Raw genomic sequence first — 72,089 nt, forward strand, 5'->3', positions numbered from 1 at the left:
AGGTCTCATTATGATCTTTGTCAAGAAAGGTTCCATTACACATCATCTCTATGAACTGACGGGTATTCATGGTGAGCCTCTTTCGGAACGCATCAATCACGTGCCAAGGTTCATAACCATGATGTTGACAAGTAATTAAAAGGTCTTTGAAGTGCTTCCAAGCTTAAAAAATAGTTCATTCCCCTTTTGGGAGAATGACATGATTTCTTGTTTTAGTGCATTTGTTTTGTACTCGGGAAAGAACTTTTTCAAAAACTCTCTACTTAAGGCTTACCATGAAGTGATGGTATTAGGTCTTAGAGAGTTGAGCCATGCTTTGGCCGATCCTTTAAAGAAAATGAGAATAACCTAAGCTTAAGTACATCCTATTGCCATTATTTACTTGTAATGTTGCAATTACTTCCTCAAAGTCCTTAAGGTGCAAGTAAGGGCTTTCAGAATTTAAGCCATGAAATTTAGGAATTAATTGAATCACACCTAATTTAAAATCAATATTCCCTATGTGAGCAGGGAACACTATGCAAGATGGTAAAGTTGATCTCTCAGGGTGTAAATGTTCACGTAAAGTCCGTGGTTGGTTTAACACATTCTTATGAACTTCATTTTCATCCTCAAGAGGAGGATTATATTGATTTTCTCTATTTTGATTTATAGTTGGATCTGACAGATTTGGATTTGGATTATCAACTAGGTCTGCCATGGAATCCAAGTGATGTTGAGTGCCTCTTCTAAGTCAATGATCAAGGCCTGGAACTAGTCCCCCTTCAGAGGAGAGTCGATTGTTTTGATCCCTACTCCAACGGGACATAAATCATCTACACCACACAACAAATACCACTAATTCAAATAGCAAGTATGATACTTAAAATAAAAATAAAAACTTCAATCAACAACTCAGGCGGCAGGGCCAACCATCAGGGTTCAGTCCACAAAGCAAAATAAATCAACAACCCAGGCGGTAGGGCCGACCATGAGGGTTCAGTCCACAAAGTAAAATAAATCAACAACCCAGGTGGCAGGGCCGACCATGAGGATTCAATCCACAAAACAAGATAAATCAACAACCCAAGTGGCAGGGACGACCATGAGGGTTCAGTCCACAAAGCAAGATAAATCAACAACCCAGGTGGCAGGGCCAACCATGAGGGTTCAATCCACAAAAAAAAAAAAATCAACAAAAGTAAAACTAATGCAGAAATTAAACTATGCTAATCTGGAAAATAAATTTAGCAAATAATCTTTGTGATCAAATAGAAACTGTAAGACAACCATAGCACTTGGGTGATAAAATCCCAAGTAGGGCAACCTTATGTCATAGTTAGTACTTGAAAGACCCAACTGAATTTATTTTCAAAGAAAAAGAAAAGAGAAAAATAAATAAATAAATCTACAGAAAATTTGGAGGGTTTAGAAGAGAACTTACCTTAGAAGAAAACTTACCTTAGCTATCTTGCACAGATCTGATCTATCTCAGTCTCTCCCCGGCAACGGCGCCAAAAACTTGATTGCTTGCCTCCAAGTGCAGAGGTTCGTAAGTAGTATCCCGTGAATACAAGGTCGATCCCACAGGGAGATGAATTGTGAGAAGAAAAAAATCAAATGCAAAACAAACTAAGTAATAAAAATTAATCTGATGATTTGATTTTGGGATTTTTGAATGGATGTAATTCAACTGAATAAAATAACACCCAAGCTTCAAAGTTTCACACATAAGTTAATGTTCCAAAATCATGATGACTTGGATAACATAACTAGGATCTGAGCACTGTAGTCAGCCTAATCAGAAAATAAAATAATTTAAATATTTTAATAAGTGATATAAAATATTAGAAAATAATGGATTTGCACCATTGACATATATTCTCAAGCGCCAGTGATTTTAAGTATTCAATATCTATAGGATAATGAATATCAAAGAAATATAACAGGTTGAGAACCTCTCCTATCTAGGAAATCTGATTGATCTAGGGTAAGCCTATCCATCAATGTGGATCTCATATGATGGAAACATATGGATCTTACAAGAGGATAAAAAACAAAACCTAAATAATAGATAACATGCATACACCATTCTTCTCATCATTAAAACAATCAATCATCATAATCTTAAAGAATTATTAAACCCATGTGCTTCCCTTCTAGCTTGGGCTAGAAGGAACTTAGAAAAACATAATTAAAATAAGAAATAAAAAGCAACAAGAAAGGAAAAAAAAATGCAAATAGAAAAGATCTAAAAAAAATAAAATAAAATAAAAAACTTATAAAGCTTTAATAAAACTAAAAAACTCTTTAAAAACTCTAAATTTTGCTCTTGAATGCTTCTAATGATGTTTAGGAATGTCCTAGGAAGCTCTATTTATAAGTAGGGAACTCCAAAGTTGAAAAACTCTAGAAAACGCCTCAAATATACGTATTTTTTCAAAATAGACTTCTCACTGCATAGTTCGTTTAAAACAGACTTCTTGCTGCGCAGTTTTTCAAAATAGACTTCAGAGCTTTAGAATACACTTTTCAGGACGATTTCAGGATTCTTCACTTCAAATCTTCGATTCTTTTCATTCCTCACTTGATTTTCTTGAATCTTTGGTATGTGAATTCTTCAATCTTGGTATCCTAAGATTCATCCCTTGCCTTGGTGATTCTTGAGCATCAAATTCATGCTTTTTAGCACCATTTTTCAATCCAAGCTCTTAAATTCACCTTACAACATATACATGAGTAAAATAGAACATTAAACTAATTCATGTTCATAAAACCAAGATGTAAATGGGAAAAATTATGCCATATTCGAGTCTCAACAATATACTAACCTGTGATTACTTGACCTGACTCAATACCAGACTCGGTCTAGATTAGTCCAGGCCAAACTCAAACTCGGATCATGTCAGGCATGCTGGACTTGGTACCGAGTTAGGTGGAGTTCGTGTAAGGTCTATTTCAAAACCAAATCAAGTCAGGTCAGCCCTAATTCGATCCACCGCGCTACGCGATGCCCAACTCCAAGTTACTAAGGGCCCTCTTCCACTACAAATGGCACATGGGCACGTATGAATCAGGACCATGAGTCTAGTGCAACCTATGACATGGACGGTGGAGATGTGGCTCCACAATATTCCCATTCAACTGATCTCTCTAGCATACCATTTCCTCAAAAATACAACCCAAAAATTCCATATTTTTACATCCAAGAAAGGGAGTCACTTAGAACGGCATCTAGGACGTTTTGGCTAGAACAGTACACTCTTGCTAAAGTGGGCCACCTCCACGTGGCAACTTAAGCATAGACAACCGAGCGATGAATATTCACACGTGTAGATGAACTGTTTGAAAAGTATCCACACGTGTACATCCAACGATTATCGTTTGTAACTTTTCCAAAAACTGTCATTGCTTTGGTACATGCGCGCCCATACCTATGTCCATGCACATCAACTTGTACGGAATACTTACCCTTTATCAACGGGGCCTCACCGTTTAGATACTTAGATAACTTAGTCTATTATAAATCAGGCCAATCAACCCATGTTCCACATTCAACGTACAAACGGGTCCCACCTGTACATGGAGTCTGGTAATCTACATGAAACAGTACGTAGTGCAACCTGATGTATGGTTTAGATGTCCCACACATCACGCATGTTGACTCATGTATCCACACGTGCAGCTCGTAGTTGGCTTAGCAAAAAGGGAATTACATCATACTCAGATTAATGAGAAACTCTCAAACCCAATAGGTTGGTTGGACGTTCAACTAACTTAGAACTGATGGGTTAATTAATATTAATAACATATGAGCGTACGTGGAGTTACTTTACCTAACTTTGAAAAAGGGCGGCGGCCCGACTCAGCCCCATGTGGTGTTAATGTAAAATCTACCCGGTTCATTAGATTTATCACCTTGTTTTAGGCTTACGACCCATAAATCAACCTCATTTGTGATTCAAGTGGTCACATGATTGGAACAATGTTAACGGCAAAGCTCAGCACCCTTTCTTAATTTGTGGCTCATTGAATCACAAATATACTCAATTTTTTGGATCTCAAGCCTAAGTTTTATTGTGGCCTCTAATGCTTAATTAGATTGTATTCAATGCAATCTAACCATGCATTCAATGGAATCGTCATGATGGCCCTCTAAAAATTAAGAGTGGACGCGTCTATTCCCATTGTTTCCTTGTTTCTATTCCAATGATTTCCCTTATTGTTCCAAGGGGTGTCAATGGGTCGGCTCAAACCACAAAAATCAGAATTTTAAATATGGTTAGTCCAATGGCCCGGCCTAAAACAATTCAAAATTTAGGTCAAGACCTATATCAGTAGTAGCTCATTGATAGCCATAGCTATTACTCACCTGAACCACATATCAATTAGGGTGGTATTATTATTATTATTATTATTATTATGAGCTCTAAGCTCAATATGAGATTACAAATCTAATGGTCAAAGTAGATTCCACGTAGACAACATGGCGAGCCTCATCAAAATTCAATGGCAGGTTATGTAAAACTTTTTCTCTTTCTCAAGTCCTTGGGTACAATCGAAGAAAAGTTCCAACCTTTTTAGTGGGTGTAACATTAAGTGCATATAACATCCAATCCACCTAATAAGCTGACCGTATCATGACAATTACTTCTTAAAAACTCCGCGACAATCATTCATTAAATGAAGCACACTTGTGTTTCACTATTTATCAATATGTAGACATTGTTCCATATGGTGTGGCCCATATTAATGTGTAGATATGAATGACCATTACACTGGGTGATCGTCGTGGCCGGGCCAATCTGTTGAAAGGGCTAAATTTCACATGATGTTTTAATATGGGTGGACTATCGTCTACAGTATAACATATTGAACCTTTGAACTTTTTGAAAATAAATATTATTTTCAAGACTGGGTTTGAGATGGAGATCCACCCTTGATTTTTAAACAGGCACACCGTGATGTGTACGTGAGGAAGGCCCCCCATTCAAAAAATCAAATTGATTCTTAATTCAAGTGGGCCGTAACAATGAAAATAGATGGAAGGGAAATACTTACCCTTAATATTATATTGAATCCACTCCAACCATTAGATGTGAAACTAAAACTTCATTTTGGGGTCCAAAAATCACGTCCATTAGTGACTCATGTGGGCCACACTAAGGAAAACAACTTGGATGATGAGATTTGTATTGTACATTTCTTCTAATTGTGTGGTCCACCTTAATAACGGATGGGGCTAACTTTTGGATCTTGGGCCAAATATGGGATGATGCACATGGTGGTCTATGGCGAGCTGGCCACTCATTTTCCTACCCTCACTAATATTTATTACCATTAACTAATCATCAACCACTCATTTTCCTTCCCTCACTCATATTTATTAACATTAACTAATCAACAATTTCTATACTGATTCATCGTCCATATGATTAGATTAGAGAGTTTCTCTTCCTTTTAATTATATCTAATTCATTTTAGAACACATGTTTCTCGTTTGGAATGTGTGTCGGTTGAAATAGGAGTATTGGATAATTTTTTATTTTTTCCCATAAATGTCCCACAAATCCTAAGGTAAGATAACAAAATAACATTAGTTTTTAATTCATGGAAATTGCGACCCATACTTTTGTCACTCTCATTTAAATTATTAATATGCCATGTAGGCAAAAGGTAATATCTTATTGCCTGCGTATCATCCATCTCACACTGCCAGAGTATCGAGTCACTGAGACTTGCGTGGATGAATTTGTGATTTCAAAAGTTATTAAATGGGTTTTCCTTCATTTCAGCACAAAACCCAAAATACGGAGCAAACGGTTGTCTTTTAGCCACAGACCTCCCAAAGCCAATCAAATGCAGCCGCGTGTCCTTCATGTGAACCCAACGATCCCTCTCGTCCAGGACGCTACATTACGAGCCGGGACATCGCACCGTCCATCTTCCAAGAAAGGGAACCAACGGCCATAACTATCATTTCTCAACCGGTCAACTGCATAGAGCTCCCCCCGGGAACGACACGTGTCAGTACATGATCTCCTCCTGGACAGATACGAGGGTGATGGAGGGAAAGATGAGCAAACCTGAGATAGCCGGTCACCATCGTTTATATATACAAAATCAGTTCCTCCATGTTTCCGTCCATCTCTCCAAAGCTCTGGTATTTTTTTAAGTGCTCTCTCTCTCTCTCTCTCCCTCTCTCTCTCCGAAAGCGGTTTTTCCTTTTTCTTTCTTCTGGAGAAGACAGAAAAAGGCAAGTAAAAGCTACAACCGATCTCTTGAAATTCTTCCTTTTTTGATGATGCATTAGGCTTTCATTTTACGAAATCATATCAGAATCTGTTTTTTGGATTTTGTTTTGCGGCTTGTTGGGTGGGATTTGGTGAATTCTAGGGTTCTTTTTTTTTTTTTTTTTTTGTGTATCCTAGGGTTTGTTTGATTGTTCTTATGAAGGTTGCTTTTGAGATAGATCCCCAAATTCTTGCGTTTTAGCGTAGTTTCTCTAATCTATATAACGTGTTGGATTAGGTGAATTTGGATATTTCGATCTGCAAATTGGAAAACCTGAATTGTTGTTGGATTTGGGCGAGAAACGGTATTTAGCAATTGGTTTTAATTTGGAGTTGGTGCTGTTGGCGGGATTGAATAGTATAATCAAGTTGGAGGATTGGTGAATGGTTGAAAAATGTAGTGGATTTTGATGATCGATGTGGTTTGGAAGGACAAATTGAATTGAGGATTGATGCGTTTTTCTCTGTTAGAGGATTCAATATTGATGTTTTGTAATGAATCAGCAGTGACGATTGTGGATATTGTGAAGAAATGATGGTTCGTTGATTTGGGTTGAGGCGGATTGGTTTGCTTCAGTTGGAGAATTATTTTGATTTTTGCTGGGTTTCTTTTTTCTTTATCTCGAACAGGTGGATTTGAGCAACGTTTTGGTGGTTGTCAGCCTTGGAATTAGTTGTTGGGATAACAGAAATTTGGGTTTTTAACCGAAGGCAGTGAATTTATGCTTGAAAATGGCTACAATGACTGATTTATCTCCTCCTATCACCGTATTAGAAGGTGTTGTGTACAGTAACGACAATGGGTCATCGGTGGACAATGAGAATTCTGAGGCTCTGGAGAGCTTGAAGCAGATGAATATTGGGAAGCCTCCACGGCATCTTTCGGTTATTCGGCATTGTATGAGTAGTACTCGTCTGCTGTCTGCAGCGGATTTGGTAAGCCATCATATTACCTTTTCACGCTGATGCATTTTCTGAATACATTCATATATTCTTTTTCATGTGTAATTCCTAATATTCTTCTTTTCTCTTGCCCTTGAGCATCTCATCCTCAGTTTTAGGAAATGAATTGTGACTAACGTTTTTTCTTTCTCCCCTGCTATATAGGATACGGACAGCAGGAGTATCGCTACAAATTCTGCAGCAGGTGGGCAGTCTGGTTTTTTACCTGTATTCCGATCTGGTAGCTGCTCTGAGATAGGTCCAAAACAATACATGGAAGATGAACACATCTGTATAGATAATCTACTCGATCATCTTGGAGAAGCTGCGGATATCCCATCACCAGGAGCTTTCTATGGGGTGGGTGACCTAACTATCACTACTGCACCTTGCATATGTCATTTAAGGATGTGCATTCCTCTTGATATTTTGAAAATTCCCTTCTGTTGGTAAGTTTGTAGTAGTTTGGCTAAGGCGTAGTGTGGGGCGTGTCTATGTTGGCATGTTAGTGGTATGTGACATGCAAGTATTGATGGGCACTCTTCTATTTGTGCAGCCAACTATTCAATCATGACCTTTTATATGTGTGTGCGCACCTCATGCTTATCAATATGTCTATCAACTGCCCCTCTATACCCCCTTTTGCTCCGACGCTGTTTGGGGTGGGCATGTCATAGTTGAGCTGGCAATTAGTGCTGGGTGGGGATTGTGTTGGTATGCAAGGGTAGTTAATGCCAGCATATGCCATGGCTGGTTCTAGAGCCATGGTAAAGGGGAAGGCTGATGTCTTGTGAGCAGCCAATCATACAACTTTTGCATATCTACCATTTAAAAGCCAACCCCAAATTGCAGAGAGAGGGCTAAGAATATGGTGATGAGATGATGATGGTGGTTCATCTTGATACATTATGATTTCATTATTCAATCATGTCATGGTTTGTCTAGATGTCCTTTAAAAAAATGCTAACAATTGTAATCCATTGACGGTTTCATCGTAGATTTTTCAGTTTATTTGATCTTTTTCATTAGAGACCATGGGTGCTTCCCATTTTTCATATGGGTCATGGGTGCTATTAGGCAAGCTGCACCTTACCTAATGTATGCAATTTTGTACTATCCAAATTGTGGACCCAAATTTAATGGAGCATAAGCCGAAAATCACACTTATTAGACAATCTTATTTTTTAACCATGTGATTTCACCTGTTGAACTTGGACTGCTGACCATTTTCCTTTTAGATGCACAATTGCTGCAATTTGGCTGTTATGATTGTCCAGTCAGTGTGATTTGTCCATGCTCTATCCACATCAGGCTCATGATTTTGGGGATCCAAATTGGCATGAATGTGTGCCACTGTACAGGTGATGTAGGACAATTAACCACTTGTTCTAAAAGCTCGAACTGATAGAACATGGCGAATCAATCCCTTTATTTCATAGTCCAGGCTCCACATCTCATGGGTTAGGACCTCAGCCAAACCTCCCTTATGAGCCCCACTTCACAGGGGTTCCGCTTTACATGAACCACCTGCTTCACACGGATGAGGCCCGCCTCACACGAGCCACCCGCCTCACATGGGCCGCCCATCCTGAGTGTGCCCCTGCATCCCACAGGCCACCCCACTCGAGTCCGGTGCGAAAATGCCCCTGCATTACTGGGTGAGGCAGAACTTGCCTCATTTAAACTTTTTCTTCTCATAGTTGATATAGTGTTTAGAGCTTACACTGAATCAATTTTTCCTGGTAGACTGACACTTCCTTAGGCGCTTATGGTTTAATATAAGGAAGTAGCTAAACATTCAGTACTTTCCGTGGGCAGGTATTTGATGGTCATGGTGGCTTTGATGCTGCATCATTCGTCCGGAAAAACATTCTTAAGTTTATAATTGAGGATTCTTATTTCTCCACCAGTGTGGAAAAAGCCATCAAAAGTGCATATGTGAAAGCTGATCATGCATTTGCTGATGCCCATTCTCTGGATAGCTCCTCTGGCACGACAGCGCTGACTGCCCTTATTTTCAGAAGGTGAGGACTAGAATTTTTTTTCCAATCCCTTCTGTCTCATATTATTGCTTGGCTGACCTGAATTGAAATTCAGTAGTGCTAAGTTGGTACTTAATCATGCTTTATATGTGTGTGTGTGTGTGAGTCATGCTCACCTGTGCACCTACCCACGTGTGCACCTTTGCACACGTGTCATGGGTGTCTAATCTGAACAGTCCATGTGATGCGGAATCCCATGAAACCCCATGTGACAAATTTTCACCCTGATCTAAAATTCTAGTGGGCCATAGCAAAGAGAAATGCAAATCAAGGGAGGAGACTGTTTTCATTTTTCATGGCCCATCAAAGTTTTAGATCAAAGTAAAACTTGGGCCTGGGGAGGTTTCACGAGGTGCTGCTTCACATGAACGGTTCAGATTTTGGATCCACATCACGTATGATGGGTTCTCAAAAACATTCACACCAGTTCCGTACGAACTGGTGCGCAGGTGAGCATTTCCCTTATATATGTATATATATATATATATATATATATATATATATATATATATATATATATATATATATATATATATATATATATTGCTTTCCTTTTTTGTCGAGTTATGTGTGTTTTAATGTAAGTTACATTATCCACTAATTTGAGGTCATCAATGCACAAACAGACACCTCTGGTTCTTCAGAGTAAATGATAAGAAGCTTGTTTTAGCTACCCCCTTGTGAGTTTTACATCCTTCACAAATGGAAATATTTGTAGAGGAAAATAAATTCTTTACAGATGGAATGTTTTCACATAACATGGGATAATCAAGCAATCATGTGGCTAGGAACTTCTAAGACCTCTAGCCATTCCAAAGAACAAGGGCATAAAATCATCAATGTTAACTGTGATCTGTGATAAGAGGACTGTTCTTCTGTTTACCATCCATGATCCTCTCTTCTACACCATGACTTGGATAACTGCTTTCAGGTTGCAGATCATGGGTGCACAATACAAAATACCTGAATCAAAATCATTGATTTGGTGAATATCTTGCACCATCCCAGTTTGCGATTCATGAGAATCACCAGCCTTCCCCACTTAAATGATGTGTTTTTCACTCGTAAAAATCTGTGATTCCCTATTCTTTTCTTTTCATTATTGTTGAGATATAGTACTCTTCCATACAGGACTATGCTAATAGCCAATGCTGGCGATTGCCGAGCTGTGTTGGGCAAACGAGGTAGAGCGATTGAACTGTCCAGAGACCACAAGCCCAACTGCACTAGTGAAAGACTGAGAATCGAGAAACTGGGTGGCATCATCTACGATGGCTATCTGAATGGCCAGCTATCAGTAGCGAGGGCTCTGGGGGACTGGCACATGAAGGGCCCTAAAGGCTCTGCCTGCCCATTAAGTGCAGAGCCAGAGTTGAAGGAGACAACTCTCACAGAGGAGGACGAGTTTCTAATAATGGGCTGTGATGGCCTATGGGATGTGATGAGTAGTCAGTGCGCGGTGACGATCGTGAGGAAAGAGCTCATGGTTCACAACGATCCGGGGAGATGTTCAAGAGAGCTAGTAAGGGAGGCTCTCAAGCGGAATACATGTGATAATCTAACCGTCATCGTCATCTGTTTTTCCCCTGACCCACCTCCTCGAATAGAGATCTCAAGATCCCGTGTGCGGAGAAGTATATCTGCAGATGGGCTAAGTTTTCTCAAGGGGGTCTTGGAAAGTAATACTCCTATATGATGAAGGATTTATGTTTTTTTTCCCCAGGGAGGTTCATTACAGCCTTTCCAAAATGCTTTTGGATTTGGTGGGGGTGATCTTTTGTGAGATTGCTTCTGCTGGCCTTGGCTGAAATTTCAGCCTTTGGTTAGTAATAAAAATATGTAGGATATGTGATTTTCAGGAATAGGATTTTGACAGTGTACATCTGAGATTACATTATTTGTATCAACGGAAGCGTCCAATTTGTTTCTTTTGTAGTAGGTTCATGGATTTCTCTTACAATAAAGCTTCTTTTTGAGAACCTTGGCTTCTCCCTGGCTTTCTAGTATGTTGCCTACTCTCCTACCTTTTCCAAAGTTCCTTTCTACACCATTTCTCTTGAATTTTCTATTCCTTGTTGCCATTGTCAGCTGTCTATGCATTTTTATCTATTTATTGCAAGTTTTGCTAGAAAAGCTAAAAGCCAATCAACAAAAACCAACTGTGTTCTTAAATATATAAAAATTGAAGAATCATGATATATAAAGCAAAGGTCATGTCTAGTGTCTAGCGGGCTGCAGATGGTAAAAACTCCCCCTTACCTATGAGGTGCAAATGGTAAAAGTTTGCCAATCCACCATTCAAAAGTCAGCCTCAACTCATTGATCATAATCAATGTAATAGACCATCGGATGGCGCAAGATTGTAATCAACATAGGTAATAGTCTATTACATTGCATTTGTGGGAGTTTTGTGATCTGATTACAGGTTCCTTTCCTGAATAGAGGGTTAAGATGATGCGAAGGCCAGCTCAACAATGCATTTGGTGCAAAAGATTCAGGTGCTGTTTGGAATATCGTTGAAATGCAAGACTAGGTGCTGTTTGTAATGATGTTGAAATGCAGGCTCACACATCCACCGAATGCCAATTGGAATCTGCTGACCTGTTATTGCATTCTCATTTGGTGCAGTTCTACTGATGGAAGCATTTGGTGGTACCTACTGCCATCTGCAATTTCCGGAGAAAGCATAGGACTCTGCAAAAAGCATCCTTGGTTGGGCCCTCATATCACCCAAATTTATCTAAAGGTTACATCCAAACGGGCGATAAAGGCCAAGTCATTATGTGCGAAGGAAGATAACCCTTGGAAGTTTAGTGTATCATCTTTGATTCTTTGCCAGTCCTCTTTGTTTCTCCTGATTCTCTACCGCAATATGGAGAGTCGTTGGACATGGCGCAGATCACGAAGTGAAAGGTTCTCGTTTCAATCATTCCCCTAATTTTCAATATTTCTAACCTATAGATGCAAATACAGATACATGCATGCTAAAACACAACCACAAGAGAACATTGATCTGTTGAATGAAGCTCCCTTCATGGCATCTAAGAAATGAAAACAGTACATTTCATCTCAATGCTAGGGAAGTCCATACTGCAAACGTTTTCACCATAGTTATGGTGCAAATGGTTGAAAACGGGCCACACTTGGTGTGTTGATCACATCCACTCCGACCATTGTACACGCGTCTCATGTTTAGGCATTAGCCCAAAATCAGGCCATTCCATGAGTTAGTGGGTCACACCACAGGGAACAATTGAGAGGGAAATGCCCACCCTTGATTCCTGTAGGGGGGGCCCACCGTGTTGTTTATATGCCATCCAATCTATTGATATGAAGTATCTTCTCAGATGATGGGTGACCTCAATAATCATGCCATTATGAAACAAGGGTGGGGCCACAAATCAATGGTGGGCATCCCCTCCCAACTTTTCCCACACATGGTCCACTTGAATAATGGATTGGCCTGATTTTTGGGCAAATGGCCAAGCGTGGAAGGCAGCATGCACGATGGTCTGAGTAGACGTCATCAACACACCTAGTGGGGTCCATTTTCAACCGTTTGCACCACAAGTGCGGTGAAAACACTGGTGCTAGAGGCTTTTTCCTTCAAGATGATGAAGATAAATTCATTGGATGATGCATAGAATGGAGTAATTTGAAGCATTCATGGCACTAACACAGAATCAGAGTAATTTTATATTTAACTATAACCTTCAATATCCCACATGTTGAATCAGAAACAGGTCTTTGTTGCCCTATCCCTAACACGTGGCGGGTGGGGTTGGTGGATCTAGATAGCCCATCTTGTGGGTCCTAGCTGTGGGTGGTCCAGGGTTGAAGATCAGAACGAACAGGCAGTCCAAGCCATCACTTCTTTCCTATTGAAGATCGGTTAGACATCAATTAGGCAACTCCTTTTTTTCTTTCTTCCCCTCAGAATCCACAAGAAATGCTAGTTATCAAACAAGAAAAAAGTCAGTCGTGCAACAGATTGCAGGTTCTCTGCCTATTTGTATCTTGCAGCGGCCAGTCATTCATGTGTTGTATTGGTTTGTACATAATGGAAATATTAAATGAAGCGCCAATGTGTGAAATTGTCAGAGACTCGAAAATGATATGCATTGGCAAATGATTTCTATTCTGGTGATAGATGAATATGAGGTAACCCTGCATATGTGTATACCTCATCCTCTGCCTTTCCTTAACCCTCCTTCATTTGCATGCTCTTTGGGAGGGTTGTGGAGTTGGTACTGGGTGGGACCTTGTTGGCATGTGAATGTTATCATGGTCGTGGAGCCATGGTCAGTTTGAGAGCCTGAGTAAAAGAGAAAGGTTGATGTCTCGTAGGCAGCTTATCACAAAAGAATTTCCAATTTACCATTTAAAAGGTGACCTAAAATGATGGGAAAAAGACTAATGACGATGATGACGACGACGATGAAGGTCACGAAGCATATCAGATTACATACTAGGGAGTTACTCAACAATTTCTTTAATATATCTATGAATTCATCCAAAAACAAATGGTGAAAACCGATAGTTCTGATTTTCGGGCATTAATGACAATTAACACCCATCATTAGAGTACATGTAAAGAGATCCATACAAAAACAATACATTTCCCAATACAATTTATAAAAGTACAAGAAAAGAAGCAAATGGGCAAAAGAACTATAGCACACACTACACAAATGCAGACTCTTGAATTTAAGGCTGTGTTTGGATGTTCAATCAAGTTAATTTGCAGTAATCCATTTCATCCAAAAAGACAAACTTGCCCTCGAAATGAAGTTTATAATCACTTCAAGTCTTAACTTGAAATGCAGAGAGTTGCAATCAGGGGTTTGATTGTCCTCGGTCATTGAAATGGTGTCACCTCCACTTTTGTCATTGCTTCTATAATCAATTGTATGAATTGCAATCCAGTTCAATTGAGCATACCAAACACGCTGTAAGGCTTCCCATTCAAACCAAAATCTTAAACAGGGCCTTTGTCTTCCCCTCAAACACGACAAAACGAGCAAAACAAAGAAATACAGCCGCCTTGTCCCACCCCCTCGAAATCACTGTCTTCATGAAGATAGGACCACATTGATGCTTTTTAACCCATCTTCTGAAAGATGCCAGAGAAATTGGGTATCTTGTCAACATGCTTCAGTGCCCGCTCGGCGATCTGCCGGGTCCGATAATCACCATGACGGAAAGCATCAACCAGTGCCGTTGCCATTTTCTGATCACCAGAAATTTCAAATGCAATATCTTCTTTTCTCAGAATCCTCTCGGCAGCCCATATAGCCCGTTGCCGGAGGATCTCCGTCCGGTTCTCAAGCAAGACATCAAATATCGGCCTAATCCCCTCAGCCTCACATAAGACATTCACGCCTTGCTCGACGTTGACCTCATCATCCAACAATGTGCACAGTGCTGCAAGCGCTGCCTCCGCCACCTTCACGTTTGTGTGATCCAAACACGCTACCAGCTTCCCCACCGCTCTTCCTTCCAATAGACAGAAGGACTCCTTCAACGAACATATCCCGCGGTGGACCTGGCACAGCCCAGTGCTCACCGGCTTCCGACTAAAACAAGGAAAGATTGAACAACAGAAGCCAGTCTCTGGCATATCTGGTACTTTTGTCAGACGTTTCGACTCTTGTGAGAGGTTCTCCAATGCCATCGCGGACAGAGTCTGTACCTTGTCGAGCCCATTCGACTGAAGCAGATCAGTGAACAGTGCAGCAAGATTGTGCTCCTGGGCAAGAGCAACAGCTTTCGGGTCATCAGCCAAAACAAATGTGAGCCTTGCCAGGATGCCAGCAAGTCCTTCTAGATATGGAGTGACAAATCGGCTACTACGGGACTCCCCCTGCCGCATCCTCAGCACCTTTGAGATGACCAACACAAAGACACCTTCTTCCATCAACCGATGTGTAAGGCCCGAATCCCTCTCTGGAAGGTTGGCTAACAGCCCAACTGCAGACGCTTGCTCTTCCATGATCCCTTCGTTTTCTGAGATGACTTTGATCAGGCTGCCGAGCTGGCCTGCTGTGCCACGTAGGGCATCTGCAAGCTCTTGACCCATGTGAGGTGAGAGGTGATGGAGAAGCTTTATGGAAGCTACACGCAGATCCCTCTGGGAAGCTTCAATGAACTGAATTAAACTGATTGTAGCACCAGAGCTTTTAATGGCAGAAACTATATTCAGAACCGATGCGGGAGAAGCTGTGAGCCCAACAAGGACTTGAAGTAGCTTACACTCAATGTTGGGACCCGTGTTGCTGATCAGATGGAGTAGGTTGTGGACTATGTCTTCTGAGACGAGAGTCTGGTTGTTGGGACCAATGGGAATGGATTCAAAATCACAGCCGGAGCTCACAACATTGGCAAGAACCGTTGCGGAGATTTCTTTCAGCCTCATGGGAAGCTGATTGACACCAACGGTGAGGAGATCTTTGACAAGTGGGGGAAGGATCCCAGCCTCGATTAATACCATGGCACTTGGCTCGCATGATGAGATTTGGTTAAGAGCCTTGAGGGCAGCTTCCCTCGCCTGCATACTGCCACTTCTCATCACATCGATCAGTGATGGACCCACCATCCTGGCCACAAAAACCTTCACATCAGCACTCAGAACCAGCTCTCCAAGGTATGAAGCCATGGTCAATTTGGTTTCAGGTGAACCTACAGCAATCCACAAGCGAACGGTGAGATTAATAGTTTGCTGACTTTGTACCAAAAACAAGGGCAGGTATGTCAGGCACTACAGTGTCCTGATGCAGTTTGTGCAAGTGGGGTCCAAGGTCCAGTGATCTAAACTGTTGATTAACGGATCCACCATGGATGCGGGACTCACCAAGTTCATCTAGATTTGAAGATCCTAGCCATCCAATCTTCAAAAAATTTCCCAACTGCTGTAGTTTTCCTGACCGTCTATTTGTAGATCACCGCTCAATGGACCAGGATCTTCCAATCTTGGAGGTTTCTAGTGCATCTCCAATTCATAGTGAGGCACATCAGCTCAACAGTCTGGATCACTGAACCTTGGAACCAATTTGAATAGACTGCATCGGCACCTTCACATCTTGATGCAACAGCACTAAAATTCCTTTGGAGTTACATGATGATATTCAATGGCATAAATTATATAAACATTAACACAGATTAGTATAAAATGAGAAAAAGAAAAAAAAAAAAAAAAAAAAAAAAAAAAAACCTAGATAGGTAGTTAATTAGAACATAACAGGTAAACTAGTAAAGAAGAATGCTAAGATTGTCCTAAAAGGTGTAACAATGTTTCTCCATCGTTCATCTCCGGCACAACAATTTTCTGGAAAAGTGGTTTCCATGTCACAGGGTTTTATGAACATGACTACAACTTGCAAGCAAACAAGGAGTATTTTGTCAAAGAAAACTCAGCAGATTTGCACCATATTAACCAGATTGAATGAAGTTTAAAGCAGGGCTGTTAATGTTTCAGGCTGGGGTTTTTTGGGGCCCAGACGTTGAAGTGGACAGGCAGAGCTACCTCAAATTTTAGATTTTTTTCTTGGCACGGGCCTGGCCCATTGACAACCCTAGGCTTACCTAAATCCAACCCATGTCAGCTGACTCCACAAGCTCATTCTTACAACTTAATTTGACTCCTATAATTAATAAATACCCACCTATAAGAATTGAAGATGAAGTTATGTTTATAATGACAAGTATCTATGATATTTGAAAATATAGCAGCATTTTATTGACAGCTTCAGAAAAATGATATGTACCTGCTAATATCCTGATATTCTCAAAAAATCTCCAAAGCCCCAATAGTATCAGGATACTATCCCGATAATATCATGATTATATTTTGATATTCTAAATTCAATCTCTCTTTATTTATTTATTTATTTTTTATTATTATTATTATTATTATTATTTACAATTTACTTTTTTCTTTTTGTATTTTTATCTTTAATTTTTTTTGTGACATTTTCCCAAATCTAGCCCAAGAAAAATCCCATATTTCAAGATTTTCCCCAAAATAAAAAATAAAAAATTCCCTTCCTGGAAATTCCCAAGAATGAGATTTATCATCATGTTTATTCTAAACCTTCCAAGCAGCACACATCTGAAGAAAAGGCATCATCATCATCATCTAAGCCTTATCCCAACTACTTTGGGTCAGCTGCATGAATCATTTTCCACCATTCTACTCTATCAAGGACCATAACTTCAGTTAGATGATAAGTCATCAAGCCTTTTCTTTCTACCTCCACCCATGTCCTTTTAGGCCTTCCCCTTGCCCTTTTAGAGCCTTCAACTTGTATCGACTCACTACTAACCAGTTGCACATGACTAGACCATCAAAGTCTACTTTCCCTCATCTTATTACATATTGGTGCTACTCCTAAGAATTGTTCGGAGCATCCCCAATATTATCGAAATATCCCTGATATTATCCGTATCTCTAGCTCCACGATACCAATAACACTGGTAGTGATACCGATAACATTAGTAGAATAAGAAATTCCAGGTATCAGCAATGTATCACTCAATATCGCCAATGTATCACCAATATTTTCAAACCGTGTAAATTTCAGGCGTCGCTTGTATCGTTAATATTTTCGACTGCATAAATTCCAGGCGTTGCTTGTATCACTAGTGTATCGGTGATATTTCGATAATATTGCCAATACATCAATATTGCTATAAATCTGTTTATTAAAAAAAATTCCATTAATTTTTTTATGGGTGCATGGTTTATGCAATGTTTAAATTGTCAAGGACATTATCATTATCACAACATGGGCGATACCGAACCACAATCTTTTGTTTCCTTTCCAGTTGTCACCAATTTCTCAGCAAAATATCGTGTGTTGTCAATATTTTGAAATATCGACGGATGTTTGGATGAAAGGTTGGATGGATAGATGGGATTGATGGACTGATTTCTTACAACGACACATGCTTTTAGGCCCCAATTAAATAGAAACTCAGTATGTATGTATTCTTTTTACAAAATTTTTTATTCCTAAATATATAAATGTGTATTTTAGCTTCTCGTGAAGTTTCATTGAAAATTTCACCATTTTCCCCATTTTCCCCAATGTTTCCCCTCATTTCTAGTTATCGGCAATATTATCAACGATATCGATATGATTTCCATATCCCCAGCCAGCGAAACTTGTAGCGATACCGATACTTTGAACACCGCTCCTAAGTTCCCTCAAATGCATCTATTTCTATTTATATCCTTCCTCGTCTTCGCACTCATCCCATCTCAACATCCTCATTTCAGCTACACATCCTATCAAGGGCCTTACTTCATCTTATTACCTATTGGTGCTACTTTCCCTCGTCTAAAGAAAAGACGTCCACATTCCAAAAACTAAGAGGCAAATATATATGAAGATATATACCATCAACATTGTCATAATGCAAGAAAGTTCTAACAGTGGATAATCTCCAAAAAAGAAAGTTCATTCTCCCGAATGTGTGCGTCATGTGTTATCAAAATGCAGAATCGTGGCCTTTTCCTTCACTGTTCTTTTGCTGGAAAGATGTGGGAAGGGTTCCTTAATCTGTTCGGAGTGGATTGGGTGGTTCCCAGCTGTATGGAAAGTTTTTTACATAGCATGGGATGGTGAGGGAAAAGGAAAGGTTGGAAAATATGTTTGGTGTATGTCACTTCTAGCAGGCCTATGGTGTCTTTGGATAGAAAGGAATGATTGTTGTTTCAGAAATCAGCAAAGGAATGCTTCAGCGATCTTCCAAAAGGTGAAATCTCTTATTAAGGAGTGGGCGTATGCTTCTAAGTTAGTTGAGCAATTCCCTGAGAATTGAGTCAAAGTTGTAATTTTCTTTTCAGTTTTGTATTCTGTTTCTGGTTGCGGCCTCTCTTTTTTAAATAAAATCATCATTGTTCGAAAAAAAGAAAGAAAACAAAAAAGAAAAAGAAAGAAGAAGTCATAATTCACTAGGAATAAGCACTAGGCAATTATATGGATTAAATTTCTACAGAGAAAATAAACGAAAGGCTGAAAAGAATAAAAGCACCTTCAAGGAGGAGTGTAAGGAGAGGTTGCAGTCTGCCATTTTCAGCCATCTGCAGCACATTTTTTTCGCACTTCTCCAGATTCTCCAGTGTTTTTTCAGCTTTCTCGATAGCCAAAATGTTCTCCGACTTACTGCTTGTCATTCCAACTAATATAAGAATTGCCCCATTTACCTGGCCAATCTTTTCACATAAAGATTCAGATTCTGACAACTCATACAGCAAAGACACAGCCTCCTCCCTCTCCTGGGAATGCTCATGTGACAAGAATTTAACAATTGTACGTATAGTATCCCCTTCAGCCATAGCTGCCTGTAAAATGAGAAAAAGAACAGTACAAAGTCCATGAGCGAAATGCAATGGCTACCTGCGAGCCTCAAATGCCAGTGTTACAAGATCTGGAATCTTCATTTGGTGCATGACATCGTCTATGTTCTGTGGCCCAAAAATAAGCCAGTTTTTACACCATGGGCTACACACGTATGGAAAACATCACTGCTTAAAAAAGTTGACCAAAAGGCCACATTTGATGCATGTGCACCCACTCATGCCTGGAATGGTCTATTCTCAGGCCATGACACATGTGGGGCTCACCTCATGAGCCACAGCAGGACTCATTCCTATGAAGATGTGGATCATCTGATTGGAAAAAAAGAACAAGAAAACCTGTCGACAACCTTATTGTCAGCATCATCCTCTGCCACTACATGAAGGGTTTCAAGTGCTTTACATCGGACTCTCCTACTGCTGCTCTTCAGCATGTTAACAATCATGGGTATTAGTTCTGCATTACGGACATCATGCTTACTAGACCTGCTTTTCTGGCACATGTTCTCAATATGTCTTAAAGCCTGCAAAACATCGTTCTCTGAGCTGCCCAAAGAGAGTGATCTACCAGCAATATCAAGCTGAGCAGCTCCATTTCTTGCATGCCATTCTTCAATTGTATTTCGTAGAGCTATACTTGGGTTCAGATCAGTGCTTCTTAGTTCTTTCAACGTCAATGGGCAAACCGGCTTCCTTCCACTCTCCTTACATTCCTTGAACCATTTTTCGATTGCTGCGCGCTCGAAAGTGTGCCCGTTTTCTAAGGTAACAGGATCCCGCATTACTTGTTTTGTAAGAGGACAGATGAAGGAATCATAAAGAGGCTCGATGTGTGTTCGTTCAGGGTGAGAACTCCCCTCATCAGAGGGACTACCAGGTACATAACTTCCCTCCCAACCATCTGCCATGTCTTCTGGAGACCTACTCCAAAAGGGAAATGCACCACAAATTAGAGCCTTCTCAAAGTAAAAGATCATATTCCAGATTAGACCTCCTAATGGTGCACATTGTATGACAATGTAATACAGTGTCTTTCACTTCTTGCCATCTGTTCACTTTCTATGACAATGAGATAACTAAAAAGCATTGGGTTAGTAGAATAGTTTAGGAAAGGTTTTCATGCTATATATAACATGATGTTTAGAGTTTTCTAATCTAGAGGTTAGTTTAAGTTAGTTTCTTTATTTGAAGTTGAGCCAAGTTTCTAAGTTAACTTGCTCAACAAGTTACCCTAGTTAGAGTCCTTAATTCTTTAGTCAAATGTTGTTCTCAATCTGTTTCCAATTTGGATTGGGTTGATTTAAGAAATGATACAAAAGATCTTCAATTGTAGGCAAGTTTTATATAAATCTAAAGTCCATTTTTGGAGTGTAATAATGTATATTTAAGTTGTTACAGCTAAAAATTTGTGGTTGGACCCTGAGATGAGCCAACCATTCTACTCTAGGTGTGCCAACCGGCAATACACTGCTAGCCATAATTGGCTAGGTCGTTCATCCAATGTTGTTGCTTTGAAAGAAGTCGGGGTGCTAAAAGCAAGCGCAAGCTCTGGATACATTAACATGGGATAACATCACACAATCTGATCTTATTATGGTGACCTTTGGGATATACATCTGGTGTTTGGTAAAGGGCATTGGTGAGAACCCTATTGTTCCTTACAGCCAACTACTCGAGCATGTCCTTTCTCCCAGTAATGGTACATTTGTGTGCCACAGGACCAACTTGGGTGCTGTGTGTATTACCTGGTACCAGAGGAACCATCTCATGCTTAGGGGGCTACTTTAAAACTGCACTCAACATCAACTGTTCAAAAATTCACCTTTGTGGGTAACCCAGAGAAGTTGTCTAAGGTGCAATGTGAGGCCTGACCATGTTGGCATGTGAGTCACTTTGGTAATTATGTATCAATGCTACCAACTATTTTGTCCAGCCAACTACTCAATCATGGGCTTTCATGGAAGAGAGTGCTTTTAGCAAAGCAGTTTGTGTAGCAATTGCCCCTCCATGACCCTACTTCGTTTGCTCACTTCATGGGGCATGCATGTGATAGTTAAGCAGGGGTGCACGATAAGTGACCTTGTTCAAAGAATCGGTTTCAGATTACATATTGCACGCTTGGAATAGCGAAATATCGTGGGAACCATTGTGAAATATTGCATGTATTGTGTTATGCATCACAGTTTGAGGGCTGATGGAATTTTAGTGAACTTTAGGAGATGTTAAAGAGACATGATTACAAACTTAGAATTCAAAACATTAGTCTTCCATTGTTTAGGTAACAAAAACATGTGTTGTAGGCCATTAATGATGCAGTTATATTCAAAATGAGTTCATATCATTCAAATGCCATATAATACAAGCAATAAAACATGAAAACATAACTAAATACTAAAAAAACCAAGCTTGGCCTCAGATCTACATAGATTTATATTTGGTTTCTTTCTAATCTATTGAGAGAGAGAGAGAGAGAGAGAGAGAGAGAGAGAGAGAGAGAGAGAGAGTTTAAACAAACTTTTCTTGCCTTAAGGGTTTTGGCCCAAATTCGCTCTCAAAATGTGATTTTCCCACCAAATTCGTGTTTTGATGCGAAACAACTCGAGTGTTGTTAAAAACACACCAAGAAACACAATCCCAAAAAACTTGGGCCAAAAAAAAAAAAAAGGACTTTTCTATTTTATGGATTTTTTATTCTCTATTAAATATCACATGTATTGCTGAGGTTGATCGATACTTACAAAATAACACAACTATTGATCAATATGGTGCATTCTTGTTACTTGACCCTCGCCGATTGTTAAGAGCCTAACCACTACACCAAAATCCCCAGGATTGATGGAATGAGTCAAGCTAGGCCCTTTAAACCATATCTTAACATATCACCACGCTCCACAAGCGACACTTGCGGTGGCCCACTTTCTGGTGGCACTCACTGTGACCTCATTTCCAGGTAGCCCTTCCACTTTCGGATGGCATGGCAGCTGCACCCTAGTTGTCCAAGTAGCCCTTTCCACCCTAAAATGGCATGTCGGTTGCACTATGGTTGTCTAGGTAGCCTTTTCCACCTTGTGGCAGGTTTCACTTTGGTCTAGGCTGCCCTTTCCACAAGTTGCCCCGTCTGTCACTCAAACACAGAACATGGTGTTGGTTTTGAAACCAATTTTTAAGAACCTAACTAATATGCAAAAAGCCCTAGCATTGATGGAACACTTCATGCTAGGCTCTTTAAGTAGGATCATACACCAATATAACTGTGATAAAATGAATATCACGATATATCAACATGGATCGATGATTTTATATATATATATATATATATATATATAAAACCCCCATGCCTTGTATCATGACCTAAGAAACCAATAGTATCGACTGATACCATCGGTACATCAAACACTGTTAAGTGGGAACATGTTGGCATGTGAGTGGTTTCATTGTGAGCCTTTGCTTGCCATGTACGATTCAAAGACCCCGGGCACAAAAGGGAAGGTTGATGTTTGGTTGGCAGCCAAGCATAGAACCACCAATCTACCATTTGATAGCCAACCATGAACTAGTTAGAGAAAGGCTAAGATGATGATGGAGGTAGTGAATAGGTTTTAAAAGTCCTCTAGCAGTAAGTTGGAAGTTGGGAATGTTTTAGAATTGGAGAGTTGGATTTTTTTTAGTTGTTTAGGTGGCAACAAATCTGGCCCTAAGACGAGTTATGGATCTTAAAATGATTTCTTTTTTCTTTTTAATTTGTATTCCATCCTCTATGCAGTCTTTCTCCTAGCTATGTGCTACATGGCTGAAATTTAAGCCCCTTATATAATCTATTGTTCTCTCCACTTGTTTTGAGGAATTGTTTGTAGGGATTACAAAATCTAGTAAAAGGAATTTCTTCTTGTTTCTCTGCAGTAGCAAGAGGCATCATATGAAGAAATTGTCACCCAAAAGGTATGTAGTACCAAATTTATCATGCTACTTCATATTCAATGCATTCTAGATTAATAGGAACTAAATGAATGCCATTGTAGCTCAAGGGAAGGCATTCTTTGCTTCAACGTCGTGTTAGCATGTCTTCCATACGATGGTCCACATGCACGCACATACATGGGCATGCATGTGTGTACGACCACTTCATTATTTGGAAAACTTGGCTCCCAAGTTTCAAAGCCTAATCATAAAAAGAAACTTCACATTAGGACAAGCTAACATGTGCAATGAAGGAGAGTCCATGTAGGACTTGGTTTCTTTGATAGTTAACGTGATCCAAGTCTATAAATAGGAGAGACCCTTGGCCTCTTCACAAACAATGTGAGGCTACCCATCTATTGCACATGCTTGAGGGAGAAAGGCGAGAAGGTGAGCTAATGAGGACATCACTTGACGTACACCTTTGCGTATGTATCAAAGGAGGAGGTGCGCCGCACCGATTTCCCTTTGGCTTCCCATCACCTTTGAAGCAAAATCGTCTTCTTCCTTTTTCTAAACCCTAACCTAAACCTAGAAATCCCCAACTTTCCTATTTTCCCAAACCCTAACTTCTCCAATTCTTCAATTCACCCAAAATCCTTACACCCCTTCTATCCGAAACCTTAATTGCCATATCCTAACACCTAAATCCTTTAATCCCTTCTCCCAATCTAATCCCATAAACCCACATTCCTAGTTTTCCTCAATTTCCCTAACCCTAATTTTACCCTAGGTAGTATTAGATCTCCTAATTTGAAATAAACTTTTCCCTATGCTAATTGGATGTCCCTACATTCATGAGATCCTAGTTTCCTTTATTTAATGATCTTGTACAATGATGTTTGGTAACCTAGGCTAGGATTATGCATGATATTCTTTTGGTTTTTTTAGTATTTGTGATGATAATGGCAAGTTTCAACGTTGTCATGTGCGATCAAACATTCGCATATGTGATCGTATGTTCACAGATCGCATGTGCGATCACTGCACATGCGATCGCATATGCCGCATGTGCCATGATATGCGATCGCATACAGCATATGCGATCGCATAGTTGCCAACAGTAAAAAATCTGACCGTTTTCTGACCGTTGGAATTTTTTATTTTATTTTTTTTTAAATCTTAATTTTTTTCTCTATAAAAAGGGACTCTAAGCACTCCTACATGCACTCAAAGCTTAAACTCTCTCTATCTCTATTTTGCTCTCTTACACTCTCTCTTACACAATTCCAAGCCCTAAGCTCCACTCCTCCATCTATATTTCTTTCAAGAATCAAGATTGAAGTTTTAATCAAGGCCAAGGGACAAGTACATAAATCCACAAGGATTCAAGAATCAAGATTCAAGAGACATTACAAGACAACCAAGCTCTCCATCCATTGAATTGAACTCTCTTTCTAATTTCTAATTTTTCCAAGTTATAAATATTCACACAACACACCCACCACTCTCTCTTTCTATCTCTCTTTCTAGTTTCTAATCGATTATCTATCTCTCTTTCTATCTCATTCTCTCTTAAAGTTTCATACTATCCAAGTTCTAGTTTTTTAACAACTTCTAACATTTTTTTTTTGTTTGTTTGTTACCTTGTTTCAAGTTACAAGTTAGTGTTGTGTTAGTAACTTACTGTTACAACTTACAACTTACAACAATACAACTTTACAAGTCTATATTCTACATAATTCTAGAATCAAGATCAACACTCAAGGGTCAAGGACTCAAGGCAAAAATGAAGACAACTTAGACAAGAAGTGAAGATTGAAGAATTTAGAACCACTTTTTAAATTTGTAATTGTAATTTTGTTTGTGTAAATCTCTCTCTCCCCCCTCTTTGCTACAAGTCTACAAGTGTAACTCAACTCTCTCTCTCTCTCTTTCTCATTTTCTTTTCCCTCTTCTTCGCCCTTTCTACAAGTGTAACTCAACTCTCTCTCTCTCTCTCTCTCTCTCTCTCTCTCTCTCTCTCTCTCTCCCAAGTCCCATCTCTTTAGTCTCTTACTTTACTTTACTTTTTAGTTTACTTTCTAGTTACTTTTTAGTACTTGACTACTAGCAATCAATACACACACTACCAACATAATGTCTTCTTCCCAATCTTCCTCTTTGAAACCCAAGTCGAATGACTCGGGTTAGAAGTATGGGCACTATCGTAGTGTTTCGGATAAGACTCACATAGTATGTGAGTTATGTGGGTATGTGAGTTCTGGTGGCATTGCAAGGCACAAGCAACACCTTGCACATTTACTGGGGTCAAATGCAAAAGCATGAGACAAAATTACTTCAGAAATCCAAAGGGAGATCATGGAGTATATAGAAAAACAATCAAAAAAGATATGCGATAGTGCCTTACGTCAGGAGGAATATTTGAAACAAGATGCATATGAAGATATAAACGTAGTTAATGTACATGAAAATAGTCTCACTCCTTCTACTTTGACAGGTTGGTCTAGACCACAAGTACAACCAACGATCTCAAAAAGAGCCCGAGGGTATGGGCCCATGGATAGATGGTGTAAACCACACCCCGAGGATGTGATGGACCAAAGAGGTAGAGGCAATGGGCTAGCTCAAACAACTTTAGAAAACCAGTATGAACAAAAAGATAGGAAAACCACTATTCAATATATTGCTAAGTGGTTTTACCAAACTGGCATTGCTTTCAACGCCGTTAAATCGAGAAGCTTCAAAGTAATGGTTGAGGTTATAGGTCAATTTGGACCTAGGTTTAAACCTCCTTAATATCATGAAATGAGGAAGACATGCCTGAAAACTAAAGTTGAATATACGTGATCCTTTATAACTGAATATAAGGAATCGTGGAAAACATATGGGTATTCACTAATGGCAGATGGATGGACCGATAGATCCGGTCGGTCTCTCACTAATGACAATGTTCTTAAAGTCCGTGGATGCATCGGGCCATTCACACACAGGAAAATACTTGTTTAGTTTACTAGATACTGTAGTTGAGGAAATAGGTAAGGAATATGTTATACAAGTAGTTACAGACAACGCAGCCTCGTATGTAATGGTCGGACGTCTTCTTATGGAGAAGAGGCGTCGTTTATTTTGGACCCCTTGTGCGGCCCATTGTGTTGATCTTATGTTAGAAGATATAGGTAAGTTATTTATAAGTGTGATTGGAAGGGCTAGAAGAATCACGGTCTTTATATACAAACACGCCCTTCTTCTCAGTCGAATGAGAAAACACATTGGGGGTAACTTGCTACATCCAGTAGTCACCCGTTTTGTTACAGTCTTTTTAACACTACAAAGATTACATACAAATAAACCAGAACTTAGAAGCTTTGTAGTGTCCGCCAATTTTACAAGTGGGCCTTGGTCAAAGAAGGCTAAAGGGAAACAGGTTCAATAAACAATCATTTCACAAAGTTTTTGGACACAAGTGGTAAAAGCATTAAAAGCATCCGAGCCCTTAGTCACTGTGTTGCAATTGGTAGATAGAGATGAGAAGCCTGCAATGGGCTATATATATAATGCGATGGGGATGGTGAAAAATAAGATCATGGACCATTTTAACTATAGAGACCGTGATTACAAGCCAATTTTAGATATTATAGATAGAAGATGGGGCAACCAAATGTCATCTCCATTGTATTCGGCTGCTTACACCTTAACCCGGCTTGTTTATTCGCTTCTGCTAATCCAGCAGAAGCACTTACTATGCATATGGTTGGATTTATAGATGTCTCGGAAAGAATGATTCCAGATAGAGAAGAACATGACAAGATCTCAACTATGCTGGACTTATATACAAAAAGTGAAAGGATATTCTCAAGGGATATCGTAATAAGGCATTGGACAATGAAATTACCCAGTAAGTACTATGAATGTCAGTCTTAGTGTCTTACAAATAGTTTTTCTACAAAGTGTCTCAAACCTACTTAAATTGTTTTTCTCAACTGACTAGTGGGTTGCCTATGGAGTGGACCCGAACAGGAAGAATCTAGCTCTAAAGAAGCTGACTATGAGGATTCTTGGAGTCACGTGTTCTGCCAGTGGTTGCGAGCGCAATTGGAGCACGTTCGAGGCGGTAAGTTTATTAATTGTAAATTTCAATTTTTTAGTGTAAGACCTAAACTAAATTAATTACCTAAATAGCTAATGCCAAATGCGCTTTCTTTCATGTAGATTCAGACTAAGAAAAGGAATCACCTTGAATATAATGAAAAATTGCGAGAACGATTCCAAGCTAGGAAAGAAAAGCCTGATTTCTTTGACCATATCTGCTTAGATGAGTTGGAAGCAGATAACGAGTGACTCGTAGAAACGAAGGACCCGATATTTGCTGGAGAGGGCCTGACATGGGCGCAAGTTGAAGATGCCGCATAGAGTCGATAGCTAGTGAAGGTACTACTCGAAAGCGAAGGATGGAGGGAGCTGGGGGGCGAGTAGTAGCCATCAACTCGTTAAAGAGATTAAGGAGATGGTAATAATGATCAAGCTGAAGATCCACCATTGGATGTTGATGAAGTATTAGTATATACAGATGATGAAGAAACGGAAGAAAAAGAAATGTATGTGGAAGAAGAAGATGACTCGGATGATGATGGTAATGATGGTGGTGGTGGTGATATGCCACAATGGCAAATAGATCATTGTATATAGTATATGATTAGATGAATAATAAATAAATAACTTCTTCATTTTGTTTATTAAGTGTGTTGATGTTGATTGTTGATGTAGCGTTGATGTTGAATGTTGATATTTCATATTTGTTAAATGTTAAGTCAACTATATTGTAGAATATAGAATTGTTGATGAATGATGACTTAATATTTAATTCATTATGTAATTGGTTTTATTTTACTTACATTAAATGTATTGCAAGGGCCAATGGCATATAATAATTTATTCATTTTTTTCTTAATTTATCCCTATTTTTCTGATTTTTTTTTTTGAAAATTTTAACAAAAAATAAAATAAAAATGTGTGACCACATGCGATTGTGTGATCGCATATGTGCACAAGCATATGCAATCGCACATGATCGCATATGCGATTTAACAACATTGGCAAGTTTTATATTTTTTGTTAATTACCTTAACTTTGCTACTTGATCTCACATCATATTTGGTTCATGCATCGGTCCTACATCATGAGCCAAGGGCATCCACATGTGTAGGGCTGAGGGAGCAACAATCAGGGTTGTTCATCATCAAGACCTACCACCTAGAGGAAAGTCGTGCATCGTCGGTTCGGCATATGGCTTAAGGTATGTGGCCAATCTCTTTTCCTAGTATGTGGTTTTCTAGTTGATATGATTGCATATGTATGCATTTCACATGATCCTAGTTATAGAATCATAACCAAAGATTAGATTCCATGAATAACTAACACATTCATAGTATCGGGTTCACGCCAACTTACCTACTAAAAGAAAAAAAAATAAAAAATGATATCATATCAATATCTAGTGCAGAGAAACAAATGTTCATAGTCTGGAATTTTATTTTTATTTTTTAAAAAAGGCTTATCAATTACCTTGCAATGCTTTATACATGAAAACTAGAGCATACGATCAATTAGTGTTCACAGTATCGATATCGTAACATGTATCGATGACCGGGGATACGGAAACATGTATCAATATCACCAATATTATCATTATACTCGGAAAAATATCATTATCCGAAGGAAACATTTGGGAAATGTTGGAAAAAGGTGGAATTCTTCAATAGAACTTCAAGATATGTTAAAAGACACGTGTAGGAATAAAAATGTTGTAAAAAAAATATACATAATAAGTTCCATTTTATAAGGGCCTAACCATGTGTTGTCGAAAAAATCATATAAAATAAATATATAAAATTTGTAGCCCATCAATAGATTGGCCGACACTCATTCATCATATATAAAATTCTCACATTAATTACCAATGAAAAACACATATTTTCCAATATAAAAATGGAAAATTTAGGATTTCACTGATCTCTCCCATTTTTCACTTAAGGGCCTGTTTGGTTAACCATTTACCACCAAAAAATAAATAAATAATGATGGGGACATCACAATGATTATTTTAATATCTATTTAGATTGGAGGGAACATAGGTATAGGTAAGTCTGCCTCGAAAACTGAAATTGCATTGGACAGTATTGCCTTTGTAAAATCCATAGGCCCCACCATGATGGATGTTTCTGATCCACAACATCCATCCATTTTACTAGCTCATTTAAGGGCACAAGCCCAAAAATGAGGTAGATTGTATGCTTAAGTGGACCACACCACCAGTATCAAGAGGGATAATAACTTCCACCGTTAAAAGCTGAAATTCATGTAGGACCCACAGTGATGTTTATCAATCGTCCAACCCGTTCATGAGATCATAAAGTCATTGATGAACTAAAAACACAAATATTAGCTTGATAATAAAAAAAAAAACCATTGTGGCCCCCAAAAAGTTTCCAACAGTAGGTGTTAGATTCCCACCGTGATTTGTGGTGTGGTCCACATGCGCTTTGGATTTGCCTCGTTTTTGGGCTCATGCCCTAAAATGAGCTGATAAAACGAATGGATGACATGGATCAAACACATACATTAAAGTGGTATAGTTGTCAACATCATCTAGGAAGCTTACATGAATTTAGAATGGTAAATAGTTATTACCCATTTACCAGCATTTACTACGGTAAACGATTAACCAAACAGGCCCTAAATATTAATTTTTTGCCACAAATCCATCTAAATGCATGACAATCATGCATGGACATGGATTTCCATTGCAATCCATGCTAACATTTGAAAAAAAAATAATTTGAAGTTTATATGAATTTTTTGTCACTTTTGAGTTTCAGCCTATGTCCATCTTGAGTCGAGATTTCTTCCCAAATCCAAACTTTGATTCAATAAAAATGAAGAGAGATTAAAGATTTAAAATCACCTAAGGAACAAAATTCCAAAAAAAAAAAACCCAAAAAAATGGAGATTTTTTGGGCTTTTAGAAAATTTCCTAATTTTCTGTTAATTTTCACTCATTTATTGATATTTAACCCGTTATTGGGGATACTATCACTATATCAGAGATATTATCAATTGTATCACTAATGCCAAGGAACTTGTATATATATAGCCAATCAATAGATCAACAACACTCATTCATATATAAAATTTCTACATTAATTACTAGTGAAAAAATACTATCGATGGCATCACTAATACCAGGAAACTTTTACAAGGGATTCTTCTCAAAATATTAGCAATATTTGAACATTTTTAAACTTCCAGTGGTTTCAATATTGCCGACCTAGCGATATCAATAATATCGGCAATATTGCTAATAATATCGCCAATATTTAGAACACAACCACCGATAACCCTTATCTTCTTCGAAGTCCATTTATAAGGCCATAAGGGGGTTCTTAGATGTAAATGCTTTATGGTCTTGTACATGGAATTGGTTGATTCAAGGACAGACTAGTCCCTCTTAAGATAGTAAACTACTTTAATTCAATGGTAAAATGAAAGTAAATACCCACATTGATGCAGGACGGATGACCTATACTAGGATGATGCAAATAAATTAATTAATGGATTACTAGAGTAAATCAAAGCATAAAATAAAGCCAATTTACCACAAATTTAGAGAAAGCAAATATTCAATTAAGCCCAAGTTCAAGACGACATCACAATCCGGCAAAATAGACCCTTAAAGCTATTGATCGGACATGGCCCAATGGAAGTTAGAACTTCCATCTAGCATAGGATTCGTTCTAAATTCGAGGATTCACTTGCACTTTGTTGGGGTTTGAATGGATTAGGGTTTAGGTTTGGAAATGAAGAAATTGAGAATTTAGGGTTTTAGAAAAGGCTAGGGTTAGGATTAGAGTTTATAAAATAGAGAAGAAGAGAAGGCTAGGTTTAGGATTATAGTTTTATAAAATAGAGAAGAGAAAGGATCAATGAGGGGGAGACCGTTTGACTGTACAGATGTTGTACGGACAGGTCCGTGCAGTGTATAGGCAAGTTCGTACAATTGTACGAACGGAGTGGTGGGGCTGGCTCAATTTGGTCAGTGATGAGTTAGGGTTTGAGAAAGAAGAGTGAAATTTTCAATGGAAAAAAAAAAGGTTTGAGAGAGAAGAAAGAAATACCTTGCTAGAAATAAGAAAGATAACTTGGAATTACTCCAATGGTTTCATGCCAAATTCCATTCACAGAAAGTTTTTTTTTTTTTTTTACTCAAAAGAAACAATGTAAAGAAATTTCATTCAATATCAATAATCTCAAGTGTCAAACAAGTATATATAAGAAAACCGAAGTAAACCCTAAGTTTAGAACTATTCTTGACTGTCCGAATCTATTAACGGTCAAGATCAAAAGATAAATCTCTAATAACCTAAAATATAACAAAAAAGAAAGCAGAAATAAAGATGTGCCACATGGCACAAGGATGGTCTCTAACGTGCAACAGTTATATTCACATGTGATCAATGGCCTGGGTGAATGTCGTCCAACGTGTCCATCGCTCAAATGTGTAGACTAGAGTGTCCGTTCATCTAAACTTGAGTCTCCGAACATATCCAACAATCCGGATCACCAAACTGATATGTCCAATATATCCAACTGCATGATCTGACGTTTGTAACGTACAAATGTGGTCCAGGTCAAGCTAGGTGACGTCCAAACAGTCCAAAGATGTATTAATCAATTCCATATAAGCAACCCATATGCATCTTCACAATGTGGGGTCTTCAAAGATGTTCAGCCATGCATATTGGGTCTTTAACACGGCTAAGAACTCGAATTGGGTCCATTGGACCCCATGTAATGATCATCCAACCGATCAACTCGTGTAGGTGCTCGAATGCCCTCATCAACTCCTCTTAGCTGAGAAGAGTTCGCCTCTGGCAAAATAAAACTACGATAACACTTCAAAAGATCTGGGTCTAGTATCCAAGTGTTATTTGACTCTAGCCCGTTTTTCCAACTGACAGGATACTTTTGAAAACCTCCATGTGTGGTGGAAACTGTCTGTTCATCCAAGATACATTCTATCTCTCCTCTTTTGGTAAGGTATGGATGGTAAAGGAAGCAAAGAATAAGAAGGTTGGTTTGGTAAGAGCCACGGGTCATGGAATAGATTGGGAGAACCACTATCTGGGTCAATGCGAGGGTTGGGAGAAGGGCTAGCGGGTGAAAGTGTTGGACCATTAAATGACACGAGATCTTCCACATTGAATGTAGAACTAATGCCCATATCAGGTGGGAGATCTACAACATATGCATTGCAACCCAAATTTTTAATATCTTATAAGGTTTAGCACTGCGGGCTAGTAATTTCTTCACAGCCCCTTGCGGAAACCGTTCTAGCCTTCTTCGGACAATTACATAACCTCCTACCTAGAATTCCTTAAACTTGCGATGAGAATCAACAAATATTTTATACTTTTCACTGCTCATGGTAATTCGTTTTTTAAGTTTATTATGTAAATCATGAATATGCCATGCAAATGTATCTGCAGACTCTGATGGCCTATGGGAGACTGACATGGGAATGAGATCTATAGGCATCCTAGGCTTGTAACCATGAACTACTTCAAAAGGATTCATGTCTATCAACCTATTGACCGAACTGTTATAAGCAAACTCCGTAACTGCTAAAACTGAATCCCAAGTCCTCATATGGTCACCCACAAGACATTGCAACAAGTAACCTAAGCTTTGATTGATCACTTCCGTTTGACCGTCAGTTTGAGGGTGGTATGCTATCGAGAACTAGTCTCGTACCCATCATATGCCAAAGTGTTTTCTAAAAATAGTCATGAACCTCACATCTCCATCAGACACAATGGTCTTCGACAAAACATGCAAGTGAACCACCTCTCCAAAGAAAAGCTTGGCAATTTTTTAGGCATCAGATGTTTTAGAATATGGAAGAAAGTTTTAGAATATGGAAGAAAATTGGCAATTTTTGAAAAACGGTCCACCACCACAAAAATGGAATTGTGCTTTCTGTTCGTCTTGGGTAGCCCAAGCATGAAATCTATACTGATATCTTGCCAAGGAGCATGTGGTACTAGCAATAGCCTATGTAATCCAATATTTTACCTTTTTGCTTTGCTAGCTGACCAGTCCTACATTGCCTAATAATTTTGGCAATGTCTCGCTTGAGACTGGGCCAATAAAATATGTCATTGACAAGGATAATCGTCTTGTCTCTAGCAAATGATTGGTTACTCTTCCGGCATGATGAAGCTCCCAAACTAGAAAAACCCATATAGAAGTGCGGGGAATGTAAAGTCGATCACCTTTAAATAAGAACTCGTCAATCAGGACAAACCCACTGTCACTCCTCGACCGATCACCCAAAAGTGGCGTGTACACCTTCCCAAAATCTAGGCACATAAAATATTCTTCTTTCAACTGATCGAACCCAATGACTTCCACGCTCATGGATTGAATTAACGCCTCTACGGCTAAGGGCATCAACAAATTTGTTCTCGACCCCGGCTTTGTGTTTCAAAACAAAAGTGTACTCTTGGAGAAACTCAACCCACTTGGCAGGCCTTAGGTTTAATTCCGCTTGGGAGTTGAGGTATTGCAAGGCCTCGTGGTAAGAAAATAAGATGAACTCTTGCAGTAGTAGGTAATGTCGCCAATGTCACAAGGATTGTACTACCGTGTAGAATTCCTTATCATAGGTAGAGTATCATTGTTTCGCCTCGTTCAACTTCTCACTAAAATAGGCAACATGATGCCCTTCTTGGATAAGCACACCACCTATACCTATATTAGATGCATCAAACACAACCTCAGAGACTTTAGAAAAGTTAGGAAGGCACATGACAAGAGCCTCAATTATTTTAGCCTTAATCTCCTTGGACACTTTGGAGGCAGCATTAGTCCATTAGAACTCTCCCTTTTTAATGCAATCAATGATAGGAGCCATAATGAAACTAAAGCCTCGAATGAACTACCTATAAAAAGTAGCTAAGTTGTGGAAGCTACGCACCTCATGAATGTTTTGCGGTTCGGGCCAACTTACTATAGCCTTGACTTTCTCAGGATCCGCAGATATGCCCTCGAATGAAACAATGAACCCTAAGAAGATAACTTTATCAGACATGAAAAAACACTTCTTCAAGTTGGCATATAGTTTCTCATTTCTAAGGACCCCGCAAACTTGCATCAAATAGTGGTGTTGTTCCTTGGAAGTACCATAAATAAGGATATCGTCGAAATATACCGCCAAGAACTTACACATAAAAGGCCTCAACACCTAGGTCATCACTCTCATGAATGTACTCGGAGCGTTAGTCACTCATATAGCCCATCCTTCATCTTGAAGGATGTCTTCCATTCATCTCTTAGGCGAATACATATTTGATGATACCCACTTTTGAGGTCAATTTTAGATAAGATCATGGCATTGGCCATTATATCCAACATGTCATCAAGGCGCGGTATAGGAAACCGATACTTGACCGTGATCTTGTTGATGGCCCGACTGTCCACGCACATGCGCCACGTGCCATCTTTCTTAGGCATGAGGAGGGCTGGCACAGTCCACAGACTCATAACTTTCCTGAATGAACCCTTTACTAAGAAGCTCATTAACTTGCTTCTTCGATTCCTCATGCTCTACGGGGTTCATTCGGTTGTGGAGGAGGTTTGGAAGAGCCAATCAAGGGACTAAATTGATAGCATGCTTAATGTTCTGCATGGGTGGAAGCTCATTCAGATCCTCTGGTAAAACATCATGAAACTCCTCCAATACCGGAATCACATCAGGTGGCAACTTTACGCTAACCTCAGAGATAACCTCTCTTGCCATTAGGGCATACACCATCGAAGAAACTCTAGCTTCTCTTTCAAACTCTTTTGTGTTTATTATATGGAGAGACTTAGGTTGAGGTTTCTTCACATCTTTTAAGACACCCTTCTTTCCGTCCTCCTTGTCTGAGGCGCTTTTGGGTTGGAGAGGATTTAAACTGATCCTCTTACCTTTGTAAATAAAAGAAGACATATTCGAACGGCCAAATAGTGTCACATCACGATCATACAGCCAAGGTCTGTCCAAAATGATGTGGCCTATATCCATAGGCAAAACATCACTCACCACAACGTGTCTTTGTAGGAAGAAAATTGAATGGGAACAAGACACCACTGAGAAACTAGCATCGATGACACATCAACCCATGAAACTCGATAGGGTTAAGGGTGAAGGACGGGCTTCAAAGCCAAATAGATACAGCGCTAGTGGAGACCACATTGGTGCAACTACTACTATCAATTATTACTTTACAGTTTTTGTCACCACACTTAGCATGAGTATGAAAAATTAAATTCCCGCATCAATCATCACTTTCTTTGGTGTGGGCCAAGGCGCATCTAACAACTATAAGCCACGGCTTCAACTTAAGCTTCTTCATCACGAGCACCAACTTCAGGCTCATAGACTTCTTCTTCATAATCGCCCTGATCATCCCCATCCAACCCGCCAATCACGAGGGCCCTATTTTGCTCTTTCGTAGGGCATTGGTATGTGAAATGGTCGTATCCTTGGCAGTCGTAACACCACGCTTACTCACCTCCCCTCGAGCTAGTACTAGCTAAACCTTTACCCTTCACATCCCGGTTATTGGACAAAGTGTCAATAGGGGCTTTAGAATGACTCCCGAAATTAGGCTTAGCTCCCTAGGGAGTTGCCTTGACATTGGAATCACATGAGTCGAATCGCCTCACGATATGGTTTCAGATGCTGCTCAAGTTCTTGCACCACTTGATATGCATGCTCTAAGGTGCTAATGTCATGAGGAATGAGCTCATGCCGAAGCTAGGGTCGGAGGCTCATTCTAAAGCGAGAAATGGTCGCTAACAGGTCCTCCCTGATGTTACATCGCATCATATACTCATCAAATTTTACGATGTAATCAACCGCATGCATAGATCTCTAACGAAGGGACTGCCACTAATCCACGAACTTATGGTGGTAAGAAAGAGGGAGATGTTTTTCCTTTAAGATCACTTTCATCTCAGTCCATTGTGAGATTGATCTTCACCAGACCTCTCAATCTTCCGCTCAACATTCGTCCAAAACAGTTTGGCTTGGCCCACCAACTTCATCTTGGTGAACTTCACCGGACGACTATCAGACATTGTACCACTCAAAATAATGATCCCTGTCTGCAAGCCAATCGAGGAATGTCTTTGGGTCCAAGCGATTGTCATAACTCGGCGCTTCAATCTTTACGTTCTTCATCACTCACTCATTAGGATCAAGGTGAGTTTGATACTCTCCAATGGGCGATTGGGTACACCCTCCACCACGACCAACACCTCGGCCACACCCTATCTCATGTCCTCCACCTTGACCTCCCGCTTAGGATTGATCATTTTCCAAATTTTCAGTCTGCATGGACGGAAGTTTCCAACTTGGTCATGCGAGTATTGGTCTCATTCCAGAGGGCTATTAATTGGTTATTGGTGGTTCTACTTTAGGCCTTGATGTCCGCGAGACGATTATTTATGGCATTGATAGCCTTGACAAGTTGTTCCGAATTCATTGTGGGGTGTAGACCAAAACCACGCCCACTACAGGTGGGCATAAACTGGGCACGCTAACTGGGAAAGGCAGACAACTAAATTCCCTAAACGCAATGTGATGAAGATGGAAAAAGCTGCTAACTCTAGACGCAGCAATATGAAAACCCTAGACTCTAAATGCAATGGACTCACTAAACCCTATGCTAACCTAGGCTCTGATACCAAGATTTGATGCAAGATGGATGACCTAAACTGGGATAATTTCTTATGTGAGTCTGAAAGAAACCTTGATGTAACATTGACGGCTTTTCCATGGCATTATGGAGCTCCTTTGAAGGTGGCAGCTTTTAGGTAGCTAGTGGGGAGGAATAAATTTCTAACTATCGACAATCTGTGCAAGAAAAAGATGATCATTCTGAACGTTTGTTTGATGTGCTTAAAAGACGCTGAATCTGTGGATCACTTGTTCATTCATTGCCTTTTTGCCAAGGAGGTCTAGGATAATTTCTTACAATTTTTTGGGGTTCATTGGGCATTTCCAAAGAAGATAAGAGGAACTTCTTATAGCCTGACATGGGGGAGGGATAGGGAAAGAAGGGACAAGGAGGTGGCGTTTAAGTTTGTTGGAAAGTCTATGGGCTTTATGGTGGGAAAGGAATGAGCGATGGTTCAGAAACAAAAGAAATGAAGCAGTGCAAGTTTTCCAGCAAGCTATCCTTAATGTGAAGGAGTGGGCAGAAGTGTAATTTGTTCACTTTCCTTTTCTTATCGTTTTGGGGGGTAGCTCTGGTGTTGCTCTTATTCTTTTGTATATTTGTAATTTCAGGCTTTGGCCTTTTTTTCAATGAAATTTCATCAATGTTCAAAAAGGAGAAAAAAAAAAAAAAGAATTATCTAAACTAGGATGATGCAAATAAATTAATTAACGGATTACCAAGTAAATCAAAGTATATAATAAAGCCAATCTACCACAAACTTGGAGAAATCAAATATTCAATTAAGCTCAAGTTCAAGAACTGATGCAGGACATGTGATCTAACCATTTGGAAGCAGGAGATTATTAACGGGTTAATCAAAGTAAGTCAAATATAATAGCATGACATTCTACCATAATTAAAAGAGTACCAAATAGATAATAAAATTTCAAATTACATGAAATCACAATCCCACACAAGCATAAACGACATTAGCATGAAAATCTAAGACCCAATGAGAGATTGGAACTCTCACGTTAGCATAGGTATGGTTCTAATTCAATTAGCATATTTGCGCAATTCTAGGTTAGGGTTTCAAAGGGTTTTGGGAATTTTGGAGAAAATGGGAGATTTAGGATTTGGGAATGAAGGATTTAGGGTTTTGTAGGGAATTGGAGATTAGGGTTTCGTAGGAAATTGGGGATTAGAGTTTATACAATAGGAAGGGGGATTGAAGAAATGGAAGAAAACTAAGGGAATTGGCTGACCGCATGGTCATATGGCCCTATCCGTATGTGTGGGAATGGTGGTGATGGTTGGGTTTGGTGGAGTGATGGCTAAGAAAAGATGGATTTAGGTAATTGGTTTAGGTTTAGAAAAAAAAATGGTAGAGGGAGTTAGGGTTTGTAGGAGAAAAGTGGTAGAGAAAAAAGATTTGAGAATAGATGAGGAATAAAAAATAATAATAATAATAATAAGTAGAAGAGAATAAGATAGACATGAACATTTGGATTCACACCAAGTAGTCTCTTTTCACAACAGAATCTCAAATCACATGAGAGAAAGAGCTTTTTCAAGCAAAATAGTTGCTTTTCATTCCCCCCCCCCCACACACACACAGACACAGAGGTGTTTTGACAAAAATACCCTCAATAAAAACATACCTCACTTGTCCCACGATACAATAAACTGAAAATAACTCATCCTGAACTATAAATAACCATAAAAAATGTAAAATCAGTTCATCTTAATACTACTAACCAAAGTGATCAAGGATCACAATGATCCAATCGCTTGATCGAAGGATCTACACAATCCAACAGTCTGATCATCATGTCCTTGCGATCCAACGATCAAAACTCCTCAAAGAAGCAGCCCACATGCATCTTCTTAGTTTAAGATGGACAATCATGCAGTCCTCAGTGCGGCACACCCGGTCCCATGTACAAGTCATTCGAACCAAATTGAATGTTGGGCCGACCTCCTCCTCCACTAGTATACTATAAATGGTTGGATTTCCTCATCAAGACCACATCACAATCCTGCAAAATAGATCCTTAGGGCTATTGATCGGGCATGGCCTAATGGAAGGTAGAACTTCCATCTAGCATAGGTTTCGTTATAGATTCGAGGATTCACTTGCGCTTTGCTAGGATTTGAATGGATTAAGGTTTAAGTTTAGAAATCAAGAAATTGGGAATTTAAGGTTTTATAAAAAGCTAGGGTTAAGGTTAGGGTTTTATAAAATACAAAAGAAAAGAAAGGATCAATGAAGGAGACGCCGTTCAGCTGTAGGGACAAGTCATGTACAGTGTACGGGCACATCCGTACAGTCGTATGGACAAGGTGGTGGGGCTGGGTAGGTTTGGTCGGTGATGAGTTGGGTTGATGATGGTGGAGTTAGGGTTTGTGAAAGAAGATAGAAAAATATTCAATAGAAAAAAGGAGAGGTCTGACAGAGAGAAGAAAGAAATACCTTGATAGGAATAAGAAAGATAACTTTGAATCACTCCACCAAGTGTTTCACACCAAATTCCATTTATGGGATTTTTTTTTTCTCAAAAGAGGCAATATAGAGAAAATTCCATTCAATATCAATAATCTCAAGTCTCAAGCCTCAAACAAGTATATATAAGAAAACCCAAGCAAACCCTAAGTCTAAAACTATTCTTGATCATCCAAATCTATTAATAGTCAAGATCAAAACATAAATATCTAATAACCTAAATTAGAACAAAAAATAAAGCAGAAATAAAGATGTGCCACACGACACAAAGATGATCTCCAACATGCAACAGGTACGTTCACACATCCACACGCGATCAACGGCTTAGGTGAATGTAGTGCAACGTGTCCATGGCTCGAATGCGCAAACTAGAGTGTCCGTAGACCTAAACCCAAGTCTCTAAACATATCCAATGGTCCAGATCACCAAACCAATGTGTCCAAGATATCCAACTGCATGGTCTAACGTTTGTAACGTCCAGATGTGGTCCACGTTAGGCTGGGTGATGTCTAAATAGTCCAAAGATATATCAATCAGTTCCAAATAAGCAACCCACATGCATCTTCCCAGTGTGAGGTCTTCAAAGATGCTCAACCATGCATGTGGGGTCTTTAACACGGCTAAGAACTCGAATTGGGTCCACTGCACCGCACGTAATGATCCTTTAACCATAATGAAGCTGGGGTTAGGGCCTCAGCTCTCCTCCTCCGATAAACTCGTGTAGGGGCTTGGATGCCCTCATCACACATAATCTTGTGAGGGAGACAATTCATTGTAATGAACTTGTCTAAGACCTCAACAATCATAATTATCTGAAATACTAATTTGCATATGAACTCATAAACAGATTAAAGAAAAACAATATTGAAATGGGAATGCTAACTGCCCAAAACTTAGTGGACACCCTTATTGAGCACAACTACCCATGGGGACACATGAAAAACATATGAGATCCAACCTACTCAACTAGTGTGCCCCACCAGGCATTGGCTGAAAGGCTAGAGATATGGCTAAATTGATGATACTAAATGGTAGCAGAAAAGGGCCCAATATGCTATGCTCTTTTTTACTTTCTCTTTCTTTCTTTTTCTTTCTTTCTTTCTTTTTTTGTTTTCCTCAATTTGAGCGCTAGGATCAACCCACCATCCTTATTTTGTGTGCCATTGTCCATAATTTTGTGGGGCCTCCCCATGAGTGGCTCAGCTCTTGTCTAAGTCCACCACATATTGCATTGAAGTCATGTTTAGAAACATGCAATAAGTCCTCTATTGAGGTGCATATGGAAATTGAAGGTGATTTCGAATTTACCACCTTTTATCTAAATCTGCAGCAAATATACCATGAATATAAAGAAGATACGGGCAAAGAAATTGAGAAAAAATTAGTACAACATTTGATAGATCTGTGACTATTTGATAGATCTATGACTGCAACTAGCTAGATAATTCGATGAAGTCTTTTCGAACTATATCTATTTAGTAGAAGAATACAACATTTGATAGATCTGTTTGCTATTTGGAACCCTATCTTTTTTATTAGGACCTATTTGGTCAACTTTCAACATGTCAAGCTGACACTGGCCAATAGATAGCAATCTTATGAAATGATGGCCCATTACCCCAACAAATACATGTAAAAAATAAATAAATAAATAAATAAAATAAGATATTCGGGACCCTCTCAATTTTTAAAAGAAAAAAAAAATTCCAATAGTTTTTGAGAAATTTTCAGCCAACCAAAAGAAAAGAAAAGAAAAAAGAATTCAGCCGTTATGGGGCCATATTGGCAAGTATGGCCCATATCAAATCGTCCAACAAGGTGGCCGATATGGGGGCTGATACCGATACTCAAAACCTTGGTCTAGACTGAGTATCTGAATTTACATTGCTTGTGTTGCATACTTGCATGATTACCACCACTCTATTTTAATCCTTGGGGTTCAAGCTCATCATACAAAACTATAAAGGGAAAGAAAAAAAAAGTTTCCATAATGTCATGGGGTGACGTCATTCTACAATTTCAAAACCCTCCTAACAGTTGAATCAACATCACCAAATAAAAAGGATAAGCTTTAGTAACTTTAGTTTCCATGGGTTTCATTTGTATTGGATGGTTACAATGAGGGAGAAGGCCCAACATAAGCAAGTTGAAGGCTCTGAAAGGGGCAAGGAGATGGGCCAAAAGGACATGGATGGAGGTAGTAAGAAAAGACTTGATGACCTACAGTCAATTGAAGTTATGGCCCCTGATAGACTGGAAACGTGGAACAAGATTCATGTAACCAATCCCAAATAGTCGGGATAAGTTTTAGATGATGATGCTGGTGGTTACAATGAGGGAGAAGAGGCTGCATGTTGTTCTCCGTCTACTTGCAAAGAACAGATGCATACCTTGATTTGTGGGGATTTCATTTATCCCTATCTTTCCTTAACCACTTTGGGAAATGTATATTAGATTATATGTACACAATTAGAAAGGGGATTTTGGCAATCACATGATAGCTAGATTTGACATACTAGACATCCATTGATAATGAACTTTCTTAGTCATTTCTGGGATAGTTCTATAAATCTTTATCTCCAGAATTCTTCTGAAACCCATTATCTGCTATTGTCATCCATGTGGATGGTACATGGTAGTGTCATCCTCAAATCTAGCAGGAGATGTTCCTTCCAAACTCCTTAACATTGTTAATCCTTGAAGTTGGTCCCAAAGTGAAGAAGAATCTTGCAGCCCCAAATAACACTGCTTTGGGCACAACCATTGTATATCAGGTGTGGTATATTTTGGTGGTAAAAATGGTTGTATCCAAAGTGCCCTTTCATGCAGTCTTCCAAAAAATAACCATGTGTTTTTTATGGTGTTTGGTCATAATATTTGGTTAATACAGTTCAAGAAGTTTAGGTAAAGGCATGGTGTGTTGTAACAGCCGTTACGTAATGGTAGCAACCATCATGCGTTACGGGGGTCATAACGGCCGTTACCAAAAAAAAAAAAACACCCATTTTGGGGCTGATACAGGTTTTCTTCAAAAAAAAAAAAAAGGCCATAACGGCCTGTATCATAATAACGTTAGTGGCCATTATAGCCACCGTTACTTTAACAAAATACCTTGGTTACAAGTGTTTGTACTTCTGAGCAAGACGTGTATAGCATAATGCTAGGAATCATAAAGGAAACCTAAGGTCAAGCCACAAAGTATGATCCATTCATGGACATCTTCTGGGGTGATCTGGAAGGATAATAAAGGGCAGGAAAGCAGAAGCGCTTCTTGAAATGGAGAAATGCAGCACATATAAAGGGGCATGTTATAGTTTTATACTTCAAAGGCAACACATGGGGAACTTGCTTAGGAGATTGGATTAGCTTCAAGGACTTGAACAAATGAAATTGATCTTTCGTAAGTCCAATAGGTGAATATATATGATCCTAACCCAGATGATATGCAATGTCCTCGAGTCCCGAGCCCACGTGGGTGGGTGCCACATCAATGGGTACCTGGATTTGTAGGTATCCAATGGACAGATCTGACCCAATTTTAAAAGGTCAGGGTCCAATTTTTTGGGTTCCTCAAGAAATTGGGTTAGGTACAGGTCTTGTGATTTGGGACCTGGTTACATTTGGGTCTAGGTGGGCTTGGCTCAGATCCATCAACTTAGATCTGGTTAAAATCAGGTTGAGTTGGGTCCAGCTAATGTCAAGGTATTACAAAACGGTTACAAAACAATAAAGGTAGTAACTGTTACGCATTATAGGGTCGCAACAACCGTTACGGAAAAATTGACCTGTAACGGCCTGTAATGGTCTGTAACAGTCATAACGGCCCCGAAACAGTCCCTTACAGGGCCAAAATAGTTTTATTATTATTATTATTATTATCCGTAATGGTACTGGCAGTGGCCATTACAGCCACCGTTACCAATAATGAAATGTATATTGATTATTCTGGCAATGTAATAAAGTTTCCTCAGCCATTCCATCTCCATGTAAGAGAGACCATTTACACACACCACATGTATCAAAGTGGCACATGTACGTGTGATCTAATCCATCCACTGGGTGGCCCAGACCATGTAAAGGCTTTAATTTGACCTGAACGCAACTAGAACCTAGATTTAAAGACTAGACGGGTTTCTGAACCTGACTGGATCTGGTCTTCAACAATGAGACCTGGATGCAAAAGCACCTAGACTGCAAGACCTGAACCTGACTTACCCGGGTAGGGGTACTTTAGAACCGGAACCATTGACAGCACTAGTTCCACATTCTTGTAACACAGTACTAATCTGATAGGCCCCAACATGGATGGACAGTTACCAACAAACCTCCCCCAACAGGGAAATCCTAACCTATCAATCAGTTGCTTGAAAATAGGTATCTAAAAGAGGTCTACACTCCATAGCAGATATGGCAACAGGCCTCGGTTTCTGGGATCATCTTCCCACCTAGAGGTATTACAGTGCACCCATCCAATCAACAGTTAGATCGCCAAACCGTGGGCCCAATCAGACAGATTCAGGGCTGGATAACACCATGCAAATTCTCGAGCAGAGGATCACAGAAATCCACTCAACAAAATTCACTTGACCAGATTAAAGGGCTCGAACAATCATAACTATAACAAACCAAAAAACAAAAAAACAAAAAACCTAGTAAGTTCTGACTTGCAATTCAAAAATAGACAAAAATGATCAGAATCCCATTGACATTAGGAAGGTGCAACTGCAAAGTATCTGCCACAAGATTAGCGCTGATTTTGTGTAAATCGTTCAATTCGGACAGTCCGATGCCGAGATTAAGGATCTCATAACAGGAATATCAGCTCCAACCCCAATTCAACCACAAGAAAAACAGAAGGATTCTTGGAAGAAGAAGAAGAAGAAGAAGAAGAAGAAAGTAGATGAAGTAGTAGTAAAAATACCTTTTTTAGGATATCGGACGATCCTTAGAAGTCCTAACTGGAGTCCATGGCCCATCAAGATATCATTCCTCTTCCATCTGCAGACGAAATATCAGGAAAATATCCGTGTCGGAAACCGAAACGATACGAGAGGGAAGAGTAGAAGAGTAGATTGACTCAAGGTCATCGTCGGAGATTTTGAGGGAGTGAGAGAGATAGCCGGGCCACACGCCAGGGTATTTGGTTATTTTGAATGAGGACAGGTTCGGTGGGAAATAACATACCTGCGCTGAGAATTTACCGCCAATTTCTAAGCTCTCACGATCTGACCACTGTACATGTGGAATCATATATAGCGATCTGGACCGTCCAAATAATCCGTACATGTAGAATACGTATTGGGCGATCTGGACCATCCAAATGGGTCCTTAACCTAGTGGCTGATTTTAACAAATTGGATGATTGGATTATTTGTTCAGTGTAAACTCCATCCATCCATGGTGCGTATGGTGCATATGCATCTCATGCAGTTGGAAACCCGTGCCCTGCGGCCGGCAAACCTGACCTCATATACGAGTATGACCCACATAAAGTATATCTGAAAGTTATTTGGTACTTGGGTGTCCTTAATTATTGCCAGCCATTCAATTAAATTCTACTATATTAACGTGAAGGGAGCTGCCTAAAAGGCAGATTTCCTGCAAAATGCCTTTTGCAGGAACTTCCTAACCGTGGCCCTGGCTGGGTCCCTTATAAAAGTAGGATGCAGAATGGGTTTAAAAGGTGCCAGCACACACTACATTCTACTCCGATGCAGAAGTGCTGCATGTGGTCAAATGCATGGCTATATTTAGAGCTGGGCATGAGTCGAGCCGGACCGAGTTAGGGCTGACCCGACTCAACCTGGTTTTGAAATAGACCCAACCTGACTCAGTACCAAGTCCAGTATGCCTGACCTAATCCGAGTCTGGGTCTAGCCTGGACTAATCCAGACTGAGTCTAACCCAATCACAAGTACCAAGTCGGGTCGAATCGGCACCAAGTCGGGTCAAGTGCAATAGGTATCCACGGGCTGAAATCACAACTCAAAACCTAAGTGCATCTGCCGGAATTGCAGCTTTCCATCAACAACATGGCATCTAAGATCTAAAGCATTAAATTTGGGATATATATATACGTGTGTGTGTGCGCGCGCGCAGGTTTCAGATTGAGTCGAGTCACTAAGTTGGATTTTTGGGTTGAGTCGAGTCATTGGGTGACCTGAACTTGACTGAGTTTGAGTTTGAGTTCTGATTGAATGAAGTCCACTCGGTTCGCATCGAGTCAAGTTTGAACTAGTCGGATGAGTTGAGTCCTTCCGGAAAGGGGGACTTCATCATTTCATGTAGAGGAATTTGTTCGTCACCTTTTTTATGGACGCAGATTGCATAGTTGACTCTTCCACCATAGACATCCATTGAATCGTTTTCAGTTTTAAATGTCTACTAATCAGATAATTAGATAATTAAATAAACCTAGTTTTTGGTTCATAATACATCTTACATTGGTGCACATGATTTAGATAGTTTAATTTTAATTACTTTTATGCCAAGTATACAAGTTCCAATGTCTTTGGCTTTCAGATGGTATATGCTTCGCGCGCATTAGGTGTGCCGTGCTGGGCATGCCTCGTGGACTGGTCCGTGGACGAGTGGACTCAGCCCTGAGTTCCTAGAAGTAACTTCAACGGCCAGTTAGCATGGTTTGACCCTGGCCAGAAATCGGTGGGATTTTCTCACCCTTCAAAATGAGAAACCCAATTCACATGGAAAGTCTGTCGGTTTCAGTACCAGTTGGAAATTTTTTATTTTTCCTTGTCATCATTGAATGCTACTAATATTCAATATTTAAAATTTGAAGTGGTATTATTTGTTAGTGTAAATGATAACTTTTGCAAACGCATGCTTGTAGGGCCCACATGGCGTCTATGAATATCCAACCCCTTCAACAGAGTCTCCCACTGAAAATAAAAATACCCCAAGAGTCAAATCAAGTTAATGATCAAGTGGCCAAGATAGGAAAAGCAACGGCCAACTAACCTACACTTACGGGCATTAAAGGTACGGAATTCTGCCTATACGGTGAAGCTTCCTTGGAACATTGTCTTAGGTCACACCTCGGTGATTTCATGCCAGATATGCTCATGACACCCAGATCCATAGCTCAACTGGCAGACTGAGTGGATATTCCTCGTTTCAACACTTGAGGTCTTGGTATCGATCCCTAGTGGGGGTGGCTAACATGCAGTGTGTGTACTGATATTGGTGTGTACTAACAAGCTAACCCCAAAAAAATAAAAAATGCTAGATATGCTCATGAAAGTAGTTTGTAGTGCATGCATAGAGAGACTTGCAAGAGAAAGCAGGAGAAGTCGGAAAAAGGAGAGGAAAGAAAAATAAGAAAAATCTTAGCATAGAAGCTGACTTACATGTAGAAAGAGAGGTAGAAGGGAGCTCATCATTTCCATAATGGGTGACTCATCTCTATATTTTCTTGTATTGTAGCCTACTTGAGTTTTAGATTTGCCTTTTTTCATGTGCTAACATAAGACGCACAATAAATATACAAAATGAATTTCATATACAACCATCATAATATGATTCACAAAGCTTTGTCACACCAGCAGGTTATATACAAATATAAGAAGTTCAAATAAAATACTTACATTAAAGAATTAAAAAGATACCTATGTAATCTAAGTCATTCTAAGTTTTTTTTTTTCGAAGTTAAATATAAAACATAAATCGCATAGCTATGCACATTCTAATTCAAATGAGGCGGGTATCCAAATCATGTTGCTTAGAATTCAGGGGATGGTTGTAGCTGCTACATATTCTAACATGAGTTGAAACATAAATTGGATAGCTCCTACATACCCGCCTTCTCTTGCGCTGCATGATTTCCTATTCAAGCCAAACTCAAAACATAAGATCTTGTAGCTCAGGCTATCTCTGTCGGTAATCGATTTACAGCCCACATCTTCTTTTCATATTCAAGCTGGATAGGGAACCCACCTACCTAGGAAATCAAATTGCATATATTGGAATGTTTTCATTTCTTGAACTATTCTAATCTTTATTCTATGCTCTGGGCATTTGGTGGGCCACAGTTTTGGAAAGAGTGCAACCAACGCATATTCAAGCATAAATTCAAGAATGAAGATGTTGGAAGTGGATTACCTATTGAGTAACTCAGTACACTCTATAGGACCCACCATTATGTATGTGTCTTATCCATGCTGTCCATTTGTGTTACCCACTCACTTTAGGGTACGAGCCCAAAATTGAAGCATATCCAAAGCTCAAATGGACCACACCACACGAAACAATGTGAATTGAGCACCTACCGTTGAAAACTTCTTGAAGTCCATGGAAGTTTTGGATCAAGCTGATGCTTGTGTTTTCCATTCATCCATACTTGTGTGACCTTATGAATATGTTTGATGACAAATAAATATTAATGTGGGCCCTAGGAAGGTTTCAATGGTGGATGTCATTATCCCACTGTTTCTGTAGTGTGGTCCACTTGAGCTTTGGATATGCTTCAATTTTGAGCTCCAACCCTAAAATGAGATGGAAAAACGGATGGACGGCTTGAATAAGACATATGGTGGGCCCCATAGAGTTTACTCAGTAAGCAATCCACTTCCAAAGATGCCACCTACAAAGGTCACTATCTTGGCCCCCCTTCTCGGAGTTGTTACAGCTTCATGGGACCTTCCAAGTCAAGTAATTGTCACCCATGATGGTTTTTTTTTTTTATTTTCTTTTCTCTTCTTTTTCTTCACCTTTCTTTTTTTTGCCTGGCCCACCCAAGCTGTGGTGCTGCTTGTTTCTCTTTATGTTGGCTTTGGTGACCAAATCTTCTCATTTGGTTGGTGTTGAATCTTGCTTGCTATCCAAAAATATATATTTTATATGCGCTTTAGTTTTTAATGAAGTTGGTTGGATATTATGAGCTTTACTAAGCCTACACATTTGTGCAGTAAAGTGTGCCAGCATGGCATGATGTGTCCAAGATCCAATCCGTCCATCAGAAGGATTCCACTATTTTAATGCTTTAGACCATTAATTAGGTTGATCCACTGGTCAAGTAAGCCACATTTAGTAAAATCAATGTATGGTTATGAAAAAGTTTGCTGAAGTTTTCTAACCCAGCCACTAGTTTCCGACTTTGGGGCCCACATGCTGATTGTACTAAAAGATTAGACCAACCTGATGGATGGATTAGATCTTATACCTATCTGCCATGCTGGCACGTGTGTGGTGTGTATATCAACTTTATGGCACATGCATGTAAGCTTAGCAAAGATGGAAATTATGAACATAGGCTGATTTCACTGCAAAGCTTTATAGATTAAGCTTAACCTAAAATTTTCCATGTGTGGGACCCATGATGATGTATGCATGACATCCAATACCTCATCATGTGCATCCCTTGGGTTCTCCTTGGAGTCCGAAGGCTTGTGCAGCTATGGGTATATATGAGTTGAACCAAGTCAATCTGGCACAGCTTGACTCGGCTCAACCACTTGTTGACCCCAGCTTAAACTCAGCTCGGCTTGGTCCTCGAGCCTAACTAGCTAGCTCGGCTCAGTTCGAGTCAAACTTAGTTTGCTTGTGCAGCATTTTCGCAAACACATGGACTGCACCTTCAAAATCTCACTATATGTAAAACAGCAATAATGGTTTTACAAGTATTTCATCAAACACCTTCTAAGCAACATAAAAATCAAGAGAAAAAAAAAAGGGTATTTGTTTAATATACATACCTTCCTTGCCACCAGTCACACTTTGTTAAGTCATTTCATCAAACACTTGGTGAGCAACATCAATATCAAAGAAACCGAGTCACCGAATTGGTTTGATCCGAGTTCAATTCGAGTTGGGTTCGATTCGAATTGAGTCGAGCTCAGGCAAGCTCGAACTCGGTTCAAAAATTTTTCGAGCTCAAAAAATCAGCTCAACTTGACTCAAACTCAATTTCAAACTAAGTCGAATCGAGCTTTTTTTAGTCGAGTCGAGCGAGCTAACTGAGCTAACTCGGTTCATGTATAGCCCTATGTGCAACCCATCGTAATGTATATGTTATATCTGCAGGGTTCGTTGGCTCATTTTAGAGCATGAACCCAAACATAAAGTAGATTTAAATCTCAAGTGGACCACACCACAAGCAACAGTAAGAAAATGATACCCACTGTTGAAACCTTCCTAGGGTCTACCATGATGTTTATTTTCCACCCAACCTGTTCATAAGGTGACTCTAACCTAGATGAAGGGAAAATACAAATATCAGCTATATACAAAACTTATCTGGCCTCCAAAATGTTTTTAATGGTGGGCGTCCATTCCCCACTGTGTTACTATAGTATGATCCACTTGAGCTTTAGATCTACCTTATGTTTGGACTCATATCCTAACACGAGCTGGTGCAATAGATGAACGGATCAAGTAGATATAACGTATACATCACAGTGGAGCCCACGGAGCTTAGGGCTAAAGGCAATCCCGACAGTCTCAAAAGCTTTCTATATTTGGTGGCCCCATCTCAACAGTTCCTGATAGTGAGGCCCACCTGAGTTTTGCATTGGCCTGATTTTTTAATGCCAAGTAGACATGGGAGGCCACACGATGGAAAAATTGAGCAGACCTTTGACTAGTTTTTCTTTTTTTTTAACATTTTCTTTTGTATTTATCGAGTAAAGCAGGGTCACTTTAATCAACTGAGTCTTGGCCGTTTAGAGTTATTCTTATATTCTTTTAACCTTGATGAAATGTAATCGAGTCGAGTCGACTCAGTTGAATGAAGTTGTAAGCATGAGATATTTTCAGTTTGAAACGTACGTTTCCTAACGTCTAGTCATCTTCAGATTTTGGAATTTTATATTATTTATTCTTCTGTCCAAAACGTGAGAAGAAAACAGGACTTGTTTTGATGGATGCCTCTCTCTGACTAATTGCTTCAAGAGTCCCTTTCACACCAAGATAGATACAATCTACTTGATTATACACCCAACATTTGGTGTAAAAAGCAGATGGGCCCACCGAAGTTATTTTTGTTGTCCGAACTCGGATTCGGTAGTGACCCTTCAGTACCGTCCTCAATGCTTGTCGGTACTGAAAAAGTTTTGTGGGCCCCACCATGATGTATGTATTTTATCCACGCCGTCCATTCATGTTGAGAGCTTGTTTAAGTGTATGAGCCCAAAATTGAGTCAGATTTAAAGGTCAAGTGGACCACACTACAGGAAGAAATGGGGATTGAACATCCACCGTTGAAACATTTATAGGGCCCACCGAGATGTTTATTTGCCATCCAACCTTTTCATAAGGTCACACAGATCTGGATGAAGGGAAAACATAAAAATTATCTTGATCCAAAACTTTTGTGGTCCACAAGAATTTTTTAACAGTAGGCATTTAATTCCCACTGTTTCCTGTGGTGTGGTCCACTTGAGATTTGGATCTGCCTCATTTTTATGATGATGCCCAAAAATGAGCTGTAAAAATGGATGGACGGTGTGGATAAAATACATACATCATGATGGGCCCCACAGAGCTTCAACCAGTACCGAGCTCGTACCGGAGGGGTCACAAGGGAATCCCAGTCCTTAGTGCCTGGAACTGGAAGAGATGGTGGGCCCATTCATCTCCGACCCACCGATCGCGGACGGACAGTAAAAATATAATATGCAGCATGCTCAGTAATGCTTACTAATGAAGGTAGGAAGACCCTGGCCCACAATCAAATATGAAATTAGGGTTCCACAAAGGAGGTACGAAATTATATGTGGGACCCACCCATTGCAACGCATTGATTGCCCTCCAAGGTTTGCTGCATAATATATAACTGGATGATTGGTGTGATATTATGGGGAACGGATTGGCTACTCCCCCTGACACCAGCCCCGGAGCTGGTGGTTGGTGATCTGTGGGCCCCACCATGATGTATGTGTTTCATCCATTCAGTTCATCCATTTTTAAATATCATGTTATGTCTTTCCTCCAAAAATTAGAGGGATGTGAATCTCAAGTGGATCACACCACAGGAAAACGATAGTGATTGGATATCCATCATTTAAATCCTCCTAAGGCCCGATATACTGTTTATTTGACATCCAATCCGTTGATTAGGTCATAAAGATCCAGATGAAGGGATAAAACAAAGATCAACTTGATCCAATACTTTTATGGCCCCCAAAAAGTTTTTAACGGTCGAAGTTCATTCAACACAGTTTCCTGTAATGTGGTCCACTTGAGACTGGGATATACCTCATTGTTTGTGCATTACCATAAATTGATCTAGAAAAATAGATGGACGGAATGGATGAAACACATACATCATGGTGGGCCCACAGGGCACCGACCACCAGCTCCGGGGCTGGTGTCAGGGGGAGTAGCCAATCCGTTTCCGATATTATGGGTTGAAGGGGTTACGATTCATGGTCTTTTGACTCAGTGGCTCGGACTGACTCACCTGGTCATGGGTCAGGGATTGACTAAACCAGGTTGGGCCAAGTCGGGCATATTTAGGGGGAGACTCGCATGGAATCCGGTCACACTAGACTCAGTTATGGGTGCAACTTTGGTAAGTTGGGTCCGAATGAGCAGGAACCCAAAGCCAACCTGACCTTAAGAGAACCCAACACGCAACTCTGACTTAACCCAAATTCGAACCAAAGATGCCCAACCCAGCATCCTTTGTAATTTACCCAACCCGACCCGACCTGACCCATTTCATATGGAACAATGACAAATCATGCTTATAACCTTTAGACTCACGTTGAATGGCCCACTTGAACTTTTTATTGGACTTAATTTTGGTTGCTTAATATGGAGCTACGGTGGATCACACTATAAGAAACAAAGTGATTAGCCATTAAAAGTTTCTTATGAACCACAATTTTTTAGAACAAGCTAATATTTGTGTGGACCCTTTGTTGATGTCTTTGTGACCTTATCAATAGGTTGGATGGCAAATAGACATTCAGGTGGCCCACAAGAAGTTTTTAATGGTGGGTATTCAATCACCACTGTTTCCTATGGTGTGGTCAACTTAAGATTTGGACTGCTTCATTTTTGGGACCATGCCCTTAAATGGGCTATCATAATAGATAGACCACGTGATGTAAGGTGTGTGTGTGTGTGTGTATCATTGTGTGGTCCATAGTTAGGGATCTACCCACCTTAGGGCCTGTTTGGCCGGCTGGATTAGATGGGCTTAGGTGGGATGGAATTGCATCTGGTCCTGTGCCAATTCCACTCTATGTTTGGGAAGAGCTTGGAAGTAGGCTGGATGGAATCGTATTGGGTCCCGTGCTAATATCACTCAATGTTAGCAAGTTGTGTAGGTCCCACCATGATGTATGGGCTATATCCACACCGTCCACTCATTTTTCGAGATCATTTTAGAGCATGGGCCAAAAAATCAGTTAGATCTAAAGCTCAAGTGGACCCACCATAGAAAGCAATGGGGATTGAACACTTACCATTGAAAACTTCTTTGAGGCCACATAAGTTTTGGATCTGCCTCATTTTTAGGCCCATGCCATAAATTGAGGTTACGAAACAAATGAACGGTTTAGATATAACACATGTGTGTTATTGTCAATAGTTTCAAATGATGGTGATATATCCTTTCAATGTACCACCGTGGTACAAACAAAAAAGGGAATTAAGCTCATCCCATGGAACAGTCCCTGCAATGGGTAATAATGATGTTTTTTGAATCCCATCCCATCTAATACCGTGGGATCGGTCCAGCCAAACAAGCCCTTAGTGAATTTGAGGATCCACAGATGTAACGCCCTGAAAATCGGAGGTCGAGCAGGAGCCCAACTCCCGAGTTCCAATACATCACTTATGCAACATAAATAATGATGATTAAATGTTGTCCGTATTAGTGCATTAAACATGAGTGGGATTATACCAAATCAACATATCATACTCTAGAGACAGTTAAATTATGCAAGCGGAAGACTGTGATAAGTATATAAAATGTATAAGTAATCGTACATCCCCAGAGTATGAAAGTCACCAGGTTAAGCATTTACATGTATAATTCCAAAAATAACAAAATGATAAAAATGTGATATCGTCTATCTATATCCCTATAGCTCCGATGCGCAACTCCAAGTTTACATAGACCCGCCAGAGAGTTGCATGTACGAGAACTACTCTTTGTCATCATAGAAGTTCGGCTCCGCTACGTAAGCATCGCCATCATCTGCAACTACAATAGGGTCTGGTTGGTGTTTAAAGCACCGTCCCATAACGTAGGAGTGAATGATCAAATCAGTGGAGCTACAAAGGTTAACATGTTATCAATTCAGCCAAGCAGTGATGATAAAGCAGCACAACAATCATGTCCTAAGTACTCTTGTTAATGCGAGTATGAAATGCGATAATGATGTATGCCCTCGCCTACACTCCCTCAACGACATCATCTCACGATCGCGGCATGCAATACTCCCGCTGTGCTCAACTCTAATGACAAAGGCACATGTAATGCAGTGCATGTGCGTGATTAGCCAAGTTCTTAGATAAGCATATTCATATAGGAAGATTTGGAATCCAAGGCACCTCCCTTTATATCATTTACTCAAACAATGATCCATCTAGGGTTGTCAATCCTAGTTAATCACATACGATAGGCAGTTCTAGGTCACTACGGAGAGGCTCGTCACCATCAGCGCAGGCATAGTTTATACTCGAGGTTACTACGGAAAGGCTAGTCACATTAGCGTAGTCCTAGTGTATACTCGAGGTCACTACGAGCTCATCACCTGATCGTAGGCCGACAGCTTGAATACAGTGTCCCACACTACCGTATTCGGCTCATGAGTTTGGGTTGCTCACTGGTCACTACGGGGAGGCTCGTCGCCCCAGCGTAAGCCGACAGCTCGACCACGGTATCCCATGCCACTATACCCGGTTTATGAGTCTTAGTGGATCGAGGTACCAAGGTTAAACGGGCTTTGCACTGGTGAGTTTGGCACCTTAGATGCAAGCAGTAGCGTCCAACATGGTGAACATACATTGGGCCAATCGGGTTACTTGACGAGCTCGACTGGTACGAGCGTACGTTGAGTTAATCAACATGGAGCGCATAAGCACTCTGCGTGGCCTAACCACTGTCAACACTCAGCGTACAGCTCGGATTCGTCGAACACATCCGTCGTGGCTAAAACAGTTCGGCCACCAGTCGTAAACCATTACCGATTGCCTGGACTACATCATAGCCCCAAACACACTCCAGACAATAGTCATTCATATGTGCTAGTCCAAACAGCAAGTAGCAACCAATTTAAATATAAATCTCATATAAGCATTTTAATGAGCACATAAAGTACATGTTAACATACATAGGCATTTCATTCATAAATCACATAGTAGTAAGATAGGTTACATGAAGGAAACTGTAACCTTAGATAAGGGAATTGAGAATCCTATCTCAACACCCTCATTACATACATTTGAACAAACATTTTCTCATTCAGGCATTTTATCAAACACTTAGTCTACACATATCACATACATGTAATAGATTAGTTAAAACGCATATTATAGCAAATCCTTCTACATTGGAGTTGCCACACGTACAACAATCATGTATTTGCATTCAATAATTATGGCAAGCACAAATCATAATTTCATATTCATTCAGACATTTCAACAAACACATATAATGCATTTATAATCAGCATAGTATACATATATGTGAAATATACGAAAAACATCATATCTAAGAATATGTGATAGCAATCAAGTCAGACATAAATCATTGCTGACATTGAAAGCCTTGAAAACCATAACCTACACGTTTATAGTCCGCACCTTTCACCGGTAGACTCGTAACGAACTCAGTTTAAACACTAAGTCTTTGTCTACGGCGCCACAACAACCTATAGCATGGAATAGCATCTGCTCTATTTGAATCTCTAAAACATGTTAAGGTTAGGATTTCTTACCCGAAAATGGAATCGGAATCGCCGGTATAGCGACATGGAAGCGGTAGCTAAGCATGTGGAGTGGTGGGATCGAATCCCAGGAGCAATCCCTAACTCTCTCTCTTTCTCCTCCTCACTTTCTTCTTCTCTTTTCTCTCTTCTCTCTCCTAGGGTTTTAAAATTCGTATGGCAAGGGAGAGAGAGGGTTTAAGGCCCTTATATAGGCCCAGAACTGATGAGAATTGCCCCAAGGCGTATACTTAGGTTATAGCCAAAAGTTGGTTGATTCGGTCCAACAGAGCACATCTAGAGGCCCCTTTTCAACGTACGATCGGGAGTAAGCCCCCTAACGATGGATCTACGCCAGGCTAAGTTTTCGGTCTGATCGAATTTACAGATCGACCGCAGAGGACCAGTTTTAGTTCAACGGTCATCGACACTCGATCAGGGCCACAAGTACATCGACATGTGTTAGGAAATTTTCCTAATCCGAGGGTGTAGTGGGGTCAGAATCTGACGGTCTGTAGCCTTAGATTTGGCCTGCAAGTGAACGTCTCAATTCAGTTAAGTTTCGGTTCATTTCCTAAAGATATTCGCGTTCCTCACACACTTCGCTCCGGGCTCAAGTTGTGCGTTTCTAGATACTATTAGGACTTGGTTTTCGAGGTGGTGGTCAAGTCTAACAAAGTGGTCATAATCGTATAGTTTTGGGGTAATCGGACTTTTGACGCGCGGTCCGGGTCCGATACGGAGTTTCAGTGTGCCCCCGAGAGCAACTGGGTTTTGAGATGGATCCTAGGTTTTTAGGCAATGTAGCATTAGCGGTTCTACTCATTTTGGGTCTTGCAGTTTGTATTTAGAGTTGTTAGTACTAATTTCACAGGTGATCTAATTTAGCTCTTAGTTAATTTTCGTCTAATTTCTAAAGGATTTGGTCCTTAGTGATTTCTGCCCGAGGTGGTCCTCGGGTCTTCGTACGGATTTTTTCGAGACATTACAATCTACCCCCCTTAAAGAAAAATTTTGTCATCGAAATTAGTATCTTTTCGTATTCCTCGAGAATCTGAGGGTAGTTCTTTCGAACATCGGCTTCTGTTTCCCAAGTAGCCTCTTCCTCAGTGTGATGTGTCCACAGAACCTTCACCAGTGGAATCACCTTACTGCCAACATTTGCTCATTCCTATCTAGAATACGCATCAGTTGCAGTACATAGGTAACATCTTCACTCAACTGCACCTGCTCCCATCTGATAATGTGGGAAAGGTCAGGAACGTATTTCTTCAACATCGACACATGAAATACGTTGTGCACGCCTACGAGTGGTGTGGGTAAAGCCAGGCGGTACGCTACCACACCCACTCGATCCAGTATCTAGAATGGGCCAATAAATCTCGGCGTGAGCTTCCCTATCTTGCCAAACCGAAGGACTCCCTTCATCGAAAAAACTTTCAGGAATACGTGTTCCCCGACCTCGAACTCTAGCTGTCGCCGCCTCGTATCGATGTATATCTTCTGTCTGCTCTGTGCTGCCAGAAGTTGACGCCTGATAATGTCGATCTTCTCTGAAGTTGCTTGTACTAACTCCGGGCCAATCAAACTCTTCTCGCCAACTTCTGCCCAGCAATGCGGTGCCCGACAGGGACGCCCATACAAAGCCTTATAGGGAGCCATGCCAATACTCACCTGAAAACTGTTGTGTATGAGCGAACTCTGCACAAGGAAGATAGTCATCCCAACTGTCCTTAAATTCAAGCACACAAGCTCGCAGCATATCTTCTAACACCCGATTTACCCGTTCCGTCTGCCCGTCAGTCTGTGGGTGGAACGCGGTACTGAACTTCAGTTTCACACCCATTGCATCCTGGATATGAGTCCAGGAGATAGACATGAATCACGTGTCTCGTTCCGACACAATCTCCATAGGAACTTTATGCAGAAGCACAATCTCCTTGATGTACAACCTGGCCAACTCGTCCGTGGAGTTTGAAACTCTGATAGGGAGAAAATGAGCCGATTTCGTCAATCGGTCCACAATCACCCATATGGAATCATGTCCCTTCCTCGTCTTCGGTAGCCCTGAGATAAAGTCCATAGAGATGAAATCTCATTTCTATTCTATGATGGGGATGGGTTGAAGCAGTCCAGGAGGTCGGCAATGCTCGGCCTTGACCTGCTGGCACGTGAGGTAACGTGAGACATACTCTATTATGTGGGCCTTCATGTTGTCCCACCAATACGAGCACTTCATGTCTCGGTACATCTTCGTACTGCCAGGATGCATTGCCATCCTCGAATTGTGAGCAGCCTCGAGAACTTCCTTACTCAGGTCAAGAAGATTTGGGATGCATAGGCGGCTACAATAACGTAAACCCCCATCCATACCAACTCTCCATTCCGAGTCTACATCATCACTAACATGCTCTCTCATCTTTACCAATAGCTCATCGTCTCCTTGAGCCGCAATACTCCTGTCATCAATGAGTGGCTGAACTTGAATATGTGCGATGCTCTCGAACGACTCCTCAACCGTAAGTTCTGCTCAAAGTCCCGCACAAACTCTACCATATCCCACTCTGATATCATCAGCGGAGCCACAAATGCTATCGTCTTCTTGCGGCTCAACGCTTCTGTCACTAGGTTAGCCTTGCCAGGATGGTAGGAAACATCGAACTTGAAGTCCTTCAAGGTTTTCATCCATCTTCGCTGCCTCATATTCAAGTCTCTTTGTGTGAATATGTATCTGAGGCTCTTGTGGTCGCAAAAGAGCTCGAACTCCTCTCCATAGAAGTAATGTCTCCAGAGCTTCAATGCAAAGATGACGGCTGCTAACTCTAGGTCGTGTGTAGCGTAATTTTCCTCATGTTTCCTCAACTGTCGTGATGCGTAGGCAATAACCCTATCCTTTTACATCAGAACACAACCCAAACCAACGCTAAAAGCATCAGTGTAGATGGTATACTTGACCCCTTGCTTCGGCAATACTAGCATAAGGGCGGACATCAACTTGTCCTTTAGTTCCTGGAAGGCTGCTTCGGCCTTCTCATTCTAAGCAAACTTGAAATCCTTCCGAGTCAGCTGAGACAACGGCTGGCTATCTTGGAAAAGTCCCTAATGAATCGATGGTAGTAGCCTGTCAGGCCAAGAAAACTCCTCACTTCGGTAATCGAACCGGGCTGCTCCCAGTCCTGAACTGCGGCTACCTTCGTAAGGTCCACAGCTATCCCTTCCTTGGACATCATATGTCCCAAGAACTTGACTTCTTCTTTCTAAAAGTTACATTTCTTGTACTATACAAACAACTGGTTCTTCTTCAGAGTATTAAAGACTGCTCGCAGGTGTTCCTCGTGATCTTCCCGACTTTTGGAGTATATCAGGATGTCATCTATAAACACGATAACGAATCGGAATAGATACGATCGAAACACCCGGTTCATCAGGTCCATGAACATGGCCGGTGCTTTTATGAGTCCAAACGACATCACGAGGAACTCATAGTACCCAAAGCTGGTCCTAAAAGCTGTCTTCTGCATGTCCTCATCCCTGACGTGCAACTGGTGATACCCTGACTGTAGGTTGATCTTCGTGAAATACTACGCCCCTTTCAACTGATCAAACAGGTCATCTATCCTGGGCAAAAGATACATGTTCTTCACCGTCACTTGGTTCAATCTATGATAATCAATATACAATCACGGTGACCCATCCTTCTTCTTCACAAACAATACAGGTGCTCCCCATGGAGACACGCTAGGTCGTATGAAGCCTGCATCCAACAGATCATCGATCTGTTTTCTCAGTTCCTCTATCTCACACAGAGGCATACGATACGTGGGTAATGAAATGGGTGCCGAACCAGGCACAAGGTCGATAGTAAAATCGATCTCGCGCCGATGAGGTAATCCAGGTACCATCCTGAACACGTCCAAGAAATCCTAGACCACTGGTGTGTTCCCTAACGTCGGACCATCAATATGCTCTAACAAGGTAGCATAACAACTGATGTGGTAATACCAATTGACCTGCACTGTGAATGTGAAGGTCGTGCCCTCAGGTCCATGGGCTGTCACTACCCTAACATCACAATCGATCTCTGCCCTCATCTTCATGAGCCAATCCATACCGAGAATGACATCATAGTGACACAATGGATCGACCATCAGGTCAACAAGTACTATTCTGTTCCCAAGGTCTATTGAACAACCCCTACACATCTTGGTAGAGTCTGAGAAAGTCCCTGTGGTGGTAAGGAGTCTCAATCCAACCATAGGACTAGTTTCTAACCCTAGTCGCTTGACTGCAGCGCATGATACTATAAAGATAATGGACCTGGTGTCCATCAATAAGAAGACTGGTGTACCTTGAATGTGAGTCGTGACTTCAAAAGTCATCGGTGCTGTAACTGCTATCTCAGGTGCCTCAACTGCACGTGAATGCACACGAGCCTGCTGAGAACGGTTCGGACCCAACAAGCCTACTAAGGCTAGTACAAAGGAAGACTAACAGCAAAGCAAACTACAAGACAACTACACTTGTGACTAGTCGTCAAAATCCGGTGATGGAGAAGGGGCGCTCTTATCCTGCAGACAACACAGGATAGCTCTCAAGGTGCGAGTCACTTTGCTAAATTTTTGCTTTGCGAAGGCCTGATGCTCTTCAACCTTGGCTCGGGTCTCAATGATCTCCTGTCGCAGGGCGACCTGGCCCTCCTCAAGTTGCGCTAAGCGGGCTTCGACGACAATCTAATCATGGCGGGGCTCACGTGTAGCAGGAGGAGGTCTCTCTTCAAACTCTTGGTCCTCCTCTTCTTCTTCCTGATCTCCCCCTGAGCCACTGACCTCATCTCCACTGCCATCATCACCACTTCCTTCTTCTTCGTCGCCACTTACTTCCTCACCTTCGCTTCCTTTAACATCATCACTTTCTTTTTCTGTATCATCACTCTGCTCTTCAAGGCGGGCTCGGCGTCACCTTTGGCCAATGCCCATGTTGTCGAGCGTGTTTTCGCTGATGATGTGGATTGGGGTGATGTCCTCCATATGGAGTTGAAAACAGTAGTAGCGGGCTATCTTGCAAACAAGTCGACCAAGCGGCAGAGTGGATTGGGGTGATGTCCTCCATATGGAGTTTTCTCTGGTAGATCGCGCAGTGCGGATGATCTGGGATAGGACAAGCATAGACAGGCATACTTTCTCTCCCTGCCTAACTCTGAACAAGAAATTCACCATGAATCGCGTGCATTCGGTGTGGTTACTCCACCTAGGATACACATTATACGTGCATATGTGGTGGAGTAGGCGGAAGTCGTTCATCATCTTGGATGAAGCGAGCCTATTCCCTGCCTCCAATGCTTGGGTTGGCCACATAGGAAGAGTGTGCGAAGTCTCTTTGCTCGCTCACTAGCGAGGTTCTTCTCACTGGCGTGCACCACACCTCTTTCGACTCCCATAATGCGGGCGATCTCGTCCACACCAATTATGATATCCTGCCTCCCCAGAGGGATGGAAAATTGGAGAGGCTTCCACAACGGATTCCGAATGAGGGCACAGAAGGTGCGCACAGTGCCTTCACTCGCATGAGTGTTTGCCTCAAATATGGGACCCCACCCATGGTCCAGGAGGAAGTCGATGACTGGATAGGTCTCAAACATCTTCTCATCAACATGAGCCTCAAATACGACCTTATGGATGCGGAACTTACCCAGGTCGATGTTCGGCAGTAGCGATCTCTCCAACGGAACGTGAGGATCGAGGTCCCGCTTGGACCTCCATTCACGCTTCACACTCGTACTGGCTTCAGCGTTCGCCCTCCTCGTAGTACGACACGGTCGGCTCAGCCCGACCTCATTTGGAGCCGCTCTCTTCTTCTCCATAAGGGAAAGAAGTGTAAAGATGGAGAAGATGGCAGTGGCAACTTCAAAGAAAGCCATTTGAAGTGTAGGAAACTTGGGAAATGAGATGGGGATGTAGGTTTTTGAGATTTTGAGACACAAAGATGGGTTTGTGTACTCAAATGGGAAGAAGCAAGGGAGATGGAAGGTGGTAATAGATGGGTTTTTGAGAGGAATGATAGAGGTGGTGTAAAATGTGGAAGAAGATGGAAGATTGTTATGAAAAGTGGAAGAAGGTGGGGTCTTGAATGTATGAAGGGGGGTTTGAGAGGGAAGGGAGTGGAAATGGAGTGGAGAGGTGAAAAATATGAAGGATTTGAGAGGTTTATATGTATGGAGGTGAGGATTTGAGAGAGAAAGAAAGATTTTGGAGGTAATAGAGGGTTGAAAATCATGAAAGCAAGGTGGAATGGGGTTTGGGGGGTTAAAGGGAGGGACCCACACGTGTGTATAGGCCCACCTAACCGGGCGGTGGGCAGCACGCCGCCGGTCGGGAGGTGCCGCTGCCCGAAGGCTGTTGAGCCGGGCGGTGCCGCTGCCCGGGCTCTATCCCGTCAGCAATCGCCCCACCTAGGGGTGGTGTCCCCTCTTCCCCGAGATGCGAAAATCATGTGGGACCCCCCTGGGTCCCCCTGCAAATTGCGGTGTGGCCCCCCTTCCATTTGGGGCACTTTCGAACTTTAACTTGCCCATATCCACGCTTCTAGCGTGGTTTGAGTGTGGAATTTACTGAGTTATTGCCCAAACTCGTCGATTGACGGGTTAAAGAGGAATTGGGATTAAGTTTACATGGTCTTATACGCCTACGAGGTGAAATTCAACGGTTAGTTTCGGTCAATTTCGTCAACGGGTGAAACTTGGAATCCTAAGATTGTTTTTACGTTTTATCGTACCCTCCTAAGTCAAAGTACGTCAGTGTGCATCGTGCGACTATAACCCAGGTCCAGTTTAATCCAAATCATACTCTGATACCAACTTTTAACGCCTTGAAAATTGGGGGTCGAGCAGGAGCCCAACTCCCGAGTTCCAACACATCACTTATGCAACATAGATAATGATGATTAAATGTTTTCCATATTAGTGCATTAAACATGAGTGGGATTATACCAAATCAACATATCATACTCTAGAGACAGTTAAATTACACAAGCGGAAGACTATGATAAGTATATAAAACGTATAAGTGGTCATATGTCCTCAGAGTATGAAAGTCACCAGGTTAAGCATTTACATGTATAATTCCAAAAATAACAAAATGATAAAAATGTGATATCGTCTATCCATATCCCTGTAGCCCCGATTCGCAACTCCAGGTTTACATAGACTCGCCAGAGAGTTGCATGTAGGAGAACTCCTCGCCATCATAAAGGTCCGACTCCGCTACGTAAGCATTGCCATCATCTGCAACTACAACAGAGTCTGGTTGGTGTTTAAAGCACCGTCCCAGAACGTGGGAGTGAGTGATCAAATCAGTGGAGCTATAAAGCAAAGGTTAACATGTTATCAATTCAGTCAAGCAGAAATGATAAAGCAATACAACAATCATATCCTAAGTACTCTTGTTAATGCGAGTATGAAATGCGATAATGATGTATGCCCTCGCCTGCACTCCCTAAGCGACATCATCTCACGATCGCAACATGCAACACTCCCACTATGCTCAATTCCAACGCTAAAGGCACATGCAATGCGGTGCATGTGCGTGATTAGCTAAGTTCTTAGATAAGCATATTCATACAGCAGGATTGGGAATCTAAGGCACCTCTCTTTATATCATTTACCCAAACAATGATCCATTTAGGGTCGTCAATCCTACTTAATCGCATACGATAGGCAGTTCTAAGTCACTACGGAGAGGCTCATCACCATCAGCGCAGGCCTATTTTATATTCGAGGTTACTACGGAAAGGCTAGTGTAACACCCTGAAAATTGAGGGTCAAGTAAAGCTCAACTCTCAAGTTCCAACGCATCACTTATGCAACATAGATTATGATGATTATTATGAGTGCATTCGAACATGAGTGAGATTATACTAAAACAACATAACATACTCTAGAGTTAATGTAATTAAGCAAGCGAAAGACTGAATTTAATATAAAAAGTATAGGTACGTGTTTCATAACCTCCAAAGTATGATCATGTAGCTGGGCTGAATATATATACAAGTATTATTTCAAACTTACAAAATGCCAAAAATGTAAATGTTCAACTAATCCAGTATGCCTGTAATCCCATCGAAATAGCACGAGGTCTATATAGACCCGCCTGAGAGCTGCACGTAAGAGAACTCCTCCTCGTCTATGAAGACTGGCTCAGTCGCATAGACCTCGCTAGAATCTGCATCTAAATTAGAGTCTGGTTGGTGTTTTAAAACACCATCCCAGGTGGGAATGAGTAGCTAATTCAGTGGAACTATAAAACAAAGGTTAACATGTTATCAATTCAGTCAAGCAGTAATGATAAAGCAATACATCAAACAGTCCTAGCTACTCTTATTAATGCAAGGATGATATGCTATAATGATGCATGCCCTCGCCTACACTCTCTCAGCGGCTTCATCTCACGATCGCGCATGCAACATTCTCGTTGTGCTCAACTCCAATGCCAAAGGCACATTCAATGCGGTGCACATGCGTGTTAGCCAAGTTCTTAATTAGACTTATTCATACAACAGTTTTGGAAAGCTAAGGTACCTCCCTTTATATCATTTACCCAAACAAAGATCCATCTAGGGTCGTCAATCCTAGTTAATCACATACGATGACAGTTCCAGGTCGCTACGGAGAGGCTCGTCACCTCAGCGCAGGCCTAGTTTATTCTCGAGGTCACTATAGAAAGGATCGTCACCTTGCTGTAGTCCTAGTGTATACTTGAGGTCACTCCGCCAACGCCCTACCAACTGACAGTCTATTTTCGAAGGCTCGTCACCAACTCGACTGGGAACCACAGTCAGGCTGCGCTAGTGTAGGTTGACAGCTCGAATATAGTGTCTCATACCACCGTATTCGGCTCACGAGTTTGGATTACTCACTGGTCACTACGGGGAGGCTCGTCACCCCAGCGTAAGCCGAAGCTCGACCACGGTGTCTCATACCACCATGCCTGGGTCATGAGTCTTAGTAGATCGTGGTATCATAATTGAAACGGGTCTTTACCTTGGTAAGGGGTACCTTAGATTCAAGCAGTAACATCCATACATGGTAAACACACAATAGGACAATCAGTTTATTGGACAAGTTCGACTGGTACAAGCATATGATGAATTAATCGACATGGAGCGCTAACCACTGTCGACAATCATCGTACCACTCGAATTCACTGAATGCATCAAATGTGGTGAGACTAGCTCGGCCACTCAAACAGGAATTGTTACCGATTGCCTGGACTACGTCGTAGTCTCAATCATAGTCAAATGCAAGAAGTAAGCATACATGATAATCATACGACATTTAACAATCAATTCCAACATACATATCATTTGAGCATATTATTCAACAAATATAACATGATATTCTACATATACATTGGCTATACAAAACATATAATTGAAATTAAAGCTACATGAAGAAAAGTATACATATAGCTAAGGTAATTAAGAATCCTATCTCAACAACCCTCGTAATTACAAAGCATCAAACAATTACTCATACATGCATTTTGTCAAACACTTAGACTACATATTACACATACGTGTAATATATTAGTTTCAATAGACATTAGGGCAAATCCTTTCACAAAGGAGCTGCCACTCATACAACGATCATATCTTCTCAATTTACAAGCATGGCAAGCACAAATCATATTTTTAAAATCGTTCAAATATTTCAACAAACATATAGAATGCATAATATTCAACATAGTTTATGTGTGTGTGTGTGTAATACACAGAGGATACCCTATCTAAACACATGTGATAGCAATCAAGTCATTCATAAATCATTACTGACATTGAAAGCCTTGAAAATCATAACCTAAGCTTTTATAGTCCACACCTTTCATCTGTAAACTCGAACCGAACTCAGTTTGAACGCTACGTCTTTGTCTATGGCATAATGGCTACCTGAATCATGAAATAGGTTAGCTATTTCATCGATTCATCTACTTGGATACCTAAAATAGATTAGGGTTAGGATTTCTTACCCAAAAGTGGAATCAAAATCACCGGTATAGCAATATGGGTAGGATGATTCGACACGTGGAGTGGTGGCATCGAATCCCGGCAATGATCTCCCACTTTCTCTCTCACTTCTCCACTTTCTCCCCTTTTCTCTCTTCTCTCTCCTAGGGTTTGGAGAAAATCGTATGGAATAGAAATGGGGTAGGTTTAGGCCCTTATATAGGCTCAGAACTGACGAAATTGGCCCCAAGGCCATGGTATACTTAGGTTATATCTAAAAGTCGTCTGTTTCGGGCCAATGGAGGTCATCTGGAGGTCCGTTAGCTGCATACGGTTCGGAGAAAGTTCCCTAATGATGGATCTATGCTAGGTTAAGATTTTGGTTCGATCGAGTTTACAGATTGACCACGGGGTACCAATTTCAGTTCAACGGCTATCGTTACTCGATCAGGGCCACAAGTACACTGACATGTGTATGAAAATTTTCTTGATCTAAGGGTGTAATTGGGTCAGAATATGATTATCTGAAACCTTAAATTTGGCCCACAAGTGAATGACCCAATTCACTTAAGTTTGAGTCAGTTTTCTAAAGATATTCACGTTTCTCACACACTTCGCTCTAAGCTCAAGCTGTGCATTTCTAGATACTATTTGGACTTGATTTTCGAGATGGTTGTTAAGCCCAGTAAGGCGATCATAACTGTATAGTTTCGCAGTCATCGGACTTTCGACGCGCGGTCCAGGTCCAATATGGAGTTTCAATGCGCTGTCGAGAGCAACTGAGTTTTGAGATGGATCCTAGGTTTTTAGGCGATGTAGCATTAACGATTCTGCTAGTTTTGGGTCTTGCAGTTCGTATTTAAAGTGGTTCGAGCTAATTTCACAATTAATTTACTTTAGTACTTAACTAAATTCCACCCTAATTATGATAGAATAAGATCTTAGGATAGGAGAAGATGATCTTTCTAAATAACCTATTTGTTCTGTGAGATTCCATAAGGTTAATGGTCAAAAGCTCATTTTATTTATGTATTTACTATTTATAGTAAGTTTTAGTTTAAGTATTCTTCTTCATCATTTAAACTTTAGGATTTGTGTCTAATGTGAAAGTACTTAGAAAATTTTGAAGAACATAGTGGTGAAAGTTAAGATTTTGAAGGAAATAGGTTGAAGAAGGGATTTGGGGACTTTAGGATTGAGTTCTGAGAAGTCAATAAGGTGTTATGATCGACTCATTGCCTAAGGACGTCTATTTCCAAGTTAGTAAAAATCCAGGATGTTACAATCTACCCCCCTTAAAAATAATTTCATCCCCAAAATTGCCTAAGAGTAGTACGTAAAGATTTGATTATTTCATTTGCCTAAGTTTTATTGATTTCAAGTTTCTATGCATGGTAGAGTGCATACGATCTATGCTAGTCTGGCTCATTTTAGTTTACCTCCCTTAAAACTCTTTTTTTCCCTTAAAAGTTTGCCCTGATGGTTTGCTACAATTTATTTACTTATTCATTTATTTGTAAAGATTTAGATTCATGACGATGATCTCCCTCTATTTAGAATAAGATATATGTTTTCAATGGTCGACCAACACGGAGAGAACGGTTGTAGTGGGCTTGATCCCGATACATCGATCATCTACTTGACCAGGGTAGAAAGCTCACCGTATCCCTTCTTAGTCCTGGTGGATCCTGGTCTTCTGCTCGGTCAAGCAGTGAGTCCATTGGTAGTCACCCAGGATTAAGAATTGGGTCAAGTCGCGAATGCTTCGCAATTGTATATTTCAGTAACTCCGTAGTCCGATCACTTTAAAAGCTTAGGGAATGCCCATCATCGAAAGGCTCAAATTTCCTATTTATAAGGTTGCCCTTTTGGGTCTTGATCTAAGAGAGTCCTTGTCTTAATTTAGGTCCAAGGTAGGAGTTAATAAATATCTTAATAGGTCATCCTAAAAAGTTTTCTAATAATATAGAATTGGCTAAGGTCATCCTAACGAGCACATTTGTGGATACACTGACCTTGACTATTGTAATTCAGATCGTACCCTTTGTCAGGCCTTTTCTTTAGTATGAATTGATTTAATACTTGAACCCTAACTGCTTTCCTTCTAGTAAATTCATTATTGACATTCTAAGGAAGGTTCAGCTTCTATTTAGTGACCTAATCTTACGTATAATCTGGATCAATTTCCTTCGATCTTAGGCCAGTGGGTCATGGGGCCCACCACGCTTCCGCTGTGCCACTTTAATCAAGTGGATGTATAAACTGACCTAACTAAATTGGGCTCATAATTTCCTATCCTACTTAAAATTATTTCTACTCTTAAGACTCAAGGATCTATGTCCCGACCCTTGTGTTGGAACAAGGTATAATTTAGTACCTATCCTTGACATGAAATGTGAAACGATCTCTCAATACATTGGTCTTCCTTCCATCAATGATGTGTACTATGACATTGGTATCTATAGTCATAGAAAGGAGCTAAAAATGATGGGTGTGGTCGTTGAAGCGGCCTATTCCGAGGTATGGGCGGTCGGTAGAATGGTTGCGCTGGTGGTGCAGATTGTAGAGGTGGAGTCATTATAACACATGGTGCCTGATGGTCGATCTTCTGAGGTAGCGTGAAACCGTTGTCTTTCTTCTTAGTAAAATAGAAGGGGTCAGTGTGTCCCCCTTTGTCGCAATATGTACACCAACGTTTCGTTCGCCTTTGCTGGGGCGGCAGAGCCATGAGCCTGAGAGGCGAGTCTAAAGGTGGCCTCTTACCTCAAACTGGCCGGTGCTATAATTCGGGACGAGGCCTCGGGCACATTGGGATACTTGTCTGAGAAACTCCGTCTCCATGTTGTTCAGCTCGTAGAGACATGTTAACTAGCTTGGCGTAATTGAAAATGCTAACGCAACTCATCTTAGTGCAGATATCGGGTCGCAGCCCATCTGAAAAATGCCGCATTTTCATCAGCTCGTTTGCTAGGATCAAAAGAGCGTTTCTGGCTAGCTCCGTAAACCTGTTCTCATACTCAGACACAGTCATTCCTTCTTGACGGAGGTGAAGGAATTCACCCTCATTACGATATATGAGGGGAAAGTACTTCTTATGAAAGCGGGTCCCAAAGGCCGCCCACGTCCATATGTATCCAACAACAGTAGTTTAAAGGACACTGTCCCACCAAAGGCTGGCCTCCTTCTCGAACATGTAGGTGACCAACTCTACCTGCTCTGCCTCAGTGCAGTGCGACGGCTTCAGCATCTTAGAGATGCGGTCAAGCCAATACTCGGCCTCCTTAGGTTTGTGAGTACCTGCAAATGTAGGAGGTCGAAAGCACTAGAATCGTTCAAACAAGCCACTAACACCCATATTGCTAGCAGGGTGCACAAATGGTGCAGGTGGAACCACACCCATGCTCTGGGCAAAGGCCCCTGCGATGGTGGCCAAAAACTGTTGTTGCTGGTGCATCAAGAGCATTATCTGCTCCAACCTATCAGTAGGAAGAGCCGACTGAGGCACGTGCAGCGTCAAGGTAGACGCACGGTTCTGCTCAGGAACCGGTGGTCAATAGGTGTCGGCCGATTAGTGGGGCCAGTGGCCGGCTGAGAATCCGGCATTGTCTCAAAGTCCGGGCCCAAGCTAGGGTCGGTGTGGCTATTGCTCAGGGAAGGTGCCCCGTCAGACGATCCACCAAGTGCGAAACGTGTCATATTTTGAGTGGTTGAGGAGGCATCCCCTATACACTACATAGGGTGCAACATGCGTAAGATTCAGATAATATGAACCACATTTCTAGACATACACATCCCACGCCAAAAGGAACGACATGCATTTCATTTGATCAACATTGTCATAATACATGAGATTGAATCTTCCATGGATCATGATAGAAGATGCATGTGAGCTAAACAAGTACAAGTTGCACACCAACTACTCCAACATAAGACTAAGCCTATCGAGGCCTTTATGTAGAACACCAACTACTCCAACATAATAGTGCGTGCGGGCTGTACTATTTGTAGCAGGACGAATGTAGGCAGGCACAGCTTGTCTTCCTGCTCCACACTGTATAGGAAGTTGTAATGTCCTAGATGATTTCATATCATTTCTAATACAAGAAATTGTTTTATCGCTTAGGGTCAAAAGTTGTCTGATTGGAATTGAGTTGCCCGAACTTGAATTTAACTGCGTTCGAGCACTTCACATATACCCATACCAGCTAAGGAGGTCCTAGGGTTCATGTTATTAATTTATTGGATTTCCTATACTGTCAAATCTTTCGAAATCTAGGAGTACCAACTCTAGGTCCAAAACTCTAAATGTCCCAACATTTGATGGTCATTGTAGTTTATATAATCCTCATTCTCAAATTTTAATAAATTTCATGGTCTAGAAAAATTCTAAAAATTCTAGAAGTAGCAGCTCTTCGAGCTAATAATTTTTGGAGAGTTGTCACATCAACCTAGATTTAACTATATTAAAATTTTTATTATATTTTTACTTATTTTTATATGAAACTAGACTTATCAAGCTTTAATCTGGCTTTTGAATCACATAGATTGGAGTTATATTGAGGGAGATATGACTTTTTGAAGTCAATCGAAAAGTGTAAGAAATTGCAGCGAGGGTCCACCGAAATTCGGTGCACCAGTGGCACGCCACCGACCGGGTGGTGGCGTCGTGCCCCGCTGTGCTGTCTGGTGGTAGTTCTGTCATGTGAATTTTGAAATGGGTATATTTTGCAAACCAGAAGGAGTTATTCGACGTGCAATATATGATTTTGGGGGTAGGAGAAGCTAATTTATCCAAATAACTTATTTATTTTGTGAGATTCCACAAGGTTGATGGTCAAAAACCCATTTTATTATATATTTACTATATATAGCAAATTTTAGTTTAAGTAGAAACACGGAATCCTATGATCAAGCTTTCATGTTTCATCAAGCTTCGAGTCAGAGTGTGTCAGATTGCGTTGTGTTACCATAACCCAGGTCCGGTCCAATTCGATACCATCTTGTAAAACCCTGAAAATCGGGGGTCGAGCAAAGCTTAACTCCCGAGTTCCAATACATCACTTATGCAACATATATTATGATGATTATTATGAGTGCATTCGAACATGAGTGGGATTATACTAAAATAGTATAATATACTCCAGAGTTAATGTAATTAAGCAAGCGGAATACTTTTATAGATTTATAAAGTATATGAGTGATTTTAAATCCCCTCAGTATGAATACTCAACAGGGCTAAATATATACATACTTTGTGTCAAACTATATAAAATACCAAAATGTAAGTGTTTAACTAAATCATATATCCATATAATCTCGTCGAATCAGAACAAGGTCTTCATAGATCCGCCTGATAGCTGTATATAGGAGAAACCCTCATCATCATCATAAAAGTCCGGCTCTGCCTCATACACCTCCGCCTCACTTGCATCTAAATCAGAGTCTGGTTGGTGTTTTAAAACACCATCCCAGGTGAGAATGAGTAGCTAATTCAGTGGAACTATAAAGCAAATGTTAACATGTTATTAATTCAGTCAAGCAGTAATGATAAAGAAATACATCAAACAGTCCTATCTACTCTTATTGATGCAAGGATGATATGCTATAATGATGCATGCCCTTGCCTGCACTCCCTCAGCGACTTCATCTCACGATCACGCATGCAACACTCCCGCTGTGCTCAACTCCAACGCCAATGGTACATGCAATGCGGTGCATTGCGTGTTAGCCGAGTTCTTAATTGGACTTATTCATACAGCAGGTTTGGGAAGCTAAGGTACCTCACTTTATATTATTTACCTAAACAAGGATCCATCTAGAGTCATCAATCCTAGTTAATCACATACGATGGTAGTTCCAGGTCGCTACGGAGAGGCTCGTCACCTCAACGTAGGCCTAGTTTATACTTGAGGTCACTACGGAAAGGCTCGTCACCTTAGTGTAGTCCTAGTGTATACTCGAGGTCACTCCACCAACGCCCTACCAACTGACAGTCTATTTTCAAAGGCTCATCACCAACCTGACTAGGGACCACAGCCAAGCTGCGCCAGTGTAAGCCGATAGCTCGAATACAGTGTCTCATACCACCGTATTCGGCTCATGAGTTTGAGTTGCTCACTGGTCACTACAGGGAGACTCGTCACCCCAGCGTAGGCCGACAGCTCGACCACGGTGTCCCATACCACCATGCCCAACTCATGAGTCTTAGTGGATCATGGTACCATAGTTGAAACGGGTCTTTACCTTAGTAAGGGGTACCTTAAATTCAAGTAGTAGTGTCCATACATGGTAAACACACAAGATGACAATCGGTTGATTGGACAAGTTTGACTGGTACAAGCGTACGATGAATTAATCGACATGGAGCGCTAACCACTGTTGACAATCATCGTACGACTCTGATTCACCAAACGCA

At 40.6% G+C, this 72,089-nt stretch overlaps 2 protein-coding genes across 2 annotated transcripts; one reads left to right on the plus strand and one right to left on the minus strand.

Annotated features, from left to right (window-relative positions):
* The first annotated feature begins 6,148 nt into the window (after window positions 1–6,148).
* LOC131236996 (probable protein phosphatase 2C 27) lies at window positions 6,149–11,235 on the plus strand. Its single transcript, XM_058234598.1, has 4 exons — window positions 6,149–7,208; window positions 7,380–7,574; window positions 9,033–9,238; window positions 10,388–11,235. Exons 1-4 carry the CDS (start codon window positions 7,005–7,007, stop codon window positions 10,950–10,952), a joined length of 1,170 nt encoding a protein of 389 aa, XP_058090581.1. The 5' UTR covers window positions 6,149–7,004; the 3' UTR covers window positions 10,953–11,235.
* A 2,497-nt stretch (window positions 11,236–13,732) lies between these two features.
* Window positions 13,733–44,926, minus strand: LOC131236999 (U-box domain-containing protein 44-like). The gene is made up of 4 exons (XM_058234600.1): window positions 44,704–44,926; window positions 19,967–20,537; window positions 19,292–19,601; window positions 13,733–15,934 (listed from the first exon to the last, which is right to left on the minus strand). The coding sequence occupies exons 2-4, from the start codon at window positions 20,522–20,524 to the stop codon at window positions 14,358–14,360; spliced, it is 2,445 nt and encodes an 814-aa protein (XP_058090583.1). The 5' UTR covers window positions 20,525–20,537; window positions 44,704–44,926; the 3' UTR covers window positions 13,733–14,357.
* Between the last annotated feature and the right edge of the window lie 27,163 nt (window positions 44,927–72,089).

Source organism: Magnolia sinica, chromosome 2 (genome assembly GCF_029962835.1).
Source record: "Magnolia sinica isolate HGM2019 chromosome 2, MsV1, whole genome shotgun sequence".
Classification (NCBI taxonomy): domain Eukaryota; kingdom Viridiplantae; phylum Streptophyta; class Magnoliopsida; order Magnoliales; family Magnoliaceae; genus Magnolia; species Magnolia sinica.

What these genes read in the sequence shown, in the direction of transcription:
- LOC131236996 (XM_058234598.1), top strand. Translation starts at nt 7,005, where the DNA reads ATGGCTACAATGACTGATTTATCTCCTCCTATCACCGTATTAGAAGGT. An exon ending in TGCTGTCTGCAGCGGATTTG is followed by an intron (nt 7,209 to 7,379) that starts GTAAGCCATCAT and finishes CCTGCTATATAG; the next exon opens with GATACGGACAGCAGGAGTAT. An exon ending in ACTGCCCTTATTTTCAGAAG is followed by an intron (nt 9,239 to 10,387) that starts GTGAGGACTAGA and finishes TCTTCCATACAG; the next exon opens with GACTATGCTAATAGCCAATG.
- LOC131236999 (XM_058234600.1), bottom strand. Translation starts at nt 20,524, where the DNA reads ATGGCAGATGGTTGGGAGGGAAGTTATGTACCTGGTAGTCCCTCTGAT. An exon ending in AGGATGATGCTGACAATAAG is followed by an intron (nt 19,602 to 19,966) that starts GTTGTCGACAGG and finishes CTCATTTTACAG; the next exon opens with GCAGCTATGGCTGAAGGGGA. An exon ending in CCTTACACTCCTCCTTGAAG is followed by an intron (nt 15,935 to 19,291) that starts GTGCTTTTATTC and finishes GGATTGCTGTAG; the next exon opens with GTTCACCTGAAACCAAATTG.